This window comes from Astatotilapia calliptera, chromosome 16 (assembly GCF_964374335.1).
Source record: "Astatotilapia calliptera chromosome 16, fAstCal68.1, whole genome shotgun sequence".
Taxonomy (NCBI): domain Eukaryota; kingdom Metazoa; phylum Chordata; class Actinopteri; order Cichliformes; family Cichlidae; genus Astatotilapia; species Astatotilapia calliptera.
The window spans coordinates 12156664-12228752 of NC_137437.1; the positions used below are offsets into that span (position 1 = coordinate 12156664).

Sequence of the window (72089 nt, forward strand, 5' to 3'; positions counted from 1 at the left end):
GTGTGTGTGTGCGTGTGTGTGTGTGTGTGTGTGTGTGTGTGTGTGTGTGTGTGTGTGTGTGTGTGTGTGTGTGAGTGCATCTATGTGGTATGGATTGACATTTGACCTGGCGCTATACCTGGGCTCCGGGGACATTTCGACTTTTTGCTGTGTATTCATGTGTCCCCCTAAAACATGACTTGTAAATGCATTTTTAAGTGTCTAAATAATAATTTTTTCTACTTCTAATGAGGTCATTATTTATCTTTTGACCTGTATTTGCTTAAACTGTAGTGTAAATTCATTTATTAAACTATAATTAAAAGATTTTCTGATTTTCTTAAAAGTCCACCTATACCCCTCACCTGATTTTTGTGTATTCCAGTGTATTGCACAGCGACGTTTCAAGTTAGCGTGGATGTGTGTAGGTACTGCAATTTAATACACATTTTCAATACACACGGCCGGAAGTCATTGTGATTGGCCCTAAAATAAAAGCAAGGGGTATAAGTGTATTTAGTCGTGTATTTATTTATATGCCTGAAGAAAAAACTTCTTACAGTTTTGATGCCTAAGCTTTCTCAGTACTTGTATCACTCTCTGCAGTCGCCATTACAGAAATGTCACATGTCGCCATTTTGAGTACTAGACCTTTAACATTTTAAAAGAAGGCATAAATTAGGACTATGAATAAGTCAGCTGTGTTTATGCTGTAAACTACACTACTGCTAGTTCTGCTACTACTGATGATGATGACAATGATGACGATAATCGTAATACTTTATATGCTTTGGTAATACAGGCAATCAAAACGTACAGGAGAACATGCGAAGGAGACACATTCCTCCACGGGAGGATGCAGTCTGTCATGTTTCTGCTGGAAGGGACAAACTGGGACTTGATATCCACTACATAAATGCCTTCAAAGGTAAGTTGGTCTTTAGTTTGGATTAGATTTGGAGTTTGTCACTTTGTCTTTTGTCACTCACTTGGTATGCCTCTGCAATTCAGGTCGGGGCATTTTCACGACTGTTCCATTCCAAAAAGGAGACTTCCTTTTGGAATACAGAGGTAAACTCATAACAAAAGAAGAATGTGAGCGGAGACACAGAGTTTATCATGACAGCCTGAAGGTGTTGATGTTTGAATTCAAGTTTGATGGAAAACTCTGGTGGTGCGTATTATATCAGTGTAGTTTGATTAAGATTAAATTACACATTGCTTTTGATTTATGAAAAAAAAGCTTCCTAACTAACTAGTTAAGCTAATACTTTTTTGCCTAACCCCACAGTGTGGATGCATCTCAAGAAGCTGGGTCATTAGGCAGACTTGTCAACGACAACCACATCAGTCCAAGTGCTAAGATGAAAATATTAAATATCAATGGAAAGCCCCATCTATGCTTATTTGCAAGCAGAGACATAAGTCCAGGCGAAGAAATAGACTATAATTATGGTGACTCGGATTGGCCCTGGAGATGCAAGGTATTTCTACAATTGTACTTTTTGGAACTGATAAATTGCATACCGTAAGCCATTTTTACATTTGTACCTACTCAAATTGGCTTAACGGGACTTAGGGCATCTAGTTTTCCACTGAAATTGAGTATCACCTACTGTGCCTGGGGTCACTATAGCAATGCAGCCGAGCATCCAGTGATATAAATGCCACAGCAAGCATGGACGTCAAGGTGACAAAATGCCTGCTGCTCAGTCTATACTTTAGTGTTCAATTCAGGGATCACGCTGTTAATTTTGGTTGCCATTTCAAACATTTCAGAGTTTCAAAAATGATGGCTTGGATTTTCACGAAGGAGGCGCACTCATAACTTATCGAGTGACACCATTGACCAGCCACCTGGTGGCATTCAGTCTGTCTATGTCAAATTTTCTGATCACTTTGGATAACTTGGAACCTTGGTGCAGTACACAGCAAATCCAGCATGTCCAAATTAACACTGTCAGATTTGATTTCAACACTATTAAAGTGTCTATATGGGTCCACACCAGAGAGTGTTAATTTAACTCTTTTTGGAGAGTTGGTACGTTAACTCTGATTTAGTGTTAAACACCAAATCTGTCTGGAGTTGATAATTTAACACTTGGTGTTAAGAGTTTATATATTAACTCTCAAAGAGTATTTTAGTTTAACTACGTAAGAGTTATCTTCTAATTCATTCTAAAAAGCGAGAATTTTACTGTTCTGAACTTCTAGAAATTTCTTTTGGAAATAAACATTTACTAAAAAGACGCACAGGTTTTTGAAAAACATTTATTCTGAACTGTGCACCACAATTTCAAAACATTTTCTGAAAGATTTAACAGTATACATGTTCTCACTTTCATTAGAATTGTGTTTATCAAAAGGTCTGACATAGGTGAGCTGGTAAATGCAAATAACAGCATTCTCATCACTTATTTCTTCAATACAATATGCATGTCCTTCATTCATCCCTTTGTGGAACTTCAACGCACTTCTGCTCTCCCCCATATTCCATCTTCACAAGCATATCCTGTGTGGAGATTGAATAAAAATTAGTTGACACTAATTAATGGCACAAATAATCCAGTAAACAATTGCAGCACAGTAAAAAAAAAAAGCCATTACTGGTGTAAAGTATTTTCCCAAAAGACAAGGACACAGGCAACAGGTAATACTGAACTAAATGTAAAGCCTCAACCTTTTTCATTTTTACCTAAACCGTGTGCACAAAACTCTGGAGTTTTATGCTAACGTAGAACCCAGTCAGGACGCCTGCTACTGCTGTTTGCTCGTTTTTTGTTTTTTTTTTATGGGCGATCGTTTTCAGGCTTCAAGTAGCACCATTATACCAACATTTCACATTCTAGACATTGTTTTAGGTGTATTTGACCAAAAGTTTGACTGAAAATTCACATGCAAGCTTTTTTCAAGGCTGTGGTATTTGCCCGCAAACAATACCTTTCAGCTAGCTAAAACAGAATATTATGCTATCACCGAGCAACATGGCTAATGCCTTTTACACAGCTTTGTCTCAACTCCAAAGAGCCACAGAAGTAAAAGCTAATAGAAATAATTGAAACAATCTTTGAAAAAATGACTTACCAAGCATGGCAAACAACTCAAATATGTAGAGCAAAATGTTCTGAAACGGCTTCACTTCAGCTTCGATTGGAGCCTATGGTGCTGGGGGTGGAGTCTGTGAATTTACTCTGTTGGTGTCATAGCCCCTCTAGGAGTTCAGAGTTAAGAGGTCAAGAGTTAATGTTTCCATTGTAACACCTCCAGATTTGACATAGAAACACTCATTTTTAACACTCAATTTTAACTACTATCATTTTACACCTCAGAGTTACATTAAAAGAATGTGACTCTACTTAGAGTAAAATTAACTCTACTTTTGCAAGAAGACTATTAACACCAAAACATTTAACACTTTTGAATTTGCTGTGTAGTTACTGAAAAACTACATGGTACTATAACCTACTGGAAAAACAGGGGTAGGTACTAATGGAAAACGGGCAATTGTGATGGCTGCCACATCAAAGCCCTCTAAAAGCACTAAAAAAATATCAGCAGGTATGCAGAAATAAAAAATGGCTTTCGGTTTCTAAATTTTAACAGTGATTGATGTCTAATGTGATTCTAGCCTCTTTAGTTAGATTCATTTTAAATTTTGTCCCTCGAAGATAAATGGGCCCTAGTGATAGTTCGTTGCTGCTACAGGTGATTGTTTTACTCCTTTAGCAATGGCTTGTTACGTTTTGGTGTTGACGGTGTGTTGTTTTTGGCGTGACTGTTATGCGTTTCCTGTTTTACTTTGAAAGTCTGTGTTATCTTAGTGTTTTCATTTTACGTTTCCCTGTCTCGTCAGTTCTGAGTTGCCCCAGCTGTGTTTCCCTCTTGTTGTCCATTTTCCTGATTGCTGCCTCTAGGTATTTAAACCCTGTGTTTCAGTGTGTCATGGTCGCGATCTCCCCCTGTGTTGTAAACAGTTTGGTGTTTTGTTGTAAATAAATAGTTTGTTGTAAATAGCTGTAAATAGATTTGTCGATACTTTCGTTTTGGGATTTTGGTGGTGAGCTTTAGTGGGGTTTTTTTGTGTGTTTTTTTTTTCTTTATTTTTACTTTTTTTTCGTGTTGCACTCCGGTTGCCTAGGCCGGGGTGTAACATATGGGGGCTCGTCCGAGGGTCCGAGGGACCGCTCCAGCCTTCATCCGCCTTCGCTGGAGGGTCCTAGGGACCGCTCCAGCCTCCGTCGTCTGCTGGAGGGTCAGTGGGACCGCTCCAGCCTTCATCAGCTTCGTCTGCCTTCGCTGAGGGGAGGGTCCGTGGGACCGCCCCAGCCTTTGTCGTCGCTGGAGGGTCCGTGGGACCGCTCCAGCCTTCATCCGCCTTCGCTGGAGGGTCCGTGGGACCGCTCCAGCCTTCATCCGCCTTCGCTGGAGGGTCCGAGGGACCGCTCCAGCCTTCGTCGTCTGCTGGAGGGTCAGTGGGACCGCTCCAGACTTCATCAGCTTCGTCTGCCTTCGCTGAGGGGAGGGTCCGTGGGACCGCCCCAGCCTTTGTCGTCGCTGGAGGGTCCGTGGGACCGCTCCGGCCTTCATCCGCCTTCGCTGGAGGGTCCGTGGGACTGCTCCAGCCTTCGTCGTCTGCTGGAGGGTCAGTGGGACCGCTCCAGCCTTCATCGGCTTCGTCTGCCTTCGCTTCAGCCGTCCGTCTCCGCTGGAGGGTCCGAGGGACCGCTCCAGCCTTCATCCGCCTTCGCTGGAGGGTCCGTGGGACCGCTCCAGCCTCCGTCGTCTGCTGGAGGGTCAGTGGGACCGCTCCAGCCTTCATCAGCTTCGTCTGCCTTCGCTGAGGGGAGGGTCCGTGGGACCGCCCCAGCCTTTGTCGTCGCTGGAGGGTCCGTGGGACCGCTCCAGCCTTCATCCGCCTTCGCTGGAGGGTCCGTGGGACCGCTCCAGCCTTCATCCGCCTTCTTCGCTGGAGGGTCCGAGGGACTGCTCCAGCCTTCGTCGTCTGCTGGAGGGTCAGTGGGACCGCTCCAGCCTTCATCAGCTTCGTCTGCCTTCGCTGAGGGGAGGGTCCGTGGGACCGCCCCAGCCTTTGTCGTCGCTGGAGGGTCCGTGGGACCGCTCCGGCCTTCATCCGCCTTCGCTGGAGGGTCCGTGGGACTGCTCCAGCCTTCGTCGTCTGCTGGAGGGTCAGTGGGACTGGATCAAACTTTTCACTTGGTGTTAAATGTTTGATTTTTGGGTGGGGGGAACTGTTACGTTTTGGTGTTGACGGTGTGTTGTTTTTGGCGTGACTGTTATGCGTTTCCTGTTTTACTTTGAAAGTCTGTGTTATCTTAGTGTTTTCATTTTACGTTTCCCTGTCTCGTCAGTTCTGAGTTGCCCCAGCTGTGTTTCCCTCTTGTTGTCCATTTTCCTGATTGCTGCCTCTAGGTATTTAAACCCTGTGTTTCAGTGTGTCATGGTCGCGATCTCCCCCGTGTTGTAAATAGTTTGGTGTTTTGTTGTAAATAAATAGTTTGTTGTAAATAGCTGTAAATAGATTTGTCGATACTTTCGTTTTGGGATTTTGGTGGTGAGCTTTAGTGGGGTTTTTTTGTGTGTTTTTTTTTTTTTTCTTCTTCAGGGACGATTTTAATTGCAATCTCAGCAGAAACTAGCACAAATCATGAAAGGCTCGTGTTTCTTTTATTACTAATAAAAAAAGATTAAAGAAATCACACTGACTATTTTTCTCTTAATCATAGGGCCTTAAATTCTCTATACATGACAGTGAATATTTTAAAGACATTAGCTTGAAACTTATCTTTCTCATACAGTTTAATGTTTCAAAAGCCTCTTCAAAAATGCACTGTATTTTCATTTTCTATCTGTTACACACGAAGACTGAGACCAGCCAGATTCAGAAGACTGTGAGCTGCCTAAAGCCGCAACCAAACAGCTTTCCAAACAATGATCTGGACCTGAAACATCCAGAGCCTGAAAGGGTAAATATAATCCAGTGTACCACTTAACGAACTAATAATTTAATCTATCATCATTCTTTATGGATGCTCTGTGTGTGTGTGTGTGTGTGTGTGTGTGTGTGTGTGTGTGTGTGTGTGTGTGTGTGTGTGTGTGTGTGTGTGTGTTTTGGGGCCACCCTGGGGCACACTGACATGTATGCGCCCCAGGGTGGCTGTGGCTACAATGTAGCTTGCCATCACCAGTGTGTGAATGTGTGTGTGAATGGGTGGATGTCTGGATGTGTATTTATATCTTTTATTAGATGTTCATGTGGTTTGGTTATTTTCCTTTTGATTGAAAGTAAGAAAACAGTCAGGGAACAGTGACAGGCAAAACAGAAACTATTAAACTGACAAAGAGAAAAAAACGTATTTTACTCACACAATCTGGAAGTTGTGTCCTCCCTATATTAAAGCTGCTATACAGAATCTGCAAAACAAACTGGTTTGGAACATTTTTGACCCTCTTTAACAACATTCCAACATAACATTATAATTGATCGGGGAGATTAATTAAAATTAATAATATATTTTTATGTGGTTCAGCCACAACTCTACTAAAACCTCATCCAGTAATAGGTAGGCCAACTTTTGGACCGTCCAGTTGTCTGTATGACTGTCACAGCACGTGCACCACATTTGCACACTATCAGAAAGTGCCAAACAGCCCTGGTGGAGGAGCTGTAAAGAGAAGCAGAGTGCTCTGTTTATATTCTAAAAATGTTTTAAGCTAGCTTGTTTCAAAGATTCGTTACAGCAGCTTTAATTTTTTTTCCAAAAGCACACATACACTTATCAGTGTTTCTCAAACTTTTTACAGTGTGTACCACCTGATAAAAATGTCAAGCTCTCCCTAGTACCACTATGAAAGAATGAACCTCATAAATCTTACAGCGCAAAATTAGTATTATTAAATTAGTAAAATTAGTGTCTGCAGTAAAGATTTTTATTTGTAATAATTTATTCTGTTTTGGGAGTGTTTTTTATGTATCTGTATTATATTATACATACACATTAAAAGTGAATCTCTGTCCAAAAAATGCACTCTGTTTACTTTTTACTCACTATGAGCATCATTCATTATTCTCCCCAGTAATTAAGGTTAGGATATGTATTTATTTTTTTTATTCCAATCCATTCTTCTTTAGCAGCATTTAAATAACCTTGATCAGATTTGATGGTTTTGTTATAGACTTTTCAAAAAAGTGTTTTGCTTTTCTTTCACAAATGTGGGGATTAAATTGTGTTAAAATGTACAAAACAGTGATGTCATGTTTTGAGATGAGGACCCAGGGACAGAAAGACTTGATGAAGTTAAGAATCTTATGATTTATCTTGCCTGGCTGGGCAGCTCTCTGGGTGCTCACCACCCCCAAAGCTCTAATACTAGAATCGCCCCTGGTGTCCTGCTCTGTTATTTTGACTGCTGACAGCATTCAAAGTACAGAGGATGACCACGGGCTTAAGGGAAACAGTAAGCTGATAAAACCCTGACCATGATATGATAATAATCACATGTACCGATATTTAACAGATAGCAACATAGCACATGGTTTCCTGGCAATAGCCAACCATACTTTGATAACAAGCATGCACACAGTATAAACAAAATACACAGTAAAATCACATTATGCAACAACAGCTCTGCACTACTTGAGTTACAACATACAGTCGTTAAAAGAAAATTCATAGGGGTGATATGAAGTCCTGTAAAAAAATTACGACACTATAATTCATTAACTTGTTGAACCACCTTTAGAAGGAATGGTTTGAAGTAATTATTTTCTGTATGTATATCAGTCTGTCAGAGTGTTTGATTATTGTTTTCAAAGCACTTTCTGCCAGTTTCTCTATAAATCATTAAGATGTTCACCAGCAAATTTAAGATGGGCTTGTACATGGAGAGTGACCTAGCAGGCACTGCAAGATGTCAGTCTATTACTATGTAGTGCAGAGAAGGGGAACTCCAGGCCTCGAGGGCCGGTGTCCTGCAGGTTTTAGATATCATCCTGGGTCAACACACCTGAATCAAATGATTAGTTCATTACCAGGCCTCTGGAGAACTTCAAGACATGTTGAGGAGGTAATTTAGCAATTTGAATCAGCTGTGGTGGATCAAGGACACATCTAAAACCTGCAGGACACTGGCCCTCGAGGCCTGGAGTTGCACACCCCTGGTGTAGTGTGTTACTAATGGTGTGCTTGCTGACTGTGGTACCAGCTGCCTTCAGATGATTACAATTTTAATTTTGGGGTTATCCACCAAATTCCTGATGATCATCACCCATCAGGGGTGAAGATCTTGCTCCAGACCAGGGGTGATAGATGGTCATTTGTTCTATTTCTGATTTGAATGCCAACAGTTCTCACCAAGCTAGTTGCTGGTGGTCTTGTAGTCCATTTCAGCCCTGTGTAGGTCAACAATCTTGTCCCCAACGCCCTTTGACAGCTCTTTGATCTCGCCCAAAGGCTGGAGAGGTTGGAATGGAGAAAAATGAAATTGATTCTGTGTTCATTTCAGATCAGGATTGTCTACAATTGACTGAGTGATTGCAATCTGTGTGGCATAATGCCCTGAATTTTGGCTGGGTGGTATGGGATCAAATACTGATTTCATTCAATTACACGCAAGTCAATTTATACCTTTTATGTAATGTGCTTTTTCTAGAATTTTGGTTAATATGTTATCTCTCTACTGAGCCTGAAGCTCAGTCATCTGCTCCACCACCAGCTCCATTCTCACCTCAACCATCACTTTGGTTATTAGCTTAGCTCAGTCTCCTGTTCAGCCTTCAGTGAAGTCTTTAGCTCAGTCTCCAGTTCAGTCTGCCACTCATACTGAACTGCCATTATTCAACTGCCTATACAGCCAGGGGTCCCCACACCTTCTGGCCCTGCATCTGCTCCTGCTGGAGGCTCAGGTGAGCCAACCCAGCACTCCGCGGCTCCCACGCCACTGTCTGCCTCATCAGCTGGTGGTTCTGGAGAGCCCGACCAGCATTTCCTGGTGTCTGCTGGGGGTTCTGGAAAGCCCGGCCAGCAGTTCCTCGTGTCCACTGAGTGTTCTGGAGAACTGTGCCAGTCGTCTTCTGCCTCCGCTGGAGGGTCCGAGGGGCCCATTCACCTGTCTTCAGTCTCCGCTGGAAGGTGTCAGGGATCGCTTCAGCTGTCTTCAGTCCCCGCTGGAGGGTCAGTGGGATCCATCCAGCCTGCAGTGCACCCACCTACTCCATCATCTGTGGCTGCCACTCTACTGTCTGGTCCTGCCTCATCTGGTCCTGCAGCTGCCATGCCACCTCCTCGTCAATGTCTGGTTCGGCGTCAGTGTTCACCTTCCAGGCCGCTGACTGGACTTCTTCGTCAGCGCGGAAAGCCTCTGGACCAGCTCAGGCTTTGTCTCAACTCTTGAAGCTATTAAAAAAAAATCTTCTGGTTTCCATGGACTCATTTCACTTAAGCCACTCAATATAAAGTCAGTTACGTTTTGGATTTCAAAATAATAACCCATTGAAATCTGTTACAGGCACTCTGACATGTCATCAGTTTCATCTTTTGTTGTTGTTTTTCCTTAATTTAGCGTGGCATTATATTGAAACTTCCTGGTTCCACAGATTGGAAAATGTTATATGATTACAGTAACACATTACTTTGTAATGCACTAACACGGTTAACAACAGTGATGTGTTCTTTCAGTTAACATCAGTGTTGGGGAGTAACGGTATACATGTACCACCGGTAAGTATTTAAAATACAAAATATGAGTAACTGTATTCCATTACAGTTACCATTTAAAAAGGTGGTATATAGAATACAGTTACTTTGTTGAAATAAATGGATTACATGGCGTTTTACGACAGTTACGGGTCAGAGTATCTGTTAAGATGTTAAGAATAATAAGTATCGCTTAAAATATTTCCGATAATGAAACATTTAATATAATGTAGACAAAAACAAAAAAATAAAAAGATAGTGACGGATCAGTACTCCCCGATCCTTACTGCGCATGTGCAATGTCGGACCGTACAAATCGGGTCTACCTGATCTGTACCGCGCATGTGCAGATGTTTTCTGCCACCTGCTGACCGAGCGAATGAACCCTAATGTAAACTGAATTAGCGTCATTACAAACATGTGTTAATTTTGATTTAGTGATAGTCGAGTGTGTTTATGCTTGTCTGTGTGGAGAGGATTGATCGGAATAGTGATGATGATGTCCGCTATCACTGTCAATTGTCAGTAAACACTTCATCTGGCTGATGAATCTTCACGTGACATATTACAAAGTCTGTAATATTAACTCTGTAATTAGGCGCCATTCTTCTTATTTTACGGTGCTGTTGTTCAATCGGAGAAAAGCATGAATTTGTTTGTATACGGATTATCCATAGTTTAAATGTCCTGGTAGTCGAAAAGGAGGCAGAGATGTTGAGAAATGCTAGGAGCTAACTGGGCGCTAACCGTATCATTCAAATATATTGAATGTCGCAATGCTGGCAAAGAGAGGAAGTGACGTAAGATTTGTGCATGCGGGGTACCGATCGGGTTTCCGGTACAGATGGGTAGCGACAGAGCACCTGTTTGTTGTTGTTGTTGTGCTAAGCTAATAGGCAGAATGCTACAGTCATAGCTCTAAAGAATGTATCATCATGGGCAGTGTAGTCCGTGCTGCAGGGAGAATGGACTGCCATACCCGTTACGTGTCTGTGAGCACAAGGAGGGAGAAAAAGGAGAGTGGAAAGTACGAGTTGTCATCGAGCAGAAACGGGAGCTGGAAGCATGTAAATATAATAATAACCACTGCAGCCAAGAAGAGTGCCTGATGAGCCCAGTTGTAAATAAGCTATTAAGACTCGACTGTACACTGTGTTCGTGTTTTCCTCCGAAACAATAAGTTCTGTTGCAGCAGCCTTTCAACGCCTCTCTCTGTCTCTCGCAAGCAAAGTTGACCCAGACAACAAAGTAAAGCTAGTTTTCGGCTACGAGCCCGACACGAACCCCACGTATTAGCCAGAGGTCCCTTTACTATGGTTCGGAGCCGCGGACCTTCAGTAATAGTAATAAATCACACAGCAATTGTACATTCATGTAGTTGTAAAAAGCATGATAATATATTAAGTAATCCAAAGTATTCAGAATACGTTACTCTCATTGAGTAAGGTAAAAACGTTACAAAATACATTTTGGGGCATGTATTCTGTAATCTGTAGTGGAATATGTCAGGTTTATATTATTGGATTGTCATTTATGCTTAGAAGTATTTACTCATATATGCTTAGAGTTTTATAATCAATTGCATGTTGATAGAGGTCTGATCCTTAGCAGTCTGTAAAGACTCTGTGTGCCTTCCAGAGTGTTCTGGCATACACACTCACATCCTGGGGTCACGAGAAGAGGTCGTACCTTCTTTTATTGTTTTTTGGCATAGCAAACACAAGTATATCTGTTTTAGTCTAAGTGCCTAAGTGTCTCTTCATCAAAACCTGAAACTTTCTTTACTGCTTGCACAACTCTCTGGAAGTTAGCAGGCTTAATAGCTTCTTCCATGTTATGCACTGAGAATTCGGTACGCAGACACAACAACAAACTGCTTTAATCTTGGGTCTTCTCTTCACTTTCAGTGGTCCCACTCCACCATGCAAAACTGCAGCATTATGCTTAAAATTTCCCTTATTTTTCAATTTCTTTAACAGGCTTTTACGCTCGTTTGAGTCTCTAGGCAGGGAAAATGCATGCACAACATCAGGAGCCGTTTTGTGCGTTTTCAGGTGGCGGGAAATTTTAGCTTGTGGTTTGCCACAAAAATAGCAGTAATTTCTTTTACTTAAAGTCATTTTTTCTGATTCAGTTTCGCAAAGTTCACTTTTATCTTGTGGCTTGTCCTTTGTCAAGTTGTGGATTAAATTCGTTGAATCTGATTGTTCATGCGCTTTGGAGAGGTCATCTTGCCATAGCAGACCTTTTGATGTGCTTGGCAATAATGAGATGTCTTCATCTGAATCTTCATCATATGACTCTGAATCTGGCAGATATTCTTCTTCTGATATGCTGTGGTTGCCATCATCATCACTTGATATTTGATCCAGAACTGAATGTGGCAATCCATCCTCCCCTGAATATTCAGAAATTTCTTCTTTCTGGAATGTAAGAAGAAAAGTTATTTTAATTGATAAATACTTTAGACAGGTAAAAAATAAACTGAAAAAAAGTCAAGCCAAATATGAATGGGATACACACCTGTGATGACTGGTGACAATTCTGATTTGCCAATTTTGCAAGGCAGGATTTGTGCCAGACCCCTAAACAAACTGAAACACATTTTGATAGACTTAATTTAGCTTTGCAGTTCTATTTAAGTGAAGTAGTTTTTTGTCAAAGCATTGCAGTAATGTGAAATGCTGAAAAAAAACCCCAAACTGTTCACACTTAAGGATATTTTAATGACTACACATACACTGCTAATCCCCCCCCCCCACCCCCCCCCAAAAAAAGGACATCCCAGATGTGAATGAATGAATTATTCTTATTAAATACTTTGTTCTTTAGGTAGTTGTAGTTGAATGTGTGTGGCCTCCAGATGCCTGTATGACTTCCCTACAGTGCCTGGGCATGCTCGGGATGAGGTGGCGGACGGTCTCCTGAAGGATCTCCTCCAAGACCCGGACTAAAGCATCTGCCAACCTCTGGACAGTTTGTGGTGGATGGAGTGAGACATGATGTCCCAGATGTGCTCAATTGGATTCAGGTCTGGGGAACAGGCGGGCCAGTCCATAGCATGGGACGGGGCATGGGGCGATCGTGGCTCAAGAGTTGGGAGTTCGCCTTGTAATCGGAAGGTTGCAGGTTCGAGCCCCGGCTTGGACAGTCTCGGTCGTTGTGTCCTTGGGCAAGACACTTCACCCGTTGCCTACTGGTGGTGGTCAGAGGGCCCGGTGGCGCCAGTGTCCGGCAGCCTCGCCTCTGTCAGTGCGCCCCAGGGTGGCTGTGGCTACAATGTAGCTTGCTATCGCCAGTGTGTGAATGTGTGCGTGAATGGGTGGATGACTGGATATGTAAAGTGCTTTGGGGTCCTTAGGGACTAGTAAGGCGCTATATAAATACAGGCCATTTACCATTTTACCATTTGTCATGGAGGAACTGCTGACATACTCCAGCCACATACTCCAGTGTCGTCTCGCATTAGGTGGACCCCAGGGCCAAACGCACCAGCACGTGGTCTCACAAAGGGTCCGAGGATCTCATCTTGTTACCCAATGACAGTCAGGCTCTCTGGCAGGCACAGAAATGCCACCCCTCACCATTACTGACCCACTGCCAATATGATCATGCTGGAGGATGTTGCAGGCAGCAGAACGTTCCCCACGGCATCTCCAGACTGTCACGTGCTCAGTTTGAACCTCCTTTCAGTTGTGAGGAGCATAGGGTGACAGTGCCGAAGTTGCCAAACTTTGTGTTTTCTGGCAAATGCCAAGCATCCTGCATGGTGTTGGGCTGCAAGCTCAATCCCCACCTGTGGACGCTGGACCCTCAAGCCACCCTCATGAAGTCAGTTTCTGACCATTTGAGCAGACAGATGCACATTTGTGGCCTGTTTGAGGTCATTTTGCAGGGCTCCTCTTGTTCCTCCTTGCATAAAGGTGGAGGTAGCGGTCCTGCTGCTGGGTTATTGCCCTCCTATGGCCTACTCCACATCCAGGTAGCACCTCCATGCTCTGGACACTACACTAACAGACACAGCAAACCTTCTTGCCACAGCTCACATTGATGTGCTACGCTAGATGAGCTGCACTACCTGAGCCACTTGTGTGGGTTGTAGACTGTCTCATGCTACCACTAAAATGAAATCACCGCCAGCATTCAAAAGTGACCATAACATCAGCCAGAAAGCATAGGTGCTGAGAAGTGGTCTGTGGTCACCACCTGCAGAACCAGTCCTTTATTATGGTGAATTGACTATAATTTCCACTTGTTGTCTACTCTATTTGCAAAACAGCATGTGAAACTGGTTGTCAGTGTTACTACCTAAGTGAACAGTTTGATTTCACAGAAGTGTGACTGACTTGGAGTTACATCGCATTGTTTAAGTGTTCCCTTTATTATTTTGAGCAGTTTATGTTATGGAATGAGGAATTGAGGACAATCCCAAGTATACCATTTTTACAAGGTCCTGCACCAATGAGGTAATACTACATTTCTTTAATTAGACGTGACCACCCATTAATTAAAAAGGGAGCAGTGTTCATTTCAGCTAGTTTTAACTTGTTGACCTCTATTAATGCTTTTTACTATATACTGTACCTATTCACTAAATGTCTCACCTTTGCACTTATAGCCAAGCCACTTGAGGGAGGAAACCGGTCCCACACACTGAATGCACTTGTCCAAAGAAGATATTGTTGTGCACCCCAGACGATGATTGTGACACTGTTAGCAAAATATTGCAACATTTATTTGTTTTGGACAGTTGGAAAGGTGAGGTGTTTTCAATTCAGTTGCAGATGTCAACTAATACACTTCATCCCAGTATAAAATTTGAACGCAATTGACCTCTTCACTTTTTTCTACTGGAACCATTTTACTGGGATTAGGGGAATTGATTCTTTCACTTTGTTGTTATCTAGAATAGCAAATTGAGTTAAAACACTGCAGCTTCTTAAAAATGGCACATGCATTCTTATCTGCGTGAGGGGGGTCAGAGTAAAAAAAACAAAACAAAATAAAAAACAATGCTTCCGTATTTGCTTAACCTTGCAGCTGGAACCTATTCCAAATATGATGGGTGTACAATGCCTCTCACCCAAGTTGTATCTGGCAACTACAGCTTCCGCCAAAAGACATCCAGTTAGTGGGGTTTGCTGGACTGGTAATTCTAAATTGCCCATAGGTGTGAGTGTGGTAGAGTCTGTCAATTTGATACCCTGCGACAGCCTGTCACTCCAATTAACAACTGATTCCTTTGCAATCATCCATCCTCTTCCACTTATCCTTATCAGGATTGTGGGGTAGCAGGTTTGGGGCCTATACCAGCTACCATAGGGCAGTACAACCTGGACAGATCACCAGTCTAACATGGAAGGACAAGCATTTGCATTCACACCAAAGGGCAGTTTTGAATCACCAGTTAACCTAACCCCATAAGCTACATCTTTGGACTGTGGGAGGAAGCCAGAGTACACAGCCAGAGAGAACCCATGCACTACAGCAGTAAAAAGTGCCTAAAACAAGTTAAGTAGTTGTATAGTACTATCTTTTTTTTTTTTTTTTTTTTTTTTTTGCCTGTCCCATTTGGTTCTTTAGCCATCAGAATTGTTGTCTGAAGACCAACAAGGATACCCAATGGATTTACTTTGCCAAATGGATCATCGTGGCATTGCTGTATTGGTCCATTTGGTCGATCTTTGTTTTTATTATTTATCATATTTTATTTTCAGATGTTACAGACGGGACAGACATGAGTGAGGGATAGGAAAGGAAGAAAGAAAGAGGAAGGAAAGGAAAAACAGAAGGGGAGAGGGACAGTGAGAAGGGGGGAGAAAAAAAATCTCCTGGATCACCTGTTGAGAGAAAAATAGAAAACAAGCAAAAAAAACAAAGCAACATACTAAACACAACACCATCGCATTAATCTAGCTAAGTGTAAACAGCAGTAAATACTAAATATTCAATGTTGTTGTGCAGCACGCAGGACAGATGTGCTTCGAAGTAGCGGCCAAGAAAGGTGTAATTTGGGTCTACGAGCAGTGAACACCCGTGTGTACACCTGTGTGGATCAGCATGCTTGTATTCCAAAGGTTTCTCCATGTAACGATCTGCTAGGGAGTGTGGGGGGGCCACAGCCCCGTCCTCCAGGGTGTGAAGCGGGTATGGAGGAGGTCAAACTCTCGACATCCAGAGGCCCCCAGAACACAAGAGACCATGGAAGACCAACAGAGGGGCAGCCGCGCCACTGTTCCAGTAAGAGCTGAGGAGAGTCCCAGATGAGGGTTTACTCAGCAGCCGCGGAGCAGAAGCCAGGGGGAGTTGCAGTGACGCGCCCATGAGCTCCGCCGGCCCCCAGCTGCACCTGAGTGACCGAGCCCCAGGCCGAGAGGCCGGGGGCACCCCACCTCCGAAGGGGCCCGAGCGAGCCCCAGGCTCCAGGCCCCGATAAGCGGCCGCCAAGGAGTGAGCCGGTGTGTACCTGTATAGTACTATCTTAATGTTCAAGCCTGAGTTTCATTTCAACATAGAAACAAAGCACATGCAGTCAGTTCTGCATGCTGTAGGTCAAACTGTCAAAAAATACGAGAAGACCCCTCCTAAAACCAGAGTGATGTCACCATGAAGCAAACTTTGACAGAGTCCCCCAATAACAGTGTTGTCCTCCTAAGTCACATTTGGGTGGTTAACACACACACACACACACACACACACACACACACACACACACACACACACATACGGGTCTATGTGGTATGGAGGGACTATACTATGTCAATCCGCCCGGTGGTGGTTTAAGTGGACTACCGTTTTCAAAGGACTTAGAGCCAAGGGAGCGAGGTTAAAGTGCTTGAAAAAATCTGAAAAAAAATTGGGTCACTTCAGACCTCATACACTCCCTATAGAAGTCTAGATACACTGATACACACCAACCAGACTCTATTGTGTTTTCTGGAGACATTGTCCACTTGACAACGATGTGTGTTATGAGGTCCAAAAAAACCCAATATTGGGTCTTTAAAGGGACAATGATGTAATTTTTAAATAGGTCATCATTACCATGAATACACATCTGACAGGACACAGGATTACTGGAACATCATTTTATTAGTGTTCTTGGATCTGAACATTAATTTTAACCATAAATAAAAAAGAAATCTATGGACAAAAATGCCCACGCTTCCCACAGAAATATAAAAATATAGAAGACAGAAAAATTAAAAACATTTAAAATGAATTTTTGGTGGCTAGTTTCCCTTCATTTATGTGGTCTTTAAAATGCCTCATCACTGCAGCAACCTCAGCCTTGGACCACATGTTTTTGGGAGCTCTTTGGGAATTGTGGGATTGAGCAGCATTTTTATCTGGAAGATATAAAGTAGTAGTAGTTTAAACAAACAAAAAACCAAACAAAAAAAACAAAAAACATATGCTTGTTTAAAGAATGGATGCTACCCTGTACTAACTTCTGAAATGTGTTGCTACCATCGATATCAAAACGAGCTAAAATTCTCTTTGAAAATTTATTAAATTTCTAAAATGAGACAACATTTAGTGTTCCACTGTGAATAAAAGACTGAATAAAAGTCTCTTGATGTATGCTCAATCATCCAGGTGAGTAAATCCCAAAACGTTGATTCTGTTAATCTGGACGTAGCGTTTTCAGTGGGAGAAACATTTTGTCACTCATCCAAGTGACTTTTTGCCACCACTCTGCAGTTTGCCATATGTTGCAAAGTGAAACAATAGACTTCAAGAACCTTAAAGCACAAACATCTAAGTGACGAAACATTTCTCCCACTGAAAAAACTACGTTCAGATGAACAGAATCCACCTTTTTACTTACTTACCTGGATAATGAGAATGCATCATGCAAGCACCATAGTATGTCACATGAAGTAGTCTGTAGACAGGCCTCACCCAGTCATTAAATTGTTTGTCAGCTATACAATTACCCTTGAGCTTCTTAGAATAATAGACTACGCATAATGGCTGTGATGTGATGATTCCGTCAAATTCCTAGAATTAAAGCAGGAAGTCTACTTTAACACATATGGATATTGTTTGATTTTAAAATCCATTGTGGTGGTGTACAGAGACAGAATTGCAACGAAATTACAAAGAACGTGTCCATAAGCTTAGAGAACCAATTGCACCCCTTACCTTCAGAGGGAGCAGCAGTCTCACTTGCTGCAGGCATTGTGAGTGGTCCTTCATCTGCTGATTACACCATTTGATTAAGTTTTAATATTTGTAACAAACATTTTATCCACAGAAACCAAGCTAGTGGTAACTTACCACAATCTACAGTGTCTTGGAGCTGCGCTGTTTTTGTGGAATCAGCTACTGCATATACAGGCTCACTGGTGCCACACGCCGACATTGTGAGTGCTGTGTCATCATCATCTGATTCACTCTCACCGTCCTTTGTTTCAGCATCACTTAATGCAATTTCATCTGAGAAATTGTGGAAAAAACCCAAAAAAACCAAACACAAACCCCCAAAAATCTCACATTAACAACGAGATATGATAAAATACAGAACAAATACTGGAAATTATAGTACATAGTTTTACTATTTAAGGCCACCACTCTGCAGTTTGCCAAATGTTGCAAAGTGATGAAACAATAGACTTCAAGAACCTTAAATCATGGACATTTAACAGAATGGTCTGTGCTTTTAGGTTTTAATTCTGTTGATAGAGGCTCAAGGTTCAAGGTTCTTTATTTGTCACATGCATAGTTATACAAGTATAACACACAGTGAAATGTAGCCTGACACGCTCCTCGACATGTGCAAAAATGGGGGGGGGGGGGGGGGGGGTGTAGAGGAAGAACATTATATATATATATATATATACATACATATAGTATATACACTGGGTGAATATGCAGTAGTAGCAGCAAGCAGGTGAATTCTGTACATTAATATGAATAGACATCTGACTATTTTACAGGATAGACAATATAAACATATTTAAAATTAAAGGAATTGAATAATATGAAAGCATAATATTCAACTACTGCCCTAATATTTGCTCCTTTCAATACAAACCTTCTATTTTGATCTCATCCAGTGATTTCCCCTGGATCTGGGAAAGATGTCCTTTTTCCAGTGTTAAAAGCAGTTTGGAAATCTTGGCCAGCTGTGTTTGTCATGGCCTGGGTCTAGGGACCCAGGGCTCAGGCATTTTCAGTGTATGTTTATGTTTATGTTTTCCGTGTGTTGTATTGGTTTGCTCTCCGTCTCTCCATGTGTCTCTGTGTGAGCTTCCGGAGGTGTGGGTTCGCTGAGGAGACTGCGAACCCGGAAGTGGTCTACTCGAGAGACAGCCGCACCTGCCACTCGTCGTCCTCTGCCAGCTGCAGCAGATTACGCTCGTCTAGGAACGGCATTTAGGACTGCAGCTGAGCTGAGGCCGACGATGGATCCTTGAGTCAGAACTCGTCAGTACTGCCGTGAGCTTTTACGTAACCTCCGAGGAAACAGATCCCCTGCTAACCCTCTGCCTTTTGTGTTACCAGGAATCGGGAGCGGAGTACGCCTCTAAAGTCACGGTGTGGGAATTGGAGTTTTTTGGAGTCGCCACCTTTCACTTCTCACGGACATCTGCACTGTGTGGGATTCAGGGAGAATCACCACGGGACCACAGTGCTGGGATTTTGTATATAGTTGTGTGTTTTTCACCTCCTGTAAATAAATCCACTGTCCTTCACTTAGAGTCTTGCGTTTGGGCCCTGCTTTCACTGTCACTCCACGGTCTGCCATCGCAGCCCGTGACAGTGTTGTGGGAACTGGTAATCTGTAGAATTCGCGGTGAACACGGATATCATGACCCAGGAAATCTGCAACCTGATCAAGTTCGTTGTTTTTCAAATTAAGGACTTGTGAGAGTGTGGCAACATGTTTTCTGAGCTGTGTCGATCTTAGATACTCAGGCTGCTTTGCTCCACACTGGTGTGCATGAACACGCAAGGAGTCCATTCCTCTGTAATGACTCATTGATCGGGGTCTTGCAAAGAGGTAGATATTAGTGGCACAAATAGCACAGTCAGGCCTCCTACTAACCAGTAGTGACAGAGCATCCAGCATGCTTGGTGTTAGCAGAACTGGAACATTTCTGTCCCTTTTTCCCATTATTTCTATTCTACAGAAATAGTTACAGAGTCTCTGTTCCATTTCTGAGAGCCCCATGGCAACATCTGTGTGGAGTGCTGTTTTGTCTCTTTCAAGAAAACTTTTGAGGCGCATCTTTGAAACCTCTCCAGAACATCTTTGATTGAACACAATGATTTGTGAGAGTGTAACTTGTGCAAGTTGGGCATAATTCTGAGCTGTGGCTTCGTTCTCCAAGCTGCAAAAGGCACTTTCTGCAGATTTTTGAAGGTAGTGATGGAGAATCCGAACATCTTCTGTAAAGGGCAATGTTGATGGCTTGTTAAACATTGCCTCACTCATTGTGTTCAAGGCACGGTGAGACACCATCTCGGACCATTTGGAGACATACAACTTCTTGAACACATCAGTGGACTTGATTAGGGCTTCATCCTCTGTCATGAGGGCACGACAATGGATAATGTCAGACATTTTATGCAGTGTATGTCCCAGTTTCAGCGCAAGGCTTGGAGTTTTGTATGACGATGGACTGCTGGACTTCCAGACCAGCAGGTTTAGGGAAGTCGTTTATGGGGTCACATCTTCGTCCAGTCCTCTCCCTCATACATGAGTAACACAAAGAACTTTGGTAACTTGTGTCTTGCTTTTGCTGTGTAGTAGAATTGTCTTGAATGTTCCAGCGAATAGGTTTATGCTACGAACCTATCAGAATACATTTTAAAAGTAACCTTCCCAACACTGGTTAACATACACAGTATTACTCCTATACAACTGGACTTAACTCTGCACTGAGATAAGTCATCCTCTCATGGTCATTAGAAATACATTAAAAACACTTTTTTAAACACTTTGCTTTTCAGCCCCAGTGATGTACATCATTTGTATGCTGTCTATATAATACCATACACAGAAATTGTATGAAATGCACATTGGGTGTGATGGTTGCTTACATTAAAGTGCCCTTAAATATGTTAAATGCTTTCATAAAATATTATGTTTCTCCATGAATTTAAGAAGATCAGAACAAAATAAACACTGCTCACAGATACGGAGGATGAACATGGACTTACAGGAAACAGCAAGATGTTAGTGATAAAAGATGGTTTCCTGGCAAAAGCCAGTCATAATTTGATAACAAGGACACCCACAGTACAGGCACATTATGCAACAGCAGCTCTGTACTGGATGAGTTACAACATATAGTCATGCGAAAAAAATAATCATCCATTATTGCTATGAAGTCTGGTAAAAAACTAAGTGGACAACATAACCCTGAACAAGTAGACACCATAATCCACAACATTCACAAACACTAATTATCATCCATCCATATTCTTCAACATATCCGGGACTGGGTCAAGAGGGCAGCAGCCTAAGCAGAGAAGCCCAGACCTCCCTCTCCCCAGCCACCTCCTCCAGCTTGTCCAGGGGGACACCAAGGTGTTCCCACCAATCTGTCTGTCGATCTCCGGCTCCCTTCTCCCATCACTCATGAACAAGACCCCGAGATACTTAAACTCTGCCACTTGGGGCAGGAACTCATCCCTGACCCAGAGTGGGCACTTCACCCTTTTCTGGCTGAGGACCATGGCCTCAGATTTGGGGGTGCTGATTCTTATTCCCACTGCTTCACTTACGACCTGCGGTCTAGAGCGTCCTAGTGCCACGTGCACTTACACTTACGCTGAATATCAGATGAATGAATATTTCATCATTGCCTTCACACTGTTGGCCTCAATAGGTTATACATGACTAACTTTAGTTCTTGCTATGTTCCCCCCTGTCCTTTTTGTTGCCTTTTTTCCTTGTTTTTTTTTCTACCTATTTGTTATTTTTCCCTCTCCATGTTTATGTATTTGTGCTTATGGAGGGTGTTGTCATCTATTAGCATGGTAGTGGCACTCTTGGTAGTTAAAAATAGGATTCTCACAACCTGTTTATCAATAAAAGGCAAAATCAGATAAAGGTCTCCTAATTGCCACTCTCCACTTGTGCTAATCTAACATTTTTAGGAGCTGACCTGTTGTTTTTGTGCTGTTTCCAAGAAATTATAATGTTTATACAAGCTTCTGGATGTTTTAAAAAGCAAGAGAGAGAGGGAGAGAAATTCTCCCCTTTTAGCACATTCATGTGTAACGTTATTATCTCATTCTTGTGTTGAGGTTATTTTTAATCACATATCACACAAATGTCTCTGCAGCAATGACAGTAAATAATCCATCTTTAAAAACTGATTAAAAATACTATCTAGCATGTTTCTATATAGTTTCTAAATAAGAACTTAAAGGTCTTAGGCAGGAGCCTAAAGTTTTAATTGCTAACTTTCTGATCATTTTCTTTATATGAATCTGAAATCTGAAACTTTAAAGTTCTTAAAAAAAACTGCGTAAAGAAATTTAACTTTTATTAGTTTTCATATGACTATTGTCAGGCGTTGTGTGGAGGCGAGGAGGAAGGAACCCAAACGCAGGACTCGCAGGTAGGTGAAGACTGGTGAAGGTTTATTATAAGGAGTGGATGAACAGAACAGAGGTAGAAAATGGCTGGCTGGCTGGACGACTGAATGGCTGGCTGACTTAACTGAACTGAACGACATCATCAATGACACGACAGTGAATGGGTAGAAACAGAGGGCTTAAATACACAGACTGGTGATAATGATAATGAGAGACCGGTGAGTACACAGCTGCACATAATGAACTAATGGGAAGAGGACTGAACATAATGCACACAGACCAAGGCTAACGCAATAAAACAGGAAGTGGAACAGGCAGTAGATAAACAGTGAACATGAACTGGAAATACTGGGTCACCGACCCAGGAACCCTGACAGTAACCCCCCCGTCAAAGGCCGGCACCCGACGGCCAAAAGAAAAAAAAACCAGAACAGGGCGGGCGGAGGGGGCCCAGGACGGAGGGACGGAGTCCACACAGAGACAGTTCAGGAGGGTGGCCACGCGGCCCGAGGCAGAGACGAGACAGTTCAGGTGGGCGGCCACGTGGAAGGCAGCAGCGACCACCGAGCCGGTCCGGTAGGCGGCTGCGGTGGTCGAGACGAGACTGTTCCGGTGGACCGACCGTGCGGAAGGCAACGGCGGCGACGACAGCGCAGGTCCGGGCGCTGACCGTGCGGAAGGCAACGGCGGCGACGTGGACACAGTTCAGGAGGCCGGCCGTGCGGAAGGCAACGGCGGCCACTCAGGCGAAGGCGGTCCGGGGGCCGACCGTGCGGAAGGCAACGGCGGCGACGTGGACACAGTTCAGGAGGCCGGCCGTGCGGAAGGCAACGGCGGCCACTCAGGCAAAGGCGTCCCGGGGACCGGCCGTGCGGAAGGCAGCGGCGGCAAAGAAGGAGACGACGGAGCAGTTCAGGGGGCTGACCGCGCGGCAGGCAGCGGCGGCTCTCCAGTGTTAGGCGTGCTGGCCATGGCCCGGTGGGCACAGGACCAGACGAGGCAGGATCAGGCGACGACGGGGCCGGACTAGGCGAAGCACAGGCTGGAGCTGCAGCAGGCGAAACAAAAGCCAAAGAGGCTGGGCCCGACGAGGACGAAGGCTCTGATGCTGGGCCCGACGAGGACGAAGGCTCTGATGCTGGGCCCGACGAGGACGAAGGCTCTGAGGCTGGCCCCGGAACAGTCGGAGCAGAAGCAGAGGCCGACGCCGGGCCGGGCGTGGGTGCAGCCGAGGCAGAGGCCGGGCGTGGGTGCAGCCGAGGCCGGACCGGGCGAAGCAGAGGCCGAGGCCGGTAGGCGCGGAAGCCTCTGGCTGGAGACAGGCAGGGCCAGCGGGCGCGGAAGCCTCTGGCTGGAGACAGGCAGGGCCAGCGGGCGCGGAAGCCTCTGGCTGGAGACAGGCAGGGCCAGCGGGCGCGGAAGCCTCTGGCTGGAGACAGGCAGGGCCAGCGGGCGCGGAAGCCTCTGGCTGAGGAGCGGCCAGGCCAGCGGATGCGGAAACCCCTGGCTGAGGAGCGGCCGGGCCAGCGGGTGCGGAAATCCCTGGCTGAGGAGCGGCCGGGCCAGCGGGTGCGGAAATCCCTGGCTGAGGAGCGGCCGGGCCAGCGGGTGCGGAAACCCCTGGCTGAGGAGCGGCTGGGCCAGCGGGTGCGGAAACCCCTGGCTGAGGAGCGGCTGGGCCAGCGGGTGCGGAAACCCCTGGCTGAGAAGCAGGAGAGCTCACAGCTGGCTCTGGGTGCTGTGGCTGCAGGTCCGGGAACCGAACAGGATGGTGGACAGGCGACTGGGAAACAGGAGGCGACTGGACTGACTGGACAGGGGACTGAGCTGGTGGATGAAGTGGTGGACTGATTGGCTCTTCCGTGCCTCCAGAGCGTGAGGGCACTGGCTGGAGAGCCTCAGCTGAGTCTCTAGAGGGGTCAGGCCGGATCCTGGCCACCCTCAGCCTAGGTGCTGGGACAGGCACGGGAGGTGGCTGGACACCAGTTACCCCCACCCGAGGAACAGAAGTGCGTGTGGAGGTATACGGGGTCACAGCTGCCCTCGTCCTGGGAGCGGGCACAGGTGTGGGTGTCGGCTGACTGATAGGAGTGGAAATGATGACTGGGTGAGTGATACTGACAGGTCTATCTGGATTTATTCTGGTCCTTCTGCCACCACTATTTACAGTCTTTGACTGAACAGTCTTTGGGGGAGCAGAGCAGAAAATATCTTCCCAGTCCACAGAATCCTCCAGGAGGGAAACATCCCATGAATGAGAGATGGGTTTATTATTGGGTTTACGTGGAGAGTCAAATGAGGGTGGAAAACAGTCACTGGAACTCACCACCGGGAATTGCTGGAAATAGTCCATTTTATGGCGGCGTGTGCGCCGATTTCTCCGGGAGGTGGAAGCGGGCGGGGTACACGTCCGAGCCTCTGGCACGGGAGCCTCTGTTGAGCCGAGGTGGAAGGCGGAGCCGCTGTGCTGTGGCGAGGTTGAAGGTCCGGTGAATGAGGCAGGTGATGTGTGAGCGTGGGGCGGAGTGGCGAGAGAGGGAGCGGCCGAAGCGCGGCGTGAAACGTCCACTCTCCGCGGCAGATGCTCCGGTGCAGGTGAGGCAGCAGGTGGGGGAACGCGGCGTCTCCGAGGCCCGCCCAGAGCCAAGCGAGTGCCCTCGAAGACGTGCTCTCGCTCCGCGAAGAGCCGCTGTCTCTCCTTGAGTTTTTCCGCCCACAAGGAGAGCGCTACCTCCTGCCGCTCATAGAGGTCCGAGTCCGCTGGGTTCCAAACGTGTCTTCGTGGCACGGGTCGTGTCATTCTGTCAGGCGTTGTGTGGAGGCGAGGAGGAAGGAACCCAAACGCAGGACTCGCAGGTAGGTGAAGACTGGTGAAGGTTTATTATAAGGAGTGGATGAACAGAACAGAGGTAGAAAATGGCTGGCTGGACGACTGACTGACTGAATGGCTGGCTGACTTGACTTAACTGAACTGAACGACATCATCAATGACACGACAGTGAATGGGTAGAAACAGAGGGCTTAAATACACAGACTGGTGATAATGATAATGAGAGACTGGTGAGTACACAGCTGCACATAATGAACTAATGGGAAGAGGACTGAACATAATGCACACAGACCAAGGCTAACGCAATAAAACAGGAAGTGGAACAGGCAGTAGATAAACAGTGAACATGAACTGGAAATACTGGGTCACCGACCCAGGAACCCTGACAACTATCATATACAAAATTATCTTTAGAAAGGATCAGATCCACTTTTACTGGTAAATTAGTGCTGTGAAAATCATATCAACAACATCTGAAATGTGTGACATCCTCGAAAGTTCAAAAAAAGAAGAACTTGAAACTACTGATAATTTGAGGTTACAAGCGCTGAGCTACAGATCTCACCATTTAGGAAATAGTTTGCCTGCTTGTGAGCAATGGAGGAAATTTCTGCCAGTGCTGAATCTGCTGAACAAGACAACCCAAAACTGTCAACACATCACACAGGTAGGAAGTGATAGATTTATTTTAACAGCTGTTGTTACTGTTGTATAATTCAGTCTTTTTTTTCTTCTCTTTTCAGGTCCAAAGAGCCGTAAGGAGAATCGTTATTTAGGTGTTATTGTGCTGTGGAGTCTGCTGGGTGTTTTGCTTCTTATTGGATTTGTCACTCATGGTGTCCACTGTGAGTCTGATTCTTCATAAATAATTGTTCAAACTGCCACTGAGTGCTGAATTAATATTTGACAAGCTAAGCAATGTTCAAAGTTTTTATGGTTTAAAATAAATCAGAAGCAGTCTAAGTATGAATGCACAAGATGTTTTGTGTCTCAAAAGCCTGCCCTAATTTATTTATTTCAGACTTTATTATGATTGAGGAAAGAGACAGCCTGAATGCAAATCTCTCCACTGTGAGTAAAAAACTTGCCGTCATGACTGAGGAAAGAGACCTGCTGCGTACCAACTTCTCTGAAAATCTCAAAGAGCTTGAAGTGCTTCTGAGTTCTCTGAGTGAGTCCTTTTATTTACCGTTGTCTTTACAGTGATTCAATTCTCTAGCAAATACTGTTCTCCTTTTCTCTCACTGAGAAGAAACTTAATTAACTTAAATTAATTAAACTTAAATGCTTAAGAGACCAAATATGCATTGTCATTTGGGATTGTGGCTCTTCAAGACTTTGCACTCACTGAAATTATTCGAAATTCATAAAGTCAACCCAAGAAAGTTGCTGGATGATATTTCATTTAATTTATTTCCATCCAGCCATTCTCTTGCGCTTATCCAATTCAGGGTCACTGGAGCCTTTCCCAGCTACCATAGTGCAAGAGGCAAGGTACAACCTGGACAAGTGGCCAGTCTATTGCTGGGCCAACACATAGAAACACACAACACACAAACACACAACCATTCACACTCACATTCTCACCTATGAACAATTTAGATTCACCAATTAACCTAACCCCAGTAGTAGCAACATTGCCGACTGCATCACAAAATCAAACCAGTACAAAAATGCTGAAATTGATTCCTTTATAGAAATTGTAGTTACATTTATAAATTAATGAGTCTACAACAAATAGACCTTAATATAGGTAGTTACAGTCATTCCATCTAAAGTCAGACATTTTTTTTCTTTAGAACATTCTGCTTGACCATCACACATTTACATACAAATTTCATGGTTCAGAGTTTGAACACATCTAATGGGTTTTGTGATCATTTATCTTCATATATTTCAAGATATATATCTATATATAGCACTTTTCTACTCTGCTTGAGCAGTCAAAGCACTTTTTTTAACATGCCTCATTCACCTAGTCCAGGGGTCGGCAACCTGCGGCTCTTTTGTCCTTGTACTGCGGCTCCAGGTGGTTTGGGAAAATAAATTAGAAGTATTTAGCTGAAGTGTATTTTATTTGTGTTTAGTTCTTTTTTTTAACTTGTAGTTCTAAATTGGAAGATTATTGTGGTATTGAAATATAAAAATAAAATTATATTTTATTATTTTTCATCGCTCAAAATAAGCGTCACACTCGCAGAAGCCGGTATACCTGTAGAAACGGCGTGCATTTATCGAGACTTTCAACCCCAGATATGCCAATTATGGATCCTCGGATCCACATTATGTCAGCAGCTGTTCCCCACCGTGAACTATGTTAAAAACAAAAAACGCTCATGCCTCACAGATGACAACTTATAGTCCTGCGTAAAGATGAAAGTGACTTCGTACAGCCCCGATTTGCAGACGCTGTGCGCAGAGGTTCAGGAGCAGAAGTTCCATTGTAAACGTACCACGGCAGACCCGACGACGTTTCCATGAACATGCTCTTTATTGACCACTTTTCACATGGTTGCTGTACGCATACAGCCGGCTGTAGCTTTTCAGCTCACAGCCCGAAAACACAACAGCAGTGAGAGTACAGACTTTAAGGCGGCGAGGTGTGATTGCGGGTGCCGCTCAGGTGCGTCCGCCTCCCCTGCAGCGGCGCTGCAGACCACGCCCCGCCACACACATTAACCAGGTAAAATACATATTTAGGCAGAATTTTGCAAATATCTATTTTTTTTAGCAGCACAGTGCTTTTTTTCCAATTACTTTTTAAATGTCAGGTCAAGGCTCCAAAGGCGATATGAGGGTGGCGGCTCACAACAGTTTTTGTTTGCTACATGGATGATTTTAGTTCAGCTGGGTGTCTTTCCTTTTGTTATATTTCTTTAAGAGTTCAAAATGTGATTTTCTCTGTAAAACTTAATGGATTTCACACACCTTAGTTGCTCTGTGGATTCTTTTAAAAAGCAGTTAAAAACGTTTCTGTTCAAACAAGCCTTTTGTTGATCTACGTATTTTATATTCTTTACATTCTTTACATTTGATCTTTTACATTGTGTATAATGTCTATTGATTGTATTGTTTATTTTAATATTTTGTGTACAGCGCTTTGTGACTGCCTGTCTGTTAATAAATAAACTTTACTTACTTACTTTAGTTGTTCACACAAAGCATAAAGGTAAAAAAAAACAATATATACAGTGTTATCTTCATTTTAGATGTCAAAAAGTATTTGCGGCTCCCAGTGTTTTCCTTTGCGTGGAAACCGGGTCCAGGTGGCTCTTTGGGTGTTAAAGGTTGCTGACCCCTGACTAGGGATGGGTATTGATAAGATTTTCACGATTCCGATTCTTTATCGATTCTTATTTTTAAAAAAGGAGAACACTAAGGTCGATTAGCTTAGAACTTTGTTTTATATCTTCTCTTTGAACAAGATAGAAATTTAGGAGTAACATGGCCTTACAACACAACAGTGAGATCTTAAGAGATCCACAGCCTACGGCTCTTTAATGGGGTGTCATCATGGTCACCTAAATGCACAATAATGGCAGGTTTTGTAATAAGGCAGATCGCGCTAACATAATATGCGCTGTTAGTTGATTATTTACCTGCCGCATTAACGGGAGAGGACGTGCAAACGTTACCGCTGCTGCTGGGTTGAGATTCATGAGTCCGGAGTGGAATTAAAAACACGACATTCATTTAAGGTCATCGCGTGTTTTGTGAGCAAATTGCTTTTGCATATTCGTAGTGTTTCCTCCCTTAAATGAACTATCCAATTTGCAAGTATTGCAAGTTGCCCTGTTGTTATCCGTTCTCGTAAAGTATGACCAAACTTTTGAGCGTTTGAGCCGCTTAGGCGCCGTGTTTCCTGCCAGGTAAATGACGCTCCGCAACGTGGTGACTTTTTTCATATTTTAACTAGTCAAGACTTTTTTGATGTATTACAGATTCTGATTTATTTTGATGGTAATAAAGGTCTGTGAAAATTTCAGTCTTTTATCTCTAAAATGTTTTCAGATGTTCGAAAACTGCCTTAGATATCAATGTGTGAACAAAAGGCCTGAAAGTGGGTTAACAGACACATCTACCCATTGTCTTCCACTTATCCAGTTCAGGGTCTTGGAAGGTTTTGTGCCTATCCCAGCTGCTGTGGAGTGAGAGTGAGCGTAAAGCCTGGTCAGGTCACCAGTCTGTCACGGTGCTAATACAACAGTTCTGACCACGATGCAGTCATAATATTTGTGGGCAGTCTCATCAGCAACATGGTCATTCCAGCCAAGACAATTATAGTTTAGAATCAGAAATGAAACTGATCACAACAAATAAAAAAGCACATCATTGATAAACTGGATCTGGGTCCAGCTTCCACCAACAAAGTGGTTACACAAATTTGTCTAGAGTGTTTTCATTGTCTTATTTTTTCAGACAGTCCACTCTGTTTTAATTTCCCCGCAGGAAATGTGTCCTTCTGGCTTTACTGTTCTTGTTGGTGTGATTGATAAAAGCAAAACTATTGAAGTACTAAAATTCCAATTAATTGAACAGATCAAATGAGCATTGTTATAGAGTTCTTTAAATATAATTCAGTAACTTGCTGAACTGGTATTTGTTGGTAATGTCTTCCAGAAAAAACATGTCCTATAGGATGGAGTAAGTTCATCCATAACTGCTATCTCCTCTCAGAAAGATCTGATTCCTGGAATGAAGCCAGAAGGGACTGCAGAGCCAGAGGAGGAGATCTGGTGGTTATTGACAGCCCTGAAGAACAGGTACAGTGTTTATGTATATGAAAGGCCATATTTAAGTAATTAATTACATGCCTATTCATCTATTTAAAACATTTAATAAATTATTTAATGATGTCTTTTTTTAATTCATTTTGGGACTCCTGACCCTCACCTGTAATTATATATATATATAAGGACTTCGATTACAACTGGGACCACTGTTACCTTCACCCTCCATCATCTTCCCGAGCTATTTCTCGAGCTTCTCGTGTTCCTTCTTTCTGATGTTGCTATCATTTGGAACCGCTACATCGATCGCTACGGCTGTCTTCTTCCGTTTGTCTACCACCACTGTGTCCGGTTGGTTAGCCACCACCATTTTGTCCGTCTGTATCTGGAAGTGCCACAGGATCTTAGCTCGGTCATTCTCCACCACCCTTGGGGGCATCTCCCATTTTGACCTCGGGACTTCCAGGTTATACTCGGCACAGATGTTCCTGTACACTAAGCTGGCCACTTGGTTATGGCGTTCCATGTATGCCTTGCCTGCTAGCATCTTGCACCCTGCTGTTATGTGCTGGATTGTCTCAGGGGCATCTTTACATAGCCGGCACCTGAGGCCTTGCCTGGTGTGATAGACCCCAGCCTCTGTGGATCTTGTGCTCAGAGCTTGTTCCTGTGCTGCCATGATTAGAGCCTCCGTGCTGGTTTTCAGTCTAGCTTTGTCCAGCCAATGGCAGCATTTCTGGATATCAGCCACCTCCGCTATCTGTCGGTGGTACATGCCATGGAGGGGCCCGTCCTTCCATAATGGTTCCTCGCCTTCCTTCTCTTCCTTGGGTTTCTGCTGCCTGAGGTATTCACTCTACACGCTGTCAGTTGGGGCCATCTTATCCTATTACTAAAAGACATTTTCTGTTTTTCTTTTCTTATTTGGTGAATAGTTTTACTATTAAAAAAATGAACATTTTTCTTAACGTTAACACAATCAGAATAAAGTTATAAAACCATGATGAATATGGTAATTTTACATTACATTTGCTGAATTAAAGTGTATCAGCAAAATCTCTTTAAATTTTTTAAGAACTTTTTTTATGAAGGATAAAGGTTTTTATTAAAAAAAAAAACAGCCTGTTGATAGTGGGGCCAATTAGGAGCTGCCAGGTTAAAGCCAACCCAAAACAGCTCACCCAAGGAGGGGCCTGCCGAGACTCTTAAAGGCACAGTACACACATATAAAAAACAATACAGACATACTGACACGTCCTGATTCTGTATATGTCCAGGGCCCTATTTCAGCCGGTTTAGAAAACTCAGAGTGAAAAACGATACTCAGGGTTGAGTAACCCCGAACTGTCCAACTCGGAATATTCGGTTTCAGAAAGGCTGATAACAAGTAGTTCAATCAACGCGGAGTTGCTTTAACCCCAAGTTAAGCGCGCGCACGAGGATACATAAAGCCCTGATTAGTGGAGCACAGATTAAGCGAGTCACCATGGAGACGGAGGGAAAGAAGGCGCGGTCAATGTATTTTACAGCGCTTGAGGTAGAAATTCTGATGGCAGCATATGCCGATAACATGCAAATTTTGCAGAAAAAAAGTAACACAGCCTCAGCTGCAAAAGAAAGGGAGCATGCATGGCAAAACATAGCCGACAGAGTCAATGCGTGAGTGTTAATTTAAACATTGATCTAGGGATTTCCACCCATTTAACACGTTATTTTATTATATTTTATTTTTTATTTTATGTACCTGTACATTAATGCTGTGGAAAGACTTCCTGTTCACATAGTCTCCTTCATTTACTGAAGGAGCAATGATTGGAATGTGAGTGCCATCTATACAGCCAATCACGCCTGGGAACTGTGAAAATAAATGTAAAATGTAAGTAGTAGTTCAAGTATCACCACATCATGAATTAAGTTTCGTTCATCCTGATACCTGCAATTTTGTGGAATCCCTCTTTGATAAATCTTGTGGGTCTGTGACCGGGGAACACCACAAACGAGTACAGGAGACGTTTCAGTGCAACTGTAACATTCCTGACTGCCCGACAGACGGTAGCCTTGGAAACGTGCTCAGCGTCACCAATATTATACAGAAAGCTCCCGTTTGCAAGAAACCGAAGTGCAATACAAATAATATGTACAGAACTGAGAGGATGTCCGCGATGTATCACATGAGCAATACTAGGCCTGAGGATGTTATTCAATTCAATTCAATTCAATTTTATTTATATAGCGCCAAATCACAACAAAAGTCGCCTCAAGGCGCTTCATAGATACAGAGAAAAACCCAACAATCATATGACCCCCTATGAGCAAGCACTTTGGCGACAGTGGGAAGGAAAAACTCCCTTTTAACAGGAAGAAACCTCCGGCAGAACCAGGCTCAGGGAGGGGCGGCCATCTGCTGCGACCGGTTGGGGTGAGAGAAGGAAGACAGGATAAAGACATGCTGTGGAAGAGAGACAGAGGTTAATAACAGATATGATCCAATGCAGAGAGGTCTATTAATACATAGTGAGTGAGAAAGGTGACTGGAAAGGAAAAACTCAATGCATCATGGGAATCCCCCGGCAGCCTACATCTATTGCAGCATAACTAAGGGAGGATTCAGGGTCACCTGGTCCAGCCCTAACTATATGCTTTAGAAAAAAGGAAAGTTTTAAGCCTAATCTTAAAAGTAGAGATAGTGTCTGTCTCCCGAATCCAAACTGGAAGCTGGTTCCACAGAAGAGGGGCCTGAAAACTGAAGGCTCTCCCTCCCATTCTACTTTTAAATACTCTAGGAACAACAAGTAGGCCTGCAGAGCGAGAGCGGAGCGCTCTAATAGGGTGATATGGTACTACAAGGTCATTAAGATAAGATGGGGCCTGATTATTTAAGACCTTGTATGTGAGGAGCAGGATTTTGAATTCAATTCTGGATTTAACAGGAAGCCAATGAAGGGAAGCCAAAACAGGAGAAATATGCTCTCTCTTTCTAGTCCCTGTCAGGACTCTTGCTGCAGCATTTTGGATTAGCTGAAGGCTTTTCAGTGAGTTTTTTGGACATCCTGATAATAATGAATTACAGTAGTCCAGCCTGGAAGTAATAAATGCATGAACTAGTTTTTCAGCGTCACTCTGAGACAGGATATTTCTAATTTTAGAGATGTTGCGCAAATGGAAGAAAGCAGTCTTACATATTTGTTTAATATGTGCGTTGAAGGACATGTCCTGGTCAAAAATGACTCCAAGGTTCCTCACCGCGTTACTGGAGGCCAAGGTAATGCCATCCAGAGTAAGAATCTGATTAGATACCATATTTCTAAGATTTTCAGGGCCGAGTACAATAACCTCAGTTTTATCTGAATTAAGAAGCAGAAAGTTAGCGGCCATCCAGGTCTTTATGTCTTTAAGACATTCCTGCAGTTTAACTAGTTGGTGTGTGTTATCTGGCTTCATGGACAGATAGAGCTGGGTGTCATCTGCATAGCAGTGAAAATGTATGCTATGTCTTCTAATGATACTGCCTAAGGGAAGCATGTATAATGTAAACAGAATTGGTCCTAGCACTGAACCCTGTGGAACTCCATAATTAACCTCAGTGTGTGAAGAGGACTCTCCATTTACATGCACGAATTGGAGTCTATTGGATAGATATGATACAAACCACTGCAGCGCAGTACTTGTAATACCTACAGCATGTTCTAATCGCTCTAATAGGATATTATGATCAACAGTATCGAACGCTGCACTGAGGTCTAGCAGGACAAGCACAGAGATGAGTCCACTGTCAGAGGCCATAAGAGGATTTTTGATATGAAAGGAAGGTTGGAGATTGGCCTATAATTAGCTAAGACTGCTGGGTCTAGAGATGGCTTTTTGAGTAAAGGTTTAACTACAGCCAGCTTGAAGGCCTGTGGTACATAGCCGATTATTAGAGATAGGTTGATCATATTTAAGATCGAAGAATTAATTAATGGCAGGACTTCTTTGAGCAGTTTTGTAGGAATGGGGTCTAAAAGACACGTTGATGGTTTGGAGGAAGTAATTATTGAAGTTAACTCAGAAAGATCAATTGGAGAAAAAGAGTCTAACTTAATATCAATGGTACTAAGAGTAACTGTAGATAATATTACATCTGTGGGATGATTATTGGTAATTTTTTCTCTAATGATAAAAATTTTATTTGTGAAGAAGTTCATGAAGTCATTACTAGTTAACGTTAAAGGGATGGTTGGCTCAAAAGAGCTCTGACTTTTTGTCAGCCTGGCTACAGTGCTGAAGAGAAACCTAGGGTTGTTCTTATTTTCTTCAATCAGTGATGAATAGTAAGATGTTCTGGCTTTGCGGAGGGCTTTCTTATAAAGCAGCAAACTATTTCTCCAGGCTAAATGATGATCCTCTAGATTTGTGACACGCCATTTCCTCTCCAGATTACGAGTCATCTGCTTTAGGGTACGTGTTTCAGAATTATACCACGGAGTCAGATACTTCTGATTTGAGGCCTTAGTTTTCACAGGAGCTACAGTATCCAGAGTCGTACGTAGTGAGGAGGTGAAATTATTAACAAGATAATCGACCTCTGTTGGGGTAGCGTTCAGATAGCTGCTTTGCTCTGTGTTGGTACAGGGCATTGGAGATGATAACAGTGGGTGGATTATATTCTTAAACTTAGTTACAGTGCTTTCAGAAAGACATCTACTTTGATAAAGTCTACTCTTCACCGCTGTGTAATCAATTATTGTAAAAGTAAATGTTATCAGGAAATGATCAGACAGGAGAGGGTTTTCAGGAAACACTGTTCAGGTTCGATGCCATATGTTAAAACAAGATCTAGAGTGTGATTAAAGTGGTGGGTGGGTTCTTTTACATTTTGAGAGAAACCAATTGAGTCTAATAGCAGATTAAATGCCATGTTGAGGCTGTCATTTTTAGCATCTACATGGATGTTAAAATCACCCACAATAATTATTTTATCTGAGCTCAGAACTAAATTAGATATAAAGTCTGAGAAATCAGACAGAAACTCTGTGTAAGGCCCAGGTGGACGATAGATGATAACAAGTAAGACTGGTTTCTGAGTTTTACAGCTGGGGTGGACAATGTTAAGCATCAGGCTTTCAAATGAATTAAAAGTCTGTCTTGGTCTTTCATTAATTAATAGGCTGGTGTGAAAAATTGCTGCCACACCGCCCCCTCGGCCTGTGCTTCGAGATTTCTGGTAGTTAGAATGGCTCGGGGGTGTTGATTCATTTAAACTAACATAATCATCCTGCTGCAACCAGGTTTCTGTAAGGCAGAGTAAATCAATTTGTTGATCAATTATTAAGTCATGTACTAACAGAGACTTGGAGGAGAGAGACCTAATATTTAATAATCCACATTTCACTGTTTTACTCTTTGGTTCAGATGTGGATACTGTATTGTTCTTTCTTTGTAATTGTTTATGTTTAAGTTGTTTGTTGCTGGTTTTTAGTTTGTTTTTTGTCTTTTTGGAAGCTGACACAGTCTCTATGGAGATGGGTTTTTGGGGGGGTAGCAGGAGGAGAGAAGCTGCAGAGAGGCGTGTAAGACTGCAACTCTGCTTCCTGGTCCCAACTCTGGATAGTCATATTTTGGGGGGTTTAATAAATTTGTCCATATTTCTAGAAATGAGAGCTGCTCCATCCAAAGTGGGATGGATGCCGTCTCTCCTAACAAGACCAGGTTTCCTCCAGAAGGTTTGCCAATTATCTATGAAGCCCACATCGTTTCTGGGACACCACTCAGACAGCCAGCAATTTAAGGAGAACATGCGGCTAAACATGTCACTCCTGGTCTGATTGGGGAGGGGACCAGAGAAAACTACAGAGTCCGACATTGTTTTGGCAAAGTTGCACACCGATTCAATATTGATTTTAGTGACCTCCGATTGGCGTAACCGGGTGTCATTACTGCCGACGTGAATTATGATTTTACAGAATTTACGTTTACCCTTAGCCAGCAGTTTTAAATTTCCTTCAATGTCGCCTGCTCTGGCCCCTGGAAGACAATTGACTATGGTTGCCGGTGTCTCTAGCTTCACATGTCTGAGAACAGAATCGCCAATTACCAGAGTTTGACCCCCGGCGGGTGTGTCGCCGAGTGGGGAAAAACGGTTAGACACATGAACGGGTTGGTGGTGTACCTGGGGCTTCTGTTTAGGACTATGCTTCCTCCTCACCGTGACCCAGCCTCCCTGATTCCCCAGCTGCTTGGGACCTGCCGGGGAACAGCTAGCGGGGCCTACGCTATTTTCGGCTGCACCAGCTACAGGGGCCTGGCTAGCTACGGGTGAATGAAGGGTGCGAAGCCGAGTCTCCAATTCAGTAATCTTGGCCTCCAGCGCTGCAAATATGCTACATTTGTTACAGATATCATTACTGCTAAAGGAGGCCGAGGAGTAACTAAACATCTGACACAATGAGCAAGAAAGTGCAGGAGGGACAGGTGAAGTAGCCATGGTGCTAATGAGTCGGCTACGAGCTAAGCTAGGCTAGCGAGACAGTACAGAGACAGTGAGTGAATACTTTGGCTATAAATTAGGTAGTGAGTACACAGAAAGTGTGCTTCGGATGAAGCACGTGAAGATTATACTATGAAAGAAGAATGTATTTAAAAGTTGTTACCGTATTTCCCGGACTACAAAGCGCACCTAAATATTAGCCGCACAAGCTAAAATCAGGGGAAAATCCTGTTTTGTACATACATTAGCCGCACCTGACCAAAAGCCGCAGGTGTTTCAATGTTGACTTATCATATGTAAGAGAATATGCACAAAGGGAATTGTCAGGAAAGAGATGGCTGTTTGGAGACATCACTTTTATTAATATTTTGAAAAACAAGTTATGGGTACATATTTGCACATGTAGTACATAACAATAACCTACAGCACACCAGAAAAATAGATTCGGACTACCTTTTAGGCTCAGGTGCAGTGACACAGCTTTAACAAGAAGAAAAGTCAGTCATTCACCATCATCTTTCTCTTCTTCCTGCGCACTAAAACCACCAAAGTCCTCTTCTCCAGTGTCGGATACAAACAGGCTCATGATGGCTTCGTCATCCACTCTTCTTCTCTCCTTCGTTGTCACTTTCAAAACCAAAGAAATCCTCATTGTCAGTGTCAGAGTCGAACACCCTCAGAAGGGCCGTGGCGGTGTCCTCCTCTCCATCATGCAGCAGTCCAGCCCTTCAAAATCCGTTGGTGATCGTGGATGTTTTCACACTTTTCCACGCTGTCAGAATCCACCGGTGGAGTTGGGCATAACTTGCTTTTTGGGCATAACTTGCAAGTTTATCGCCGCTCATCATCCACGACTCCCGCTGAATGCGTAGCGCTACTTTGAAGTTTGTTTTTCGCGCTACTTCGTACGGCACTACGTTGCCTGGCGGACGGACATGTGACTAACATACCACTCTTGAACCCCGATCCTTCCGCCAGGCAACGTAGTGCCGTACAACAGCGGAACACACAAAACAAATCGTCTTACGATATGACAAAAATCACGGACAATCCATAGAAAAGCCGCACCTGACTAAAAGCCGCAGGGTTCAAAGCTTGTGCAAAAAGTAGCGGCTTATAGCCCGACATTTACGGTAATTAAATCGCTAAGCAAATAAGCTACTCAGAAACACCACTGTGTTTGAGCAGGAACAGGAAGTGATACTCTACCACAGAGCGAGCGAACACCAAGTGACCAAGTGTTATTCAAATAAATTATCGATTGTGCTGAAAAACGGTAACGTTCGCACAGAAAATCATCAGGAAATGATAAAATGTCCGAACGCGCTCTAATCACTCTCTCCCGGCGGAGAGCTCTGCGGAGAATTCAGGCTTCAACATCTACTGGCTCTTCAAGGAAGGGACACGCCATGTCTGACACTTCCTACAGTCAGGTTTCCGACAAAGAGGCGGAGAACATCAGGGTTAGTTGAAGTAAACCTGCTAGGGGGCAGGTTAGCTTCACGGAGTGTGTCGTCATAGTAACTCACTCAGAATTAATCAGAACTTGCTTTGTGAAACCGAAAACCCAGAGTTTTCGTTGACTCGGGGTATACTTACTCAGAGTTTGCACTAAACCGGCTTCCTGAAATAGGGCCCAGGGCTGTAACACCACTGAGAGAATATATTAACATCTTGATCACCTTGTTTAGACAGCATCAACAAGTTTTTGGTGACAATGATTTATTGATTGTTGAAAAAGATTTACAGCATGCTGCAGGTTAACGAGAGTGATTTACTATATTTGTTGTTGTGAAATTTATCTTCAGTAAAACAGTGCTGCTGTTTCACGCCCTTGTGTTTAGCTCTTTGTGCTTGGAGAGAAATCCTGCTTGTGCAAATCAACTCATTTTTGACTGATGGGGTGCAGGAGTGCAAAGGAGAAGGGTGGTCCTAATGTTATTGGTCACCTTGATGGACACTTCAGGTTACTGCGTTAAATTCAGTTACACAGTGAAAGTGACATAGGCGCTGCTTGTGTCCGTATTTGTTTACATTTTGAAAGACAAAGCTTACCAAATTATCAACAGTTAATGTTTAATGCGTAGCAGTGGAAATGCAAACAACCATCACTGTTTTACTTTACTGCTGAACAAATCCTACAAACCAGAGCAATCTAAGTTAAGTTCTGAAGTTGTGAAGCCATGTCACAGCTGTCCCATTAATCTATTGTACAGTATTACAAAGCTTTTATGACTGAAAAAACACATAACGAGGATCAGGAAAAGAAGTGTGCATCAGAACCTCTAAGGGCCAAATTTTTACTTTGGCCAAAATACAGACATTTAAACCTTTGAACAAAAAGTTGCTCAGTCTGCATCAAACACATGTAACTGCACATACCATAACTGGACAGGAGTGCTTCAAAACGTGTCCTAGAATTATATGTTTTTCAGTATTAAAGTGAAGCCAGTGATAAATCAGTACATTCACTGGTGCACAGAACATCCCATGTAGAACAATTAAAATCATATGAATCAACTAACAAATTGTGGTACAGCTACAGTGAATTAGCTTCAGCGGTGGTGTCTAATTTAAAGAGTCAACAATTACATAGAGTCTGGAGAATATTTTAATCCAGAACATTTGTACATTTTACTGTAATAAAAATGTATTTTTTACTGAATAAAAAAATTTAAAAAATAAAGTCAACTAAAATTGATGAAAATAGATGTGTGCTGGTCCAAGGCCCAAGACCAGATTGATGGCTCTACAACAGACATGACTAAAGTAAATCTGCTGGTTAGCTGCACAGATACAGTAAAACCAAAAAGCATAAAAACTTAACACAGCTAGCATGCAGCAGCTTCAAGGATTGTGCATAATTTACACAAAATGATAGCAACAGTGATAATGGTAAATGGCCTGTATTTGTATAGTGCTTTTCTAGTCCCTAAGGACCCCAAAGCGCTTTACACAACCTGTCATCCACCCATTCACACACACATTCACACACTGGTGATGGCAAGCTACATTGTAGCCACAGCCACCCTGGGGCGCACTGACAGAGGCGAGGCTGCCGGACACTGGCGGCACCAGGCCCTCTGACCACCACCAGTAGGCAACGGGTGAAGTGTCTTGCCCAAGGACACAACGACCGAGACTGTCCAAGCCGGGGCTCGAACCGGCAACCTTCCGATTACAAGGCGAACTCCCAACTCTTGAGCCACGATCGCCCCATAACTGTTTTATTAGACACTAGTTCAGACAAATGTGCTACTAAAGACAGCCTGTAACATCCCCCTCTCCTGTCCACTCCACAGATTGACTGTTCAGAGAATATGTGATATTATTTAGATTAATTATTACAGTGGCGCCTGAAACTAAAGTCAGTGAAGCTTTGCAGCCAGATGTGTACAGCTGCATTTGACTGATCAAAGTGCACTCAAAGGCAGCACTCAAAGGCACCTTTTTTTTGAAGAATGATGCATTCTTCTCTTTATAGTGATTTTTTTTTTATTATAAAAGCTATGTTGTACACCAGATTAAGGGGACAGTTTAAAGGATTTGTTCAGCAGTAAAGTAATCCAGTGATAGTTATCTGTATTTCCACTGCTACACAGGAAAATAATAACTGTTGATAATTATTTGGCAAACAATTTTTCCAATTGTAAACAAATAGCAGTGCAAAGCAGACAATCTTGGTGTGAAATGGCTTCTTTTTGCACGTTCTAGCATGTGGCTTGTTGAACTTCAGGAGCGAGGAACTTAACTGCACCTGTGAAATGAAATTATTTGCTATGATTATGCGTTTTCTGAGGTGCAACTTATGACATAAAATAATTTCATAGTTTATAGATAAAATTGTGGTTAAAATGTTTTCTCTTCATATTAAACAGACCTTTCTCTCTACGATCACCAAAAAAAATGCTTGGATTGGTTTAAATGACGAAGAACAGGAGGGAACATGGAAATGGGTAGATGGAACTCCACTGACTCTGGCGTAAGTCTTCACTTTGGTTCAGTTCATTACTTTACTAGTTCATTCATTACTATTAAATTTCCAGAATATTTCCAAATTTGTTAAACCCACAGATGAATGCAGATTGTTCAGCTTGCATAATGGTCAGTTGAGCCAAACGGCTTCCCACAGCTTAAAGATGCATGCAAATGACTTGTTTTTTGCCACACTGCGCCAAGGCTGTAGTTATTATTTCAGTCAAAATGTTTGTGCAGTCTGGGCTTGTGTGTTTGTCTGTATACCTTGTGTAGTAAAAGTAAAATGAAATATATATTATCTTTTATTTTTATCTGAAATTTGGTGATCTTGATGTACACTGTATTTATAAAAACTCAAAGCTGCTGATGGAAAATCAGTCTGACAAAACTCCTCACACAAACACCAAAGACAAAGACTCATTTTTTCCTCAATAATAATAAAATAATGTTGTTGTCACTGACCTGCTAGGTACTGGGCAACAACACAACCTGATAATGGTGGAAAACAGGACTGTGCTTATGTCACAAACGATGGGAGAAGGTCTTGGGATGATGGTTGGTGTTTGACAGATAATCGTGAATGGATCTGCGAAAAAACACCAAACCCAAGTAAAGTTTCTTTAAGATAATTTACTCATAACCCGGGGTGGCTGTAGCTCAGGTGGCAGAGCAGGTCAGCCACTAATCAGAAGGTCGGTGGTTTGATCCCAGGCTTCCTCCTGCCTGCATGCCAAATATCCTTGGGCAAGATACTAACCCCGTGTTTGCCTACTGGTGGTGGTCAGAGGGCCCGGTGGCGCCAGTGTCCGGCAGCCTCGCCTCTGTCAGTGCGCCCCAGGGCAGCTGTAGCTTGCCATCGCCTGTGTGTGTGTGTGAATGGGTGAATGACTGAATGTAGTGTGAAGCGCTTTGGGGTCCTTAGGGACTAGAAAAGCGCTATACAAATGCAGGCCATTTACCATGCCATAAATGTTTTGAAGTTTTATCGCTTATTATAATTCTACATTTTAATTGTCCTCTGTTTTATTTTATAATATGACATGTTTTGTTGTGGCTAAGATAAAAACTTGTGCTAGTGTTTAATGTTTTCATTGTTGTATTTGTTAAATGTTTTATTAGGTAGATTTTAAGTTTTATTTTGTGTTATATTATGATTATGATTATTATTCTTATTATTGAGTCTCAAGTGAATAAACTGTGATCAAGTCTTTGGAGGACTTTACTTAATTAAACAGAGATCAAATAAGCATTGTTATACAGTTCAGGAAAAAAATTCTTTAATTTAAATATTGCTTTTCTGTAATTTCATTCAGATAAAAAATGTCCTGTAGGATGGAACTTCAACCATAGCTGTTATCTCCTCTCAGGAAGATCTGGTTCCTGGGATGAAGCCAGAATGGACTGCATAAACAGTGGAGCAGATCTGCTGGTTATTAACAGCCCTGAAGAACAGGTACAGTGTTTATGTATGTGTGTGTTATTGAGATGTAAATACATTTTGAAATTCAAGCTCCTATTTTTAATGTAAATAGCTTTTTCTGGTTTTGAAAAACCAAGAAATGTTTCTATTAACCCTTCAACATTTTATCAACACATATATAGACATTAAACACTGAAACAACTATAATTCTGTCACAGTGTGAGACAGACACTTATTAGATTAGACCCTTTTTATTTTTGCTGAATACTTTTAATTTCAAAGTATATATTTTTTGTAGTGTTAACACAATCAAAATAAAGTAAAAAAAAAAAATCACGAGCGTTTTAAAATGTACTATTGTGGAGGTATGTAATAACGACAGGAGAGGTCTCTGTGTCTCACTCCAACTTTATTAACTGACTCTCCGAACTTCACATATAGTGAGCGCCAAAATCTCCACCCCAACACTTCCGTTCAACTTGGGTGTGTGTGGAGCCACCTGGTGGTCCCCTGAACACACAGTTAGGTCTCTATTCAGTCCAGGACCCTGGGTCTAAGCAAACGACCCGAACGACTGAACCTGGGAGGGAGAGAACAGGCAGAGGAAGGTCCATCCTGTGAACGAGGCTGGTGAAGGCGAGCAGGAAAGGCAGGAGGAGGCTCAAACGCCGGTGGTCCGGGGGTAGTCCTGGGGGGAAAACCAGAGTCTGTCAACCCCATCGAAGGAGGGCGGCCACGGCGAGGGGCCTGGGCCGGCACTACATTACTGTCCGGAAGAACATGTGCAGGTTTAAGTCTGTCAACACACACAGTCTCCCTTCGACCCCCAAAATCCAAAACAAAATGTTTCTGGCCCGGTTCAATAGCCCTGAATGGGCCGTCATACAGCGGCCGCAGCGATGTCCTGTGGGCATCGTGCCTGACAAAAACAAACTTAGCAGTCTCTAAAGTCTTTGGAACAAAGGTGTCAGGCACGCAATGGTGCACCGGACCAGGAACCCGAAGCGAGTGCAAAAGCGGGTTGAGAGATAGCACTGATGGATCGAAGCAGGGAGAAGGATTTTCGGGCAAGAATTCTCCAGGCACGTGGAGGGGCTGACCAAACACTAGCTCAGCTGGGGAAGCGCCGAGATCCTCCTTAACCGCAGAGCGCAGCCCAAGCAAAACCCACGGGAGGCGGTCAACCCAATTGCCATCCTTTAAGGAGGCGCGAAAAGCAGCCTTAAGCGACCGGTGGAACCGTTCACACATCCCATTAGCTTGCGGGTTGTATGCGGTTGTGCGGTGGACTTTAGCCCCCAGTCCATCAGCCATGGCCGACCAAAGCTCGGATATGAACTGGGGGCCTCTGTCTGACGTAATGTCCGCGGGTGGGCCGAAACGCGAGACCCAGCTTGACAAAAACGCCTTGGCCACCACTGCTGCTGTAGTGGACGCCAGGGGGACCACCTCCGGCCACCTGGTGGTCCGGTCAACAACAGTCAAAAGGTGCGTAAAACCTTGTGACTGCGGCAGAGGACCCACCAGATCGACATGCACATGATCGAAACGTTTGCTGGGTATGAAGAACGGCTCCAGGGGCGCCTTGGTGTGTTTATGAACCTTCGCACGCTGGCAGGGAATGCACGCTGACGCCCATTCCTTAACAGATTTGCGAAGGCCTGGCCAAACAAATTTAGAACTGACCAGTTTAACAGAGGCCCGGACCCCTGGATGAGAGAGAGCATGTACCGAGTCAAAAACCGGTGGAAACATCACAGACGAGGAGGGGACCACCGTCCTGCACGGGTCTGTCCTCTACACTCAAAAAAATGAAACGTTGACTTTAATTAAAATTATTTTGTCAACAGGGTCCACGAAATTGAATTATGTTAGTTTAAAGCAAAAATCTTTAGTTCATCTAATTTAAAAAAACTACTTAAGATTAACAAGACATATTTAAGACTAACTAAATCAAGTTATGTTGTATGAACATAGATGATATATTTTCAGGTTAGATAGTTTAGATTAGTTACTTCAACACATTTCTTATTTGTGGCAGTAAAATGTTAAATTTAAGTTAGATTAATTCAAATATTATATTTTCAGCCACCTTGTGCTTTATTAATTAGTTTTACATAAATCTATTTTGTCAACAGGTTCCACACAAATGAATTAAGTACATCCAACTTATTTTTTAAAATTTATTTTATTGCCAACACATTCAGTGAGCATTTGTGTAAACCCAGTCCAAAATAAAACACAACAGCTCATTAGGGTTAGTAATTAACAGTATGTAGACAGATGCAACATCAAGACTTTAAATTAAATGGCTGTATCTACCAGAAATAGAAGAAAAAAAAAAACGCATTGAAGATCACATAACACATTGATAAGATGACACTTGAGTTATGCACATGTGATGCTAGTAAGGTCTGTGAGTGTTTTTTTCTTTTAGTGTCTAAAATGGATAGCAAAGTTGCTATTTGCAATGATTGCTTAGGGTCAGTCCAGTAACACAATGCCAATGAAGTGCTTTCCTTTAACAATGCAAAGTGAAGTGTCCACCTCAACAGCCACAATTTAAAAAAAAAAAAAATGTAACAACAACAATAATAATAATAATAATAATAATAATAATAATAATAATAATAAATAGTCCACTGATATTAGCAATCAAAGAAAATTACATCACCATCCCAAATAAAACTTTAACAAAACATGCCAACATTATGGTCTAACAATAAAACAGCTTGTCAGCGTTCAGTTTTTTTGCAACAGCACAGCAGTAACCATTTAACACTTGCCACTGTCAACATTTATTTTACCAGTGTTTGGGCAAAAAACTTCAGATGTAAACATTTTAACATGGAAACAATTGGTCGTCTTTAAAAGTCCACAAAATATACATTCATCCTGCATTCCCAACTTGGATGATCTGATATCCTCGTGTTGGTGTTGTTCCCAGACCATCATGAAAATGTTGTTCCAGGTTCAACATTGCAAGTGACCAATCACATTGTTGTGACGTTATTCTATTCCAAGTCATTCGTGCATTTATGAAATTCAAATGTTGCAAGGACAATATCAATTCTGCTTACTGTTTATTAAAGGGTTACGGTTAGGGTTAGGGTCAGTTGATCGGCGGACAGAGGCGGTTTCACGCAGCTTAAGTACAGTTTTTTGTTTTACGCCGTTTTTTCCCGACATGACTTAACTTAAATGTTATGCGATCAAGTAACACATTAGTATTATGTACGTTGAATAATAGACACAATTACGTAGACTTGATTAGAAAAACATATGTTAACTTAACAAAAACATATATTTTAAGTAAAATGAAAATAAATAATTAATATACACTGAACAATCCACCTCATTCATTTTTTTGAGTGTAGTATGAGGCCCGTCTGGGTGGATTTAAGTGCGAGGATGTCCGGGTCACCGCTCTGATCGGCAGCCATGGTGGAGTAGTCTATGCCGAGAAAGACGGGAGAAACCAGCGCACGGGACAAACAGTCAACCACATGATTGGATTTACCAGCCACGTGCCGAATGTCCGTGGTAAACTCAGAAATGGCTGCCAACTGGCGCTGCTGGCGTGCACTCCATGGATCAGAAACCTTGGACATGGCAAACGTCAAGGGTTTGTGGTCCACGTATGCGGTAAAGTGACGACCCTCGAGAAAAAACTGGAAATAACGAGTCGCCAGGTGGAGCGCCAGTAGCTCCCTGTCAAAAACGCTGTAATTGCGTTCGCTGTCACGTAGCGTACGGCTGAAAAAGGCGAGCGGTTGCCAGACACCCGAGATTCGCTGTTCCAGCACCGCATCGGTGGTCAACGCAATCGGCGCTGAGGGGGATGGGTGGGCCAGAAGGGCAGCATTAGCTAACACTGACTTAGCATCAGAAAACGCTTGGATGCTTTCCGGAAACCAGTCAACGGAGTCATTAGCTTTCTTACCTTTTAACGCCCCATAAAGGGGCTTCAGCAGATGTGCCGCTCTGGGGAGAAAACGGTTGTAAAAATTCACCATCCCCAAAAATTCCTGCAGCGCCTTAACATTCGTGGGACGCAGAAATTCCGAAACAGCTCGGACTTTGTCAGGCAACGGAACCGCGCCCTCGGCGGAAATACGGTGCCCAAGAAAATCGAGAACGGGCAACCCAAACTGGCATTTAGACGGATTAATAATCAGTTCATGCTCCGCCAAACGCTGAAAAACCTGCCGCAGATGGAACATGTGCTGCTCCTTCGAGCTGCTGGCCACCAGTATATCATCAAGATATACAAAAACAAAGGGCAGCCCGCGCAAGACCGAGTCCATCAACCGCTGGAAGGTTTGGGCGGCACCTTTCAGGCCAAACGGCATGCGCAGAAACTCGAAAAGGCCGAAAGGTGTAATTACGGCGGTTTTGGGGACATCCTCCGCGCGCACGGGAACCTGGTGATATCCCCGTACCAAATCGATCTTCGAAAAAACCGAGGTCCCCGCAAGATGGGCGGAAAAATCTTGGATGTGGGGAATGGGATAATGATCGTTCTCTGTGACATTATTAAGATGGCGGAAATCCCCACAAGGTCGCCACCGACCATCAGATTTAGGCACCATGTGCAACGGAGAAGCCCAGGCACTGTTCGAACGCTGCACGATGCCCAGACGCTCCATGGTGGCAAATTCTTCCCGAGCGACAGCCAGTTTGGCAGGGTCGAGGCGGCGCGCGCGCGCGAACACCGGGGGCCCTACTGTAGTTATGTAATGCTCCACCCCATGCTTCGTCACAGTGCTCGAGAAAAGGGGGGACAGAGAGTGAGGGAAACTCAGAAAGCAAACACTGAAAAACGTCACCCGAATCTACTGAGTTAGCATGCACCACGGGCTGAGCACCCCGAGTCAAACAGGGTAATGAGGAAAATGACACAGCATAGGGCTGCTCGATTATGGCAAAAATGATAATCACGATTATTTTCACTGAAATTGAGATCTCGATTATTTGACGATATTTATTTAACCCTTTAAGACCTACTATAGAACCAAGTCCGCCAGAGCTTATATTATTTTTTTACATGTTGTAGTGCCATTTGTGGGAGCATTTCAAGTTGCTATACAACTGTTATAGCCCATATTTTAATAATATGTATGCATTAAGTCCATAGTAACTACATTGATTGCAAAAAAGTGCAATAAACTACAAAAAAATTGAAAATCGTTTTTGTTTTTTTTACATATATTTCTACTTGGAGAAATTTAAGAGGCTTATCCCTCAAAACTTTAAATACAAAAAAGTTGCAAAAAATAGTTTACAACAACAGGAAATTTATTTTGAGTGTCTTCATAGTTTTATTTTGGCGATACAGCAATTTTTATATACACTGCAGGAAAAACAAAAAACAATCCTATGATGCAAATTTGCAAAGAAAACAGCAGGTGCATCAAAATAAACTATTTCCAGCAGTGCAATTTGAGTTCTAAGCATCCCAGAAACTATTCAGAAAAGTCAAACATGACCAGTATAGGCTTTTAAGGCCTACAAGTAAAAAACTACATTTTCCACTAAAATGACATCACTTCCGGTTTCGGGCAGGAAATGGCGGACATGCGATAGTTCGCACTGATGTCTGTTTCACTGTGGGAAGTGTTAGGAACAGCTGATCGGATCAGCAAAGCCTGTTTCTGGAATATTATGTTTTTGTTCCTGCAAACGCTTTTTATGCAATTTTTGCAAAGCTTTATGTGGAAGGAAACTGTGACCGAGGACAAGCTGATGGCATAAGATGTAAGTACAACTCCTCTGGTTTCATATGCAAAACAAAATATTGCGCTAGCTTACACGGTTCAGGTTCTACAGGGATTTAAAAATAGTTACACAAAACGGAGCGTGCAGCTCTGACCAGCTAAAGGGTTAACAATGACTTTAAAAAATAATATAAAATAGTGTGCAACACCACTGAAGTTTTTTTTTACCTCTCTTTTCAACCAACGGCAGTCACTCTCCTCTCCAAATAACTTCTGCTTAGCTTTCCAAGCTTCCCTCGGGTCCTCTTAATCAGCTGTCTCCAACCTTTTTTGCGCCACGGACCGGTTTATGCCCGACAATATTTTCACGGACCGGCCTTTAAGGTGTCGCGGATAAATGAGGGAGGGGCTAATAATCGGCTCAGTCATTTTTAATGATCGTTGAAAGCCCAGATCGTAATCGTGATTAAAATTCGATTAATTGAGCAGCCCTAACACAGCATCAATTAAACGTCTGTTAGCAACATCAACCAGCAGTCCGTGAGCACAAAGAAAATCAGCGCCTATTATAGGCACAGAGCTAGCAGCAACAACAAAGTTCCACTGAAAGTCACGGTCATGAAAGCAAATAGTCACCAACCTTTCACCGAAGGTTTTGATGGAAGAGCCATTAGCCGCTGTTAGCAATGGCCCGCAGCCCTCAGCTAGCCTGTCCGAGCCAACCGGGGGAAGAAGGCTCTTCTGTGAGCCGGAGTCCACCAAGAAATGCCTCCCCGAGCGTGAGTCCTCTAAGAAAAGCAGCCTTTCCTTGTTGCCAGCGGTCGCGGCTGCTACAGAGCGCTGACATGCCCGTTTCCCTGGGTCTGGAAACTGCAAGGAGGGAGACAGCGCCGTGCCTTCGCTCCAAAAGGCTGGTGATAAAAACAAATCCCCTTTCCGCGGTGCCGCCATGCAGCGATTCCGGCCACTGTGGACGAGTCGGAGGGACCCTGGAGCATCGGTGAGGGGGCGGGGGAAAACGCTGGTGAGTCCTGAACAATCGCCTGGACGCCGAAAGTCCTGGTAGCCAGGAGGATGCGATCCGCCTCTTCCGCAAGGGAGCGGTAATCCTTCGTGGCCAATAGCGGGGAGTTGGCAAGGCCAGCGCGCACTGGAGCCGGCAGCTGTCAGAGAAAGAGGTGGGTGAAGAGAAATCCTCCGTCATCCGCGCCCAGCAAGGACAGCATGCTCTCCATGAGCTCGAGAGCGGTGCCGTCGCCCAGGCCCGCGAGGGAAAAGAGTTTCTCGGCCCGCTCAGCATCAGAGAGGGAGTAACGCCGCAGCAGCAGCGCCTTGAGGGCGGCGTACTTGCCTTGGGCTGGGGGGTCCCGGAAGAGAGTCATCACGCGGCGGGTTGACAGCGGGTCAAGTGAGGCCACCACATGGTGGTATTTAGTATCGTCGGCTGAAACTCCACGAAGAGCAAACTGAGCTTCTACGTGCACGAACCATGAAGGAGGATCGTGAAGCCAAAAATCCGGCAATTTAAGCGCCACAGCAAACGCAGCCATCGGCGGAGGTGAAAGTCCGGCGGCAGTCGATGCTTCCAGGCCGGAGCTGGCTTCGTCGTCGAGCCTTAGCATGTTCGCTACAGGGGTCACCAATGTGGAGGTATGTAATAACGACAGGAGAGGTCTCTGTGTCTCACTCCAACTTTATTAACTGACTCTCCGAACTTCACATATAGTGAGCGCCAAAATCTCCACCCCAACACTTCCGTTCAACTTGGGTGTGTGTGGAGCCACCTGGTGGTCCGCCACACTATCACAGAAATTCATTTTAGACAGAAATTATATCGGGGAAACAACCTGTCAGTGGAAGAAGACGCTGAGGAAGAATAAGAAAGTGTGGCAGTGAAGCAAGGATAAGAAAAACAGGATATGGCAAAGACGCCAACAAATGCAGGGGATGCAGCATACATTGCATGAGAAAGCGTTTGCTATGAGGTGTGACAGGAAGTCCGGTAACCTACAGAATACTATTGCACTATGTTTGGTTTCCACAGCACATGATTTTTGGTTGTGATATTCTACGTGTTTTAGTAAAAATTATGTTTTAGTAAAAATGGGTATTAGATTTATGACATGAGCAGACAACTCTAAGAGTCCACTGGCAGAATATATTAACATTTTGACCACGCTTGTTTAGACAATATGACAAAAAGAATTAAAGATTTGAATGAGTGAGTGTTTTGCTGTGTGAGCTGTCATTAAATGTATCTTCGGTGTTGCACGAAATGCATTGTAGAAAATCCGAAGTTTTAATTAGTGCTGGCTTTGGATTTTTAAAAGAGACTTTTAGATACAATAAACTGCATAGACTAAAACTGGGATTTTAAAGTAAAATAAAAAGCTTTTCCTTCATATTAAACAGAACTTCCTCTCTACGATCACCAGAGAAGTTTGGATTGGTTTGAATGACGAAGAACAGGAGGGAATGTGGAAATGGGTAGATGGGACTCCACTGACTCTGACGTAAGTCTTCACCTTGGTTCAGTTCATTCCTTGTACTGAATTTTCAAAAGATATTTGTTAAACACAATGGTGAGCTTACATGTCAGTGGGTGGATCCCAACTGCACGACCAAAAACTTAAAGATGTGTGCTAATAACTTGTTTTGGCCACAGGGGGTCAGAAGAAGTTCTGAACTGGTGTGTTTTGCCATCTGCAGAATTTATGCAAGCGTGATTAAAAACCACCATGTCCTGAAAAGAAAAACCCCAAAACCCCAAACCTTTTTTTTTACTCATCCCCATTGTTAATTGAAATTTGGTGATCCTAATGTAAAGTGTATTTATACCCCCCCCCCCCCCCCCCCCCAAACATGCAGACACACACACAAACACGCACACACAAGCAACTAACAGCTTAAGTTCTTCTTAATAATAATAATAATAAGATAATGTTGTTGCTGACTTGCTAGGAACTGGGGAGGAGCTCAGCCTGATAATGGTGGAGAAGAGGACTGTGTTCATCTCGGAGGGGATAAACAAAAATCTTGGAATGATCTTTGGTGTTTATCTTCTTATCAATGGATCTGTGAAAAAGTTCCATAAAACAACTGATTTCAGAAAGATGATCTATTCATAAATGTTTTGCAGTTTTATCTTTGACTACAATAAATTCAATTCTGTATTTCAATTTTAGCCTAAAATGACTAGGTATTTGGTTCCTTGGTGTGGTCTCTGTTGTTGCTTTTTTAATATATATGTTATGTATTTTTGCCGCCATGAGGCAAACTTAAAATCCTTTAATTTTCTCGAAAATCGACAGTGCATCTTATAATCCGTTTTGCCTTATGTATGAATTCTGGTTGTGCTTATGTAACAGGGTCATAAATCACATTGTTATAATTACACAAAATGTGTTCTAAACCCCCAAACTGCTCCTTTTATACCTGACTTTTAGGACCTCCAAGCCTGTAGTTATGTTCATTATCAGTTAGAGCCCCTCCTCATTCTTTTCTTCTTCTTCTTTGGTGCAATACTATAAATACAGTGTACCCCTTTTGCCTCTCCTCTTTTCTACAATTCCCCTGTGGGAGAGGTGGGTGTCATTTCTTTCCAACACCTTAAAACATACATAATTCATATTTAGCCACCCTGATGTTTATGATTGCGAGTTTAGTTCAATTATTGTCATTATTAAGCCTGTTTTTGTTAGATGTTATAAGTGTGTAGTATGTGTGTATCATAAATGTGTTTTAGGCACCATAAATGCTAGCATGAATATATACTCCTTGCTAGCTTGAAAGTTGTGGTGGGTTGAGCTAACCCTCTTCCCCACTGTTTGTATTTGGTCGTAGGAGCTGGAGTGGGCAAACTATTTACTTGGAGGTCTTTCTTTCTTTTACCTTTTTTTATCAGGTATGTCGGATTTCATGTTGTTGTTTTGTTTTATCTTATGTCAAATATGGTACGTGTTAATGCATACTTTATGTTTAATGTAAAAATAAATGCCACCCTTTTCTACAATTCCCCTGTGGGAGAGGAGCTGGAGTGGGCAAATTATTTACTTGGAGGTCTTTCTTTCTTTTACCTTTTTTATCAGACACAACGCAGAATCACACCAGTTACACTTACTGACCTCGAACCGATTTTATGATGTACACGGTGCTCAAACATCTGTCAAAAAATGCTTTACTACAATTTTGGTAAGCTATGAAGCAGCACCGCTTGATGGATTATCTGAGCATTACGGCTACTGTAGTCTGGAGCCTCGAAGAGTAATCTGGGTCCAAAAACTTTGTCCACTTCAGAGTTTTTGTTTTCCCAAAGTAAAACAAACACTACAGAATCACTGAGAGTTAAAAACTGTCTAAATTCTTTCATCTTTAATAAAATGATCAGCGTTGCTGCTTTACCAGGTGTAACAATTAAGTTTAACATCCAGGCATCCATGAAAACAGGATTTATTACAGTTTTTCTCAAATGTTAAAACACAAAAGCCAATCCTGTAACCCAAATGACCAGTAGTCTAAACACATTTACTAAATGTAGCCACCATATTCCAGTACCATATACACATGTCACATGAAGACACAATTCACAAAACACAACCCTCTGTACTCATAAATCTAAACACATTTTTCCTTGCTAAAACACATGTTGCAAAACAACTCTGCTCATATTCTCAAATGTGATGCAAAATGCTTGCCACAGTCACCAATCTTTGAACACAGGGAACACACCTGGCGTCATTCACTACACACAATGACTCAAAATTGAAGACACTTGTTGCTAATGCTGTACCCACATGTAAAAGCAAGTTCAGAGTGCACAGTATGCTGAAGATTCCAAACAAACACAATGGATGAAGGCAGAGTCAGGGGAAGAGGAATTTGATGGAGAGGAGGGAGAAGAGCTGGCCCTGGAAGAAGAGGAGCAGGCCAATGAGGAAGAGGAGTTCAAATGAGAGGAGGAAGAGGAGCAACCAACGAGGAAGAGGAGAAGGCCAACATGGGAGAGGAGAAGGTCCAGGAGGGAGAGCAAGACAACCTCGCACCATCATTACGGACGAGATGCGAGCAACAGCTCAGCGACATGATGCCGCACAGTGATTGTGGTGTGTGTGTGGTGTGAATAACGTAAATAAAAAAACTTCACACCCTGTTCATGTTTTCAAGATTACTGTTGTGTGCAATTGATTCTGTTTTTGCATTGAGTTGTGTTACAGTAGTGTACGTACATGCAGGATTTCCTATAGATTTATACTACTCATATGAAACTCACAAATCTAAATGCCTAATCCTCTGCAGAGATCTACGACGATCCGTTACTGTATAGTTTCTAAAATATGCATTGGCAGTTATGAAACAAAGAACCTTCTCACAAATTGAGCATTGTGTTTTCAATTGTTTTGCTGTAGTGTGTAACGCTGTGTATAGTGTTTACAGTTTTGACAGCTTCGAGCTGCTCTCTTGGTGTGGGAGTTTGAGTTTTGCAGTGGGAAGGTGTGGTTGTGTTTATGTAGCTTTAGAGAAGGGTGTTGTGTTTGGACATTGGGGGACCTGGTGGTAACGTTTGTGACATGTGTTTTAGCATTTGAGAAAAACTGTAAATTTAACAGAGTTAGAAGTTAGCAGGAAGTTAGCTCGCTAGTTTCCACCTAAACATGATATACCATGTTCTGACACAGAGATTTCTGAAATAATGAAAACATACAGCTCTGCTATCACTTCCAACATAAAAGAAGACAAAAAAGCAGTATGTTTATAGGGTTACTGAAGTTTGGCTAACTGGTATATGTGCTACGTGATCGCTAGCGACACAGCTATGTTAGCATAACATAAGCAAAGTGAAGCTGGAGGATGAACTTTTTTTCCACTCGATAAAAGTTAACGTGGGGGTTCCCGATGGTTAGGGACAAATGAAATCGCATGGCAGGAAGTTGTAAACAGACTAAACTTCAGTCAGGAGAACAACTGAGATAAACCATCCACAATACGAGGTTACTCATTAATATACTGCAACAACATGGGAATAGAGCTGTGAGAGATTTCAACATTAATGAATCACTGGTACGGAAGTGGAGGAAGCAAGAAGAATGAGTTGAGTAAAGTTTGACTTATGTCACTGTTTTGTTTCGCTTATAAACAGTTTTCTAGTTTGTTATTCTTATATTATAGTTTTGTATTTTGTATTGTTGTCATTCAGGGGTCATTATGATGTTAAGCTTAAGTTTGTGTTCCAGGTTTTGGTTCTTAGGGTTCTCAGTGTTCATACACCTTGTTCAGGGTCAATTTCAAACACTTTTTAAGCACTTTCAAGGTCCACATTCAAGCTTTTACACACACAAACACACACACACACACACACACACACACACACGCAACAGGAAAACTGCAGCAAACACCACAAAAGAAAACACAGTAAGGCCAAATTACTGTTTTTCTCAAATGCTAAAACATGTCACAAACGTTTCCACCATGTTTCCCAATGTCCAAACACAACACCCTTTTCTAAAGCTACATAAACACAACCACACCTTCTCACTGCAAAGCTCAAACTTTCACACCAAAGAGCAGCTCGAAGCTTTCAAAAATGTAAACACTAAAACAAAACAATTGAAAACACAATGCTCAATTTGTGACAATGTTCTCTGTTTCATAACTGCCAATGCATATTTTTAGAAACTATACAGTAACGAATCATCATAGATCTCTGCAGAGGATTAGGCATTTAGATTTGTGAGTTTCATATGAAGAGTATAAATCTCCTTGGTGGCTGCTTATCGGGGCCTGGAGCCTGGTGCTCACTCGGGCCACTTTGGGGGTGGGGTGCCCTCGACCGTTCCACCTGGGGCTCGGTCACTCAGGCACAGCTGGCTGCCGGCGGAGCTCATGGGCACGTCACTGCAACCCCCCCTGGCTTCTGCTCCGCTGCTGCTGAGTGACCCCTCATCTGGGACTCTCCTCAGCTCTTTCTGGGACAGTGGCGCGGCTGCCCCTCTGTTGGTCTTCCTTGGTCTCTTGTGTTCTGAGGGCCTCTGGATGTCTGGAGTTTTGATCTTCTCCATACCTGCTTCATGCCCTGGAGGACGGGGCTGTGGCTCCCCACACCCTCTAGCAGATCATTACATGAAGGAACCTTTTACAGTAACAGCTACAGAGTTTGTAGATCCGTAATTTCAGTGGATTAATCAAGCCAGGAAACTGATTTTATCATCTGTAATTAATGTTATAAAAATGTTGTGAAAAGAGAAAGGGTGGGACACCAGAACAGTCTGGCAAAGGGTGTATCAAAGTATTTTTCTTTGTGTATTTTGCATATACACTACAGCTCCTCATCATGTGTGATGGGATAGCTCTAACTTTGGGTTATAAGAAAGTTACTGCTGTATAGTTTTCCCCACAATGTTGTCACAGTCTGCAGTGGCAGACGGAGTGGAGAGTGCGTGGAGGGACCCAGGTGCAGACACAGACGCAGGAGGCAAGACTTTTGCTAAGCTCAAAGCGAGCCTTTAATCAGGGCTGATACAGAAGGCAAAATAACAAACCATAAACTATGGGAATGACAAAACTAAGAACCTAAACTGGGAGTAACTAAAGGCTATGAACGAAGACCAGGACTGAACTATGACAAAGTACTGTGGACAGACTATGAACATGACATGAAAAACTGTGAACAAGATCTCGGTACTGGCACATGAAGGTGCAGGGAAACATGACTGGAGAAAGTGACTATGAACATGTCCAATACCGAATCTTTCAGGCTAGACTCCTGACGTGCAGCTAGAAATAACAGGGTGCATGAACAGACAACGCGACACGACACTGACACGAAGACACACTGGGCTTAAATACACTGAGGAAGTCATCAAGGAATTAGAGACCAGTGTTGGTCAAGTTACTTGAAAAAAGTAATCAGTAACTAATTACTGATTACTTTCCCAAAAAAAGTAATCCCGTTACTTTACTGATTACTTATTTTCAAAAGTAATTAATTACTTAGTTACTTTTTAAAAACACGATTTACAACCTGAAGAGGTGATAAAGCGATAGATCTTTCAGCCCAATTCTATTTTTTCTGCATAATCCATCATACAAAATGTAATCAAATGGAAAAGTATCTTTTTTTTTAAACTTGTTTTATCAGTTTTAATCTTTTAACTTTTTGCATCAAGCAAAAATTTAATTATATGCAACATTCTCTGACTTGAGTAAATTAGTTTAACATTTAACCCTATTTTCTACACATTCCAGCACATAAAATAAAATATTTTTTGTTTTTACACTCACTCTTTCAAATAGATGCAAGTAAAACACAGCAGAAAATAAATAAAGTCAAAGACTCAGCGGTCCTGTTACTCTATTTTCACCTGTAAAGCAGGACTGCGGTAGGCGGAGGTTTACCCTGGTGCAGGTGTGCCGTGGTCAGTTGAAGAATCCGCAAGTTTCTCTGTGAGTTTCCCATTACGTCGTTGCGCACTCGGTGCTTGCTTGGAACAAGCACCACCAAGCCTCTTTCCAACAAGATGGCGCCGAGTATGGCAGCCTCGTCGCGAGCTCCCCCAAGCAACGGCTCTCTTCTGTGTTTAATTTTACTTTTCCTTTATTTTTTTCACGAGCAGCACTTGTCTCCTTGTGTACGACCGACAAACCTTACTGGACATAAAAGACGGTCTTTCTTATAGCTTTCCGGAGTTCAAGTTTTGCAACACGGACGCTCCGTTTGCAGACCCCCCATTCATCTCACCTGAGACGCCTTTGTTCTCTGTCCCTGGAGGCCGCAAACGCCGACGCAGAGGGAGAAGATCTGGCGTTCTGGTTCGACTGAGACGGCGCACTAACAGACCACCGTTACCCAGTTTATTACTGGCAAATGTGCAGTCTCTGGAGAACAAGCTGTGCGAGCTTCGGGCACGGATCTCATTCCAGCGAGAGATGCGGGACTGCTGCGTGATCTGCCTCACAGAAACCTGGCTATCGGACAAAGTACTGGACTCCGCAATACAACTACCGGGGTTCTCCGTGCACCGCGCGGACAGGTCGCAGGATCTTACTGCGACCTGGGACAACAGCTGGTGTGATTTTTCGAACGTGCACCCGGTCAAATCCTTCTGCTCACCGGACCTGGAGTACCTGATGATTAAGTGCCGGCCATTCTGGCTGCCGAGGGAATTTACAGCAGTGATTATCATGGCTGTTTACATTTCCCCACAAGCCGACACTGACCGAGCACTCAGGGAACTGTACAGCGCGATCAGCAGCGAGGAAACCGCACACCCAGAGGCAGCGTTTATCACAGCCGGAGACTTTAATAAGGGAAACCTGAAGAAAGTCTCACCCAAACTCCACCAACACATACATTTTAACACTCGTGGAGAACGGCTTCTGGACCACTGTTACACCTCTTTCCGGGATGCGTACAAAGCCCTCCCCCGCGCCCCATTCGGCCAATCAGATCACTGCTCCATCCTGCTCCTGCCCGCCTACAGGCAGAAGCTGAAACAGGAAGCTCCAACCCGGAGGGCGGTGCACTGTTAGACGGACCAATCGGAGTCTGTGCTGCGGGACTGTTTTGATCACGCGGACTGGGAAATGTTTCGCGTGGCTGCTAGACTAGCATCCCCAGGCTTCTACCTTTCTACCTATAAAACCCGGAGAGCAGTCAAATGGTGGAAGTGGAAGCTAAATACCTATAAAACCCGGAGAGCAGTCAAATGGTGGAAGTGGAAGCTAAATTGGCTAGTCATTCATATGTATATTAGGCTGTTAAGTAGGAATTCTGGAGGGAGGGGAGTGGGGGTGGGGGAGTGGAGTGTTTCAGTTTGCCATCTTAAGGAGAAATCAACACGCATGGGTGTAGGTCCTTTGTTGCTGACATTTATTGATAAAAACAGTACAAAAAACCAACCATTTGTACACATATTTACAAATAATTCAACATTTTCAGCAATCACTCACAATCCTGGCACTGCCATGGTACCTGTAGTCTGCATTTACCACATGTGTATCTTTTGCAGTGAACACATCGCACAGTGGCCTGATTTTTCTTGCATTTGTGTTTGACCTGACACGTGGCTCTTTTTCCTGACAAGTTTGGGATCAAGTTTTGGGTGGCCTGCGACCTAAAATCCAAGTACATTTGCAATGTCTTCCGATATCTTGGCAAGGACCCCAGTCGTCCCACTGGGGAGAGACTTTCTGAAAATGTAGTAATGAGGCTGATGGAACCATTCCTAGACAAGGGCAGAAATGTTACCACGGACAATTTTTTCACATCGCTTTCACTGGCACAAAAACTTCTTAGACGGAAAACCACCATCCTCGGCACAGTCAACAGGATTCGCAGGGAAATTCCTCAATCCACTAGACAGACAGATCGCAATGTATTCACCACTCAGGTATGTTGCAGGTCTTTTGTGGTTCTATGTTTATGTGTTTCATTGTGTGTAAAAGGGCTATGGAAATAACAATTTATCTTATTTCTTAGGTGTTTTCAACCTCTGCTGCCACGCTGACGGCGTATGCGGCCAAACGGAAGAAGACAGTCTATATTCTTAGCAGCATGCACAGCGTGGTTCAGACTGATAACACCACCAAAAGGAAGCCAAACTCCGTGGTAACATTTCTGCCCTTGTCTAGGAATGGTTCCATCAGCCTCATTACTACATTTTCAGAAAGTCTCTCCCCAGTGGGACGACTGGGGTCCTTGCCAAGATATGGGAAGACATTGCAAATGTACTTGGATTTTAGGTCGCAAGCCACCCAAAACTTGATCCCAAACTTGTCAGGATCAAGTTTGACACGTGGAAAAAGAGCCACGTGTCAGGTCAAACACAAATGCAAGAAAAATCAGGCCACTGTGCGATGTGTTCACTGCAAAAGATACACATGTGGTAAATGCAGACTACAGGTACCATGGCAGTGCCAGGATTGTGAGTGATTGCTGAAAATGTTGAATTATTTGTAAATATGTGTACAAATGGTTGGTTTTTTGTACTGTTTTTATCAATAAATGTCAGCAACAAAGGACCTACACCCATGTGTGTTGATTTCTCCTTAAGATGGCAAACTGAAACACTCCACTCCCTCACCCCCACTCCCCTCCCTCCAGAATTCCTACTTAACAGCCTAATATACATATGAATGACTAGCCAATTTAGCTTCCACTTCCACCATTTGACTGCTCTCTGGGTTTTATAGGTATTTAGCTTCCACTTCCACCATTTGACTGCTCTCCGGGTTTAATAGGTAGGAATCCCTAAAATGATGGCTCGCGGGGGTTTAAGTGCTAGGGACATTGATGAATACACAGACTCAGTCTGCGGATTTCTCAGGAAATGCGTGGAAGATGTCGTCCCATCCAGAACAGTTAAATCCTTCCCAAATCAAAAACCCTGGATTAACGGAGATGTTCGCGCGGCACGGAGCGCCGCCTTTACCTCCGCGAACACATCGGACTACAAACACGCACATTACCAACTCCAGAACACGATCAAAGCAGCCAAACTTGAGTACAGGGACAGGGTGGAGCAACAGTTTGACAACCCTCGGAGTATGTGGTAGGGACTAAACACGATCGCAGACTTTAGAGGGAAAACCAGCACACCGCAGACCACGGCCTCTCTGTGTGAGGATCTAAACGTATTCTACGCTAGATTCGACACAGCGAACACCATGAGACCGGACAGTGTGCGCACCGCGGATGATCGTTCCCTCGAAGCTGGACAGGAAACTGCAGGATCTAGGACTGAGCAGCTCCCTCTGCAGCTGGATCCTTAGCTTCCTGTCTGACAGACGCCAAGTGGTCAGACTGGGCAGCATCACCTCATCCCCCATCACACTGAACACTGGTGCTCCACAGGGGTGTGTACTGAGCCCTCTCCTATACTCACTCTACACCTACGACTGCACAGCCGCTAAACAACTCCAACATCATTGTGAAGTTTGCGGACGACACTACAGTGGTGGGTCTTATCACCAACAGTGATGAGACAGCTTACAGGGAGGAGGTCAGCGCCCTGACCCACTGGTGTCAAGACAACCATCTCACCCTCAACGTCGCAAAGACAAAGGAGTTGATAGTGGACTTCCGGAGGTGCAGAGAAGTACACACCCCCATCACCATCAACGGCGCTGCTGTGGAGAGAGTGAGCAGCTTCCGGTTCCTTGGCGTACATCTGGCTGAGGATCTTACGTGGTCAGTACACACAAACAAAACAGTGAAGAAGGCGCAGCAGCGCCTCTTCTTTCTCAGGAGACTGAAAAGATTCGGCATGAGCCCCCGCATCCTCAGGACCTTCTATCACTGTGCCATTGAGAGCATCCTCACTGGATGCATCATCACCTGGTATGGCAACAGCACCGCCTACAACTGCAAAGCTCTCCAGCGAGTAGTGCGGTGCTCTTAACGGATAATTGGAGGTGAACTTCCCTCCCTCCAAGACATCTACAGGAAGCGCTGCCTGAGGAAAGCGGGGAGGATCATCAAGGACTCCAGTCACCCCAGCCATAAACTGTTCAGACTACTTCCATCAGGAAGGAGGTTCTGCAGCATCCGGTCCCGTACCAGCAGACTGAGAGACAGCTTTTTCCATCAGGCCATCAGACTGCTGAACACGTCATAGACACCTCAGCTTCACTACTGGAACTTCAACATTATGCACTACATACCGTACAGTAATGCCACTGTTTTGCACATATTCAACTCTGTATATTTTTATATATTTTATTTTATTATTGTTTACTATTTAATTTGTAAAAATGTGTATACACACACACACACACACACACACACACACGTAGAAAAACATTTAGTATACACATCCAGAAATGCATACACTATTATATATTGTACATATATTTATTAGTTTCAGGTTGGCCATTCTTGTATTTTGCTCGTTTGTGTTGTGCACATCTCTGTTGCTTGTGGGGCTCGCACACAAGAATTTCACTCGCATGTGCTGTGCCAGTGTGCCTGCACATGTGATGTGACAATAAAAAGTGATTTGATTTGATTTGACCTCCAGGAGCAGCTTGTCAGCCTACACCTAGAACATAGATTGAATACCCACCTCACAGTGGTTATGGATGGATTAAAAGGCATCTTTTAGATCTAATATGGGCTTATATCAATATAGCATTTAACTGTATTATGTGTTTGAAAAAAGCAACTTGAACACATGTAAGATTTATAAAATCAAGCTACATATTTAATAATTTTATTGATATTAGATTTTCAAAAACCTGGATCCAATGTGAAGATGCTCTGATGTCCACTGGCTTCATAATTTGACCATAAAATGTATCAAAATCAGTATGTTTTTAATATCATATCCTGACTTTTTGTAGCTGGAAGTTGAGCATCCAAGGCAGAAGAAGGTGAAATTGGGACCTCTGAAACTGGGTCAGAAGATGAAAAAACAGGTGGTTCTAGTAAACCGCAGCAGTATCGAGCTTTCTTGCACCCTAATGCTCAGCACAGATACACCAATTGATCAGAAGGAATGCAGACAGACAACGCAGGCAAGATATGCATAAACAGCAGTCCACTCGAGCAGCACTTCATGTCACCCTCTCTCCCAGGATCTGTGTTTCAGTCCAGAAGGTGAGCTGAAGCTGAAGTCTAGTGGCGGAACATGTAATGTTCAGATCCATTTCTCACCTCATCAGCGCATTCGTCCCTTCATTGCTGAGCTGCAGGCAAAGTGTTTAGGCTTGATCCAACCCCTGCTGACCATCCAAGGCTCTTGCCAGGTACATAAATTTCACTGTGAAACAGATAATCTGTTTCTTTATGTGTCTTGATCAGCATCAGCTTCTAGGAGTAAATTGTCACATAAAATATTTTTTAATAAACCTTTCCTTCAGACTTCCTTTAAAAAAGTTCTGAATATAGACTGTATTACTAATATGAATTAAACTGAATGCCATGATCTTATAACAACGATTACCGTTAACATAATTCACAAAAAACTACCAGGGTGTTGAAGTTCAGCTGGACCAGGACTGCCTTTCCTTTGGAGCTGTGGTCCAGCACTGCCAGGTCAAGAAGAAGATTGTCATGACGAATACTGGCGACAGTAGTGCCAGGTAAGGTTAGACGCTACCAGCAAACAAATCTCCACACAGACACACAGTATTGTATTATTGCAATCAGGTGTCACATGCACAGGATTATATCCTCCTATTTGCTTTTTACTTTTCAATCCACCTTCTTACAGGTTTAACTGGAAAACAGAGGATTTTCCTGCAGAGTTGTCCATTGTGCCATTAAAAGGATTTATCAACCCAGGGATGGAAGTTTCCTTTCAAGTGACGTTTGCCCCTGTGGAGCTGCGTAACGACACAAGATATGAGAATCTGTCCTGCTTGGTGGAGGGTTCCTCCTCACCCATCACCTTTACTGTCACTGGCTCCTGCATCGCCACCTCCACCAGCAGAGAGGTTTGACTGAAGCACCTTTTCAGACAAATACAGTGTTGAGTAATATAGTAAACAAACAAAAAAAACCATCTGATTGATCATTGGATAGTTACTTGTTAAGAGCTATTTCAGGTTAACTGAATGCTTTTGAAGACCAGTGAGGATGAGAATGTGTCATATTTACATGATGCATGTATGTGATCTAACTTTTAAAAACCACTGACTTACACGTGCAAGTGATTATTTGTGCTATTGAGTTAAAAGTGAGAGACTTTGATCTTACCTTTCAGTATTCACATGCAGAGCAGCAGTGCTTTATGTAGTCAGTAAACTAACGAATTCTGTTTCCATTTAATTATTTTAAATAACCACATGGCATAGTTTCAGGTTTCTAATACAAATCTGCTCACTCACATGGGACAGTGTTTCCAGTAACCAGTCAATAAATTCAATAAATTTGAAACCAGATGATGGCACAATAGTAAAGATGACTGTGAGTGTTTCAGATTGTAGGAATGGTTAGAGGTCAACATCAGGCGATGTGAAACATATATAAGAGTTTTTAAAAAATATTACTTGGCTTCAATGAGCTCTGTAACACTAATGTCTACAAGAAGTCTATCTAGAGATTGAGTTGAAGGTAATCTAATTTTTTACCATGACACAGGAATTAATTTCTCATATCAGCAGATGTAGCTCAGATGTGGGAAACTTCAGATGTTTTGACATCAGAAGTTTAAACGTCATACGTCATCTGTTCTTTGTAATGTCAGCGCCTTTGAGCCATCTGTCACTGAACTGTTGCTGCCCTCTCTCTGTGTGCAGGTGGTGAATTTTGTTTGCCCAGTTCGTGGCTCTCACACTCAGACCCTGTCTGTGCTCAACCCCACAAACCAGTGTTGCAGCATCGCACCTGTCATTGAGGGTGAGCACTGGAGTGCAGCACTCTCTGTGAACTTCGAGCCCCACCAGAACACGGCATTCACGATCACCTACCGACCTATGACCATGACTACTTCTGGAAAGAAACATCAGGTAGAGGAGCAGTGCCATTTTAGTGGCACTGAGTTAAATATGAAATGCATGTAGATACGATTGATTGATTAAATGGATTTAATCCCTGAAAATTGTACATTTGTCCTTCCTTTTGCACAGGGATCAGTCTTTTTTGCTTTTCCCGATGGGACAGGCATGCTGTACTCCTTGCAGGGAACTGCTGATCCTCCTAAAGCAGAGGACACTATTATGCACGAGCTGCCGGCAAAAACTAGCCACACTGTGCTGCTCCCTGTGCACAACTGGCTCTCTAGGCAACAGCGGTAAAACACTTAAGACCACATTTACTAATCGGGGTAAAAACACTGAAAGGTGTGGTTATATTTATGGGGAAGTTGCACTGTTTTCTAAGCACAGGCACAGTCAGTTCACTTTAATATGACATGCTGAATCAGCAAGGTTAGCACAAGGTCAAGAGATGATATTCAGCTAATTTACTAACAGGAGAAGTTTGTTAATGGAACCACCAAATATTGTTTATTTATGTGTAATAAAACTTTATTAAGGAAAAAAGTGTTTTTGCAGGTTAATAATGTAATTGCATTGATCAGAACAACCACAAACAACCGCTTCAAACTAACAAACAAATACAAAATAACTGTATTTTGTATTTTGTACATCAAAATAAGATGTACTATTAAGTAAAGCACATATATTAAACTGAAGCATTTATCATTGCTAAAAAAAAATATGCTAAAGTGAAAGTTGTATCAGAGAGACACAGGAGTCAAATTTGTTGAAACATAGACAGGGTTGCACAATTCTGCAATCTGTTCCAGGCTAAATTTAATGTTTCATGGTGTCGCAGTGAACAGTGTAAATACTCCTCAGTAAAACATCCCTGTTTTTAATAATATTGCCTGTTTTTGATGTGTTTGAATTAGTACGTTGGAAATCACTTGACATAAAAGACATTTTTAGTTTTACGCCACTGCTTGATCTGGTTTTCTCACTGTGCCCATTTTCACAAATTCTACTTGGTCTTTACCAGAAAAGAGAAAGCTGTGGTTTGTAGGAACACATTCTTGAAGGGGATGATGATGTTCCCACCGGCTTTAATGCTGAATGGGCCCTGAGACTGGGGGGGCAAGCATAACCCATGTAAGGGAAATATGTATTCTCCACCAACTCCTGAAGACAGGCTGAGCTGGCCTTTCACTTCTCCCAGCTGAGAAGGCTCAAAACAGACGTCCACGCTGGCCTCTGAGCCCACGTGGAAACCCGGAGTTACACTCACACTCTTGTCCACGATAAAGTCTGGGTAATCAGTCTGGAGGAGAGAGACAACACGAGAAAATTTCTGTTTAAAACTGACAGAAAGATACAGACACTGAGTTGTGTGTTGACAAATTATAAAGAACACATAAAAAGGTGTCTTAAGAAGTGATGAAGGCTGACACTGAATGCATATAAAGTCATCCTAGCATGAATGTATACAAAGACAGAAGAGGGCTATTTCTTCTTCTTTGTTTTGTTTTTACCTTACAGAAGTACGTGGTTTTGAAGCGGGCATAGTTGATAAACTTTACAGTGACGGTGTGGCTACGGCCCAGTAAAGCGTTAAAGTGCACAGTTTTCTCTGGTGCTGGAGGCAGAGCTCTGAGAAGCAGATTGTTGAGCAATGTAATGTTAGTGGCCTTTAGTGGCTATCTTTTTGATCTTTAGTATTTTCATTTCTATCTGATGAATAAGAAACCCCAAATAATGTTTCACAAGAATACCATGTTATATATTATTAGGTTTGATGACTTGGAATATGTTGTACACAAAACCTGACTTACTGCTGCAGCCTGGTTTGGAAAAGCATGGTGTTCTCAAAGAGGATGATGTCTGTGCTGCAGCTTAACTTCACATAGTCGCAGACAGCACTGATGCGTAATTCAAGCTCCACCTGAGAGCCGTCGACCACAGAGCAGCAAGGCTCAGGATCTGTTCTTATCACCTGGATAAAAGAATGTGATTTATTAGTGTGAATGCTTGAAAAGCATTCACAGTATTGTTGTTGTAATCTTTATTATTAGTGTGAATGCTTGAAAAGCATTCACAGTATTGTTCTTCTAATCTTTATTATTAGTGTGAATGCTTGAAAAGCATTCACAGTATTGTTGTTGTAATCTTTATTATTATTATTATTATTATTATATTTTATTCTGTATTCCGTACGTTTTTTGTAATCCTACTCCTTCAAAACCGTTCAACTTAGAAAAACCATTCAAACACCGTTAGATTCCTATTCTTTTGGACAACACTGCTTCCATTTTTCATATTTTTAACATTTATATTTTTAATTTTATTCAACTTTATTCAACAAAAATTTATAATGTATTTCAATGGGGAGACCCTTCAAATCCTCATTCAACTTACTCATTTTTAAACTCTTACTACTTCCACATACATTGACATAGAGCCACCATTCAAACTTTAAAACGAAGACAAGACATTCAACTATTCAACTTGCATTTATCTTTTCAATGTCTATTATACTTTTTCTTCAGTTCCAGTTTAAGTTTCATGATGTTTTTTCACCCGTTTCAGAGTTTATAATGGGTGTGTATGGGACGGAATGTTGGGGCTAGAGTGAGAGAGCTCAACTGCTAGAGTGAGAGGAGCAAAAAAATTAATCTTAAAATCTTTTTTAAAACTGCTGCTGTGTCCGCAGCGTTTGCTCTACAGGTATGATTTTACCCTCAAAACGTAGCCATGGCTGTCCTCTTTCATCCAATGTGTTTACTATTGTACTAGGTGTTATGGTTCTTTCATAAATGTCACCAATGCACAGCCTCCTCCCTCCAACTCTTCCATAGACTCTAATGTTAAAATGGCTCAGAAGGTTCGTTTGAAAATCAGAAGAGCATGGTGTCTTTCCACTGTCACCACGTCCATATAATAAACTCCACAGACATGAAAACTGAGAATTTGGTAGACTAGACATTGCTGTCGCTCACAGTGAAAGAATTTTGTCAATATGACTTTTACTTTTCATTTGGGAACGATTTGTTTCGGCCTGACTTTTCTGTTCATTTTAAGCAGCAAAAGTGAGGTGCATGTCTGTGTCCGTGTGTATGGAGCCATTGGGTGCGGTCACTATAGCAACCAGGCTCACACCTGCCTGCTTAACGAGCTCTCTCTGCCACTGTGCCAAGATTCATCTTAAACACTTCTCTTTCAACTGCTGCTGTGTCCACAGTGTTAAAGCCATCATTTTACCCTCAAAACGTCGCCATCGTTGTTCTTTTTCCAACATCTTGTCTTTCAAAGCTCAGAGATGTAAACTTTTTAAACTGTGTGGGTCCAAGTGGAGGGATCACATTTTAGTCATTCAGTGATTCAAAGAATATGACCTTTTAATATTCTTTCAGATGTTTTCTGACTCTAAATGTTCTTTTCTCATTTCTTAGGTTTTTCTAATTTACAATTAAAACATTTTCAGCTTTTTTCCAACTTCTTCTTCTGTGTAACCTTCAGCTTTTAGCAGTTCAGCACTTTTGTTTTCAGGTTAAATTCGTTTTTTTTTTTTGTTTTTTTTTTTAATCTCATTCAATATTTTTAACTCAAAATTCAGCAATTAATTCATTTCAGTGCATACATTCAGATTCAAGCATTCACACTGCAGTTTCTTCAGAAAATGCACTTTCTAGTTATTATTATTATTATTATTATATTTTATTCTGTATTCCGTACGTTTTTTGTAATCCTACTCCTTCAAAACCGTTCAACTTAGAAAAACCATTCCAACACCGTTAGATTCCTATTCTTTTGGACAACACTGCTTCCATTTTTCATATTTTTAACATTTATATTTTTAATTTTATTCAACTTTATTCAACAAAAATTTATAATGTATTTCAATGGGGAGACCCTTCAAATCCTCATTCAACTTACTCATTTTTAAACTCTTACTACTTCCACATACATTGACATAGAGCCACCATTCAAACTTTAAAACGAAGACAAGACATTCAACTATTCAACTTGCATTTATCTTTTCAATATCTATTATACTTTTTCTTCAGTTCCAGTTTAAGTTTCATGATGTTTTTTCACCCGTTTCAGAGTTTATAATGGGTGTGTATGGGACGGAATGTTGGGGCTAGAGTGAGGCAGCTCAACTGCTAGAGTGAGAGGAGCAAAAAAAATAATCTTAAAATCTTTTTTTAAAACTGCTGCTGTGTCCGCAGCGTTTGCTCTACAGGTATGATTTTACCCTCAAAACGTAGCCATGGCTGTCCTCTTTCATCCAATGTGTTTACTATTGTACTAGGTGTTATGGTTCTTTCATAAATGTCACCAATGCACAGCCTCCTCCCTCCAACTCTTCCATAGACTCTAATGTTAAAATGGCTCAGAAGGTTCGTTTGAAAATCAGAAGAGCATGGTGTCTTTCCACTGTCACCACGTCCATATAATAAACTCCACAGACATGAAAACTGAGAATTTGGTAGACTAGACATTGCTGTCGCTCACAGTGAAAGAATTTTGTCAATACGACTTTTACTTTTCATTTGGGAACGATTTGTTTCGGCCTGACTTTTCTGTTCATTTTAAGCAGCAAAAGTGAGGTGCATGTCTGTGTCCGTGTGTATGGAGCCATTGGGTGCGGTCACTATAGCAACCAGGCTCACACCTGCCTGCTTAACGAGCTCTCTCTGCCACTCTGCCAAAATTAATCTTAAGCACTTCTCTTTCAACTGCTGCTGTGTCCACAGTGTTAAAGCCATCATTTTACCCTCAAAACGTCGCCATCGTTGTTCTTTTTCCAACATCTTGTCTTTCAAAGCTCAGAGATGTAAACTTTTTAAACTGTGTGGGTCCAAGTGGAGGGATCACATTTTAGTCATTCAGTGATTCAAAGAATATGACCTTTTAATATTCTTTCAGATGTTTTCTGACTCTAAATGTTCTTTTCTCATTTCTTAGGTTTTTCTAATTTACAATTAAAACATTTTCAGCTTTTTTCCAACTCCTTCTTCTGTGTAACCTTCAGCTTTTAGCAGTTCAGCACCTTTGTTTTCAGGTTAAATTCGGGTTTTTTTTTTGTTTTTTGTTTTTTTATCTCATTCAATATTTTTAACTCAAAATTCAGCAATTAATTCATTTCAGTGCATACATTCAGATTCAAGCATTCACACTGCAGTTTCTTCAGAAAATGCACTTTCTAGTTATTGTGTGGATGCTTTAAGCATCCACACTATTGAGTTCCTGTTTCTCTTTATTCTTTATTGTGTGGATGCCTTAATAGGCATCCACACTATTGAGTTCCTGTTTCTCTTTATTCTTTATTATTCCGGGTGTTTCCGTACACTTTTTGCCGTGGAACTACTCCCACAGTTTTCATCCGATTTTCGCCATTCAAACTTTAAAAAATTCTGCTCTTTCTGCTAATGCCGGCTATGACTTTTGGTGCTCATAACTTCTATACTTTTTGAGATATTGATTTTTTTTTGCAATATTTTTTGCCCATTTCTGCCATATCATCAGTGGCCTCACTGATTTTCCTTGCCGGCTTGACCTGTGTTTTAGCTCAGTGAGATGAGCATCCGTTCTCAGACTGGGTGGCCCGGGTTCAAATCCCGCTTATGGCAACATTTCTTTCAGTCAATACTTAAACTTTTTTTTAACTCTTTTCAACACAAATTTAAGCTTTTTCACCCCTTTTCAGCACAATTTTGAGTTTTTTCACCACTTATCCTCTTTTCAGCAGAATTCTTCTGATTGAAGTCTTTTCAGCAAAATTTTGAGTTTTTTCTGCTGTTTTCAGCACAAATACCAGCTTTTTCAGCTGTTTTCAGCAAAAACCTCTTTTCAGCAGAATTCTGCTCATTCAACTCTTTTCAGCAGAATTCTGCTCATTCAACTCTTTTCAGCAAAATTTTCAGTTTTTTCTGCTGTTTTCAGAAAAAAACATTTTTCAGTTAAATTCTGCTGATTGAACTCTTTTCAGAAGAAATTTTGCTGATTGAACCCTTTTCAGCAAAATATTCAGAGTTTTCACCTCTTTTCTGCCCAAATTCTGCTTATTCACCTCTTCTGAAACATTTTCAGCCTTTCCACCTCTTATCAGCACAATTCTCAGCCTCTTCTGCTCATTTCAGCACAATTGTCAGTCTCTCCACCTCTATTTGTGAGAATGACTGTGGCGCAGTGAGATGAGAACCTCCCTTGAGTACCAGCAGGGCCAGGTTCGAATCCCGCTCCGGGCAATATTTTTTTTTTTTTCAACTTTTTCAGCTTTTTTCAGCAGACATCCTCAGCGTAAAGGCATCCACACAGCATTTTCGCAGGAAATGCAAATTTTTCTAGTTGTGTGGATGCTTTAAGCATCCACACTATTGAGTTCCTGTTTCTCTTTATTCTTTATTATTGTGTGGATGCTTTAAGCATCCACACTATAGAGTTCCTGTTTCTCTTTATTCTTTATTATTATTGTGTGGATGCTTTAAGCATCCACACTATTGAGTTCCTGTTTCTCTTTATTCTTTATTATTATTATTATTCCGGGTGTTTCCGTACACTTTTCGCCGTTTAACTACTTCCACAATTTTTGTGCTATTTTCACCGTTCAAACTTTAAACTATTCAGCTATTTTTGCTAATTCCTGCTACGATTTTTGCTATTTTTAACTATTATACTTTTTAAAATATTAAGCTTTTTTCCTTTAATTTGTCCCATTGAAATGAATGGGAAACTTCTGCAATTCTGCTAAATTTTGCCTGTTTTTGAAACTTAACTACTTCCTCATATTTTCACCTAGAACAACCATTCAAATTTTAAAATGTTCACAAATTATTTGGCTATTCAGGTATGATTCAGCTTTTTCAAATCTTCTACTGTTTTACTTTTATGCCTCTTAAAGTTTTGAGTTGCAAAATTGTGATTTTTCACAAAATACATGTGTTGTTATGGTTGCTATGCTCTTGGCTTCCAGTGTGCCACTGAAGGTTTTGCAATTTTCACTTCATGTCCGAACAACTTCCTGCTACTTGCTCAATTTTCACTCAACTTCCACAAATTATACATCAAAACGTAGGTATTTTTGCTGGCTTTCAGAAAATGTCACCATCATTGTTGTGGGATTTATAGAATTTTTGCAAATCTCCTCAGACTAACACAAGGTCAGAAAACTCTCCATATAAAGTGAATGGAGAGCTTGTTCAAAATCACCGCTGGATTTCTGTAATGAGAGGCATATTCGAATCGTCATATCTCCTTAACGAAGCAAAGTTAAGACATGAGGCTTGTCCCCGAATATCTTCAGACACCCCTGACGCTCACAATTCAAGAATTTCTTTCTCACCTATTACCGTTCTGAAATGAGTTGGACTTGTTTGAGGGTAGGAAATTCGTCCTTCGCTCAGATTTCTTCAGATTTCAAACTGTGGAAATGAACCACTTTTTTCTCTCGTCATAACTTTTTGTTGGATTTCCACAGAGACCTGAAAATTTCCATGATTGTTCACCAAAGCCTGCTGTCTCTTACGGTGAAAGAATGATATCGATACTCCAAATAGATTTCGAGTTAGAAAGCGTTGTTTGAGGGCAAGTCAAGGCAGTTTTTGCTTCGCTCTACTCAGTTATGGTGCATTACAAGTCAAATATCTTTAATAATTCATATTTTAATGATAAATTGTAAACACTGGAAGATTCCCCCATCACTTCTGAACAAAACGGTGTAAGAATGACCGCTCTAGCCCCTACGGTTTGGAAATTATGGTCATTTGTTTGAGGGGAGTCCTCACTATGAGAAATAGGCTGCAATAATCCTGTGCCTCTCTGTGCTGCGTGTGTAAAAAGAGGCACATGTTTTGGCGGGAAAAAGTACACAGGCTCTCTGATTGGTGGATTCAAATTCAGCAGCTCCCAGGCTGACCTAGAAACTTACTTCTCTCTCCCTGTGCATTTTTTTGCTGATTTTTTCATTTAACAAGTATATTTGAGGGACCCTCAGCATGTTCAGCATTTTTTCAGCTGTCCATTTTGCTTTTCCAATTTTTCTGTTTAACTTATTACTATTGTGCTAAATAATACTATTTCTGCTATTTTATAAGATTTGTGCCTAATATAGTATTTCTGCTAAATTACAATATTTCTGCTTTTTATACTATTTGTGCTAAAACATAGTATTTCTACTAAATGTAGTATTTATGCTTAATCATACTATTTCTGCTTTTTATGGGATTTGTGCCTAATATAGTATTTCTGCTTTTTATAGGATTTTTGCTGAAACATAGTATTTCTACTAAATGTAGTGTTTATGCTTAATCATCCTATTTCTGCTTTTTATAGGATTTGTGCTTAATATAGTATTTCTGCTAAATTATAGTATTTCTGCTTTTTATAGTATTTGTGCTAAAACATAGTATTTCTACTAAATGTAGTATTTATGCTTAATCATAGTATTTCTATATATTTCTGCCAGGTCCCCAGGCAGCCAATCCTCTGTGAGGACTGAGAAATTCAAATTTTCAAATCAGGGCCTGCACGGCTTCCCAGCCAATCATATATGTGTCCTGAGGCATTCAAATTTGCATATTGGGGCCTTCATGGCTTCTAAGCCAGCCAATCATATCTGAGGGCTGAGGAATTCAAATCCACAAATCAGGGCCTGCACGGCTTCCCAGCCAGCCAATCATATATGTGGTCTCAGGCATTCATATTTGCATATTGGGGAATTCGTGGCTTCTAAGTCAACAAGTCATCCATGTCATATATCTCTAAAAATTCACATTTTAATGATAAATTGTTAACACTGGAAGATTCCCCCATCTCTTCTGAACCAAACAGTGTAAGAATGACCGCTCTAGCCCCTACGGTTAGGAAATTATGGTCATTTGTTTGAGGGGAGTCCTCACTATGAGAAATAGGCTGCAATAATCCTGTGCCTCTCTGTGCTGCTGCGTGTGTAAAAAGATGCACCTGTTTTGGCGGGAAAACGTAAACAGCCACTCTGATTGGTGGATTTAAATTCGGCAGCTCTCTCCCTCTGTGTCTGTCTGTGTGTGTGTGTGTGTGTGTGTGTGTGTGTGTGTGTGTGTGTGTGTGTGTGTGTGTGTGTTTAGTGGGAGAGAGAGGACCCTGCCCTTATTTGGCAGCATGTCATTGTAGGATTTAAATTGAATATAGTTAGACTGATTGACTGGATTAGAGCCTGTGTTTGTGTGTCCCTCTCTGCATTTCTGTTTCAATATGCCTCCATATTTGTAATTTTGTAAGTTATTGCTATTCTGCTAAATCAT

The 72089-nt window shown here is 42.5% G+C and overlaps 2 protein-coding genes and 1 long non-coding RNA gene across 7 annotated transcripts; 2 read left to right on the plus strand and 1 right to left on the minus strand.

Annotated features, from left to right (window-relative positions):
• Positions 1–2236: 2236 nt before the first annotated feature.
• LOC145421144 (uncharacterized) lies at positions 2237–3193 on the minus strand. The gene is made up of 2 exons (XR_013902451.1): positions 3064–3193; positions 2237–2491 (listed from the first exon to the last, which is right to left on the minus strand). It is a non-coding gene; the product is annotated as an uncharacterized LOC145421144 (long non-coding RNA).
• A 21775-nt stretch (positions 3194–24968) lies between these two features.
• LOC113007802 (C-type mannose receptor 2-like) lies at positions 24969–51439 on the plus strand. 5 transcript variants are annotated; one of them, XM_080290309.1, is made up of 10 exons: positions 24969–25106; positions 25653–25747; positions 25824–25925; positions 26102–26251; positions 29701–29843; positions 40155–40258; positions 40724–40863; positions 41568–41707; positions 49804–49904; positions 50353–51439. In XM_080290309.1, the coding sequence occupies exons 2-10, from the start codon at positions 25678–25680 to the stop codon at positions 50483–50485; spliced, it is 1083 nt and encodes a 360-aa protein (XP_080146435.1). In that variant the 5' UTR covers positions 24969–25106; positions 25653–25677; the 3' UTR covers positions 50486–51439. The 5 variants fall into 5 exon arrangements, with proteins under 5 accessions (XP_080146435.1, XP_080146438.1, XP_080146434.1 ...); XM_080290312.1 differs by lacking the exon at positions 25653–25747 and having other exon boundaries at positions 24970–25106; XM_080290308.1 differs by lacking the exon at positions 24969–25106 and having other exon boundaries at positions 25301–25747.
• Positions 51440–61018: 9579 nt separating this feature from the next.
• LOC113007988 (hydrocephalus-inducing protein homolog) lies at positions 61019–63704 on the plus strand. The gene is made up of 5 exons (XM_080291007.1): positions 61019–61131; positions 61358–61467; positions 61599–61821; positions 62626–62835; positions 62956–63704. Exons 2-5 carry the CDS (start codon positions 61439–61441, stop codon positions 63121–63123), a joined length of 630 nt encoding a protein of 209 aa, XP_080147133.1. The 5' UTR covers positions 61019–61131; positions 61358–61438; the 3' UTR covers positions 63124–63704.
• Positions 63705–72089: the final 8385 nt, after the last annotated feature.

Bases quoted from the DNA above. Each gene is read 5' to 3' on its own strand.
- LOC113007802 (XM_080290309.1), top strand. From the start codon at position 25,678: ATGGAGGAAATTTCTGCCAGTGCTGAATCTGCTGAACAAGACAACCCA. The intron at 25,926-26,101 runs GTGAGTCTGATT...TATTTATTTCAG, and splicing joins TGTCACTCATGGTGTCCACT to ACTTTATTATGATTGAGGAA. The intron at 40,259-40,723 runs GTAAGTCTTCAC...CTGACCTGCTAG, and splicing joins GGAACTCCACTGACTCTGGC to GTACTGGGCAACAACACAAC.
- LOC113007988 (XM_080291007.1), top strand. From the start codon at position 61,439: ATGACGAATACTGGCGACAGTAGTGCCAG. The intron at 61,822-62,625 runs GTTTGACTGAAG...CTCTGTGTGCAG, and splicing joins CCACCTCCACCAGCAGAGAG to GTGGTGAATTTTGTTTGCCC. The intron at 62,836-62,955 runs GTAGAGGAGCAG...CCTTTTGCACAG, and splicing joins CTTCTGGAAAGAAACATCAG to GGATCAGTCTTTTTTGCTTT.